General features: G+C 48.4%; 1 protein-coding gene across 1 annotated transcript; it reads right to left on the reverse strand.

The window, feature by feature from the left end:
* Positions 1-26812: 26812 nt before the first annotated feature.
* Positions 26813-29420, reverse strand: LOC146809164 (uncharacterized). The gene is made up of 2 exons (XM_085615957.1): positions 28893-29420; positions 26813-27793 (listed from the first exon to the last, which is right to left on the reverse strand). The coding sequence occupies exons 1-2, from the start codon at positions 29272-29274 to the stop codon at positions 26919-26921; spliced, it is 1257 nt and encodes a 418-aa protein (XP_085472083.1). The 5' UTR covers positions 29275-29420; the 3' UTR covers positions 26813-26918.
* Positions 29421-72089: the final 42669 nt, after the last annotated feature.

The raw sequence follows: 72089 nt of genomic DNA on the forward strand, positions 1-72089 counted from the left end.
TTATTGCATTTTTTTAATGTAAGTTCTTAATTTTGCGGGACTTGGTTAGCGCCCCGAGGAGGATGGCTGCTGGCTCCTGACTCTCCCGAGGTGACAGAGGGGTTTGCGACTTTAGAGGACGAGGAATTTCCTGAGCGGTTCTGTAGGTCCTCGTGGTTGTTGTCAGAAAAGAGTCAGAATCGCTGGAGATGCCCAGAAGTCCTTAGGCTGCAATGTAAGCTGAGATATTTACTTTAAACGTTGGCAGAGCGCTCCTCACGCGAGAGCGACCGCCATTTTGTTGATTCCGCTGTGAGACGCCCTCAATGCGCATTTGATTGTGGCTGCAGTGCGAACATCGCAGATATTGCCGGAGCACCTCATTTGCATGGGAGGCGCTGCGGAGGAAACAAGGCAATGCTGCGAAGCCATTATTGTTTTGGATATGCCTCCCTCATGAAATTGGCCACAATTTTACACCCTGGTATCTGTAAAGCTTTCAGTACAAATGCCTCAATCAAACTGGTTCATAATGCTGACTGTTTGGAAGCCTCTTACTCGTTGAAGGATTAATATTGACCCTGGGCGTAGTTCGCGTAGTAGCGCTACACGTAGCTATGCGAAGTGCGCTTCGCACTACGCGAGATACGCGAACTGCGTAGTACGCTGTTCGTGATGATTGCACAGTGCTGGATGCTTGTCCGCACTGTGCAATCATTGTAAACGGCATCTTGCACAGTGCAAGCAGTCATTTTCTGCCGCTCGAGTAGATTTTTACTCGAGCGGCAGCTTTCTCAACGCAGACTGGTAGTTTTTCATCGCGAGCGGTCGTGACTCGTGAGCATACGCGACCACTCGCAATAAGAAACCTGACCTCCCCGCGTTGAGAATCTCGCCGGGAGGTTTATTTTCCACGCTCGCGATTGGCAACTTGATGTTGCTGATCGCGAACGAGGAAAAAGTCTCGCCGGGATGTAATTTTGCTTGCTTGCGGTCGTCAACTTGACGTTGTGGACCGCGAGCAAGCAAAAAATGCCAACTACACTACGCTACGCGATTTTGCACTGTGCTACGTGCAATTCCCGTAGCGTGAAGTAGCACAGACTACGCAAACTTCATGAGCGTAGCGTAGTTGTCCGCCCAGGGTTAATTAATATTCTTTTTTTTTTCCTTTTACTTTTTTTTTAATATACCAGCATCCTCAAGGCTCTTCCTCATGTTCCCTCATGAAGTGAATTGTTGATGGATCTGTCATGAATAACAACCTCGCATACACATCATGCTCTGGTATGCTTGGTGCAAGCAATTGTTTTAAGAACAAGCATTTACAATGCAACAGGTCTCGCATTTGTAAATTTTAGAGCTATCGTACACTAAAACTACGGACCCAAATCACTCCATTCCAATGCTCGCAAGACTCCAAGATTACATCAGGTGTGATAATGTAATGTTAGCACGTATTTGTTATCTTAGCTCATCCTGCTATCCTTACACACTTGGAATATATTATGACATTTATTCAGAATTAATAAGGGCAGAAGTTACAACTAAAAAAACTGCCTGCAGCACTGAGCCCATATACACTATAAGACGAGCATATTTTCAAATACAAATGCTGAGTTTTAAGCACGACGGCGTGCTTGTCTACAAAATCAGGAATTTTCACGCTCGCTGCTAACATTAGCTGCAATAGTAATTACGACCCAAATCACTCCATTCCAATGCTCGCAAAACTCGCAGATTACATCAGGTGTGATAGTATAATGTCAGCACGTAATTGTTATCTCAGCTCATCCTGCTATCCTTACACACTTGGAATATAATGTGACATTTATTGAGAATTAATAAGGGCACAAGTTACAACTAAAAAAACTGCCTGCAGCACTGAGCCCATATACACTATAAGACAAACATATTTTCAAATACAAATGCTGAGTTTTAAGCACGACGGCGTGCTTGTCTACAAAATCAGAAATTTTCACGCTCGCTGCTAACATCAGCTGCGATAGTAATTACGAGCCAAATCACTCCATTCCAATGCCGCAAAATAAAGACAGCTAAACCCTTCTAGTAAAATAAATACAACGACCTAAATAGCAGTACAACTCTTCCCGAAAAATAAATTAAAACAAAATAAATAGCAGAAATGGACCATCGTACACTAAAACTACGGACCCAAATAACTATATTCCAATGCTCGCAAAACTCGCAGATTACATCAGGTGTGATAGTATAATGTCAGCACGTAATTGTTATCTCAGCTCATCCTGCTATCCATACACACTTGGAATATAATGTGACATTTATTGAGAATTAATAAGGGCAGAAGTTACAACTAAAAAAACTGCCTGCAGCACTGAGCCCATATACACTATAAGACGAGCATATTTTCAAATACAAATGCTGAGTTTTAAGCACGACGGCGTGCTTGCCTACAAAATCATGAATTTTCACGCTCGCTGCTAACATCAGCTGCGATAGTAATTACGACCCAAATCACTCCATTCCAATGCTCGCAAAACTCGCAGATTACATCAGGTGTGATAGTATAATGTCAGCACGTAATTGTTATCTCAGCTCATCCTGCTATCCTTACACACTTGGAATATAATGTGACATTTATTGAGAATTAATAAGGGCAGAAGTTACAACTAAAAAAAATGCCTGCAGCACTGAGCCCATATACACTATAAGACAAGCATAGTTTCAAATACAAATGTTTAGTTTTATGCACGACGGCGTGCTTGTCTACAAAATGATGAATTTTCACGCTCACTGCTAACATCAGCTGCGATAGTATAGTTACAGCACGAAATTGTAACATGAAATCATCCTGCCGTCTTTACATACTTAGAACATGGGATGAGATTCGAGAGGGATTAATAAAGTTAGAGCTTGCAAGTATAAAACACCCGAAAACAGTGAGCCCATGTGGTTACAACAACAAAACAGCACCAAAGGCTAAAGTGATGTTCCTTATAACACAAGCACAGTTGTAAATAAGAAACGTTTGTTTTGGGCAAATGTATACCATTTTACACATCAACACGCTTCACGCTCGCTGCTGATATCAAGTATGATCGTATATTTACGGGACTTCATTCACACATCAAATCATCCTGCTATCCTTACGAAGTCAGTACATGGTGTGCCATTTGTTATATATTCATAAAGGCACAAGGGACAATTATAAAAGAGCCTGAAGCATTGCGCCCATGTACACTATTATTCAAGGGTTTCCTACCCGCATCCACGCTACGCGCACACAGCCACTTCGCAGTGCCCTTCAATTGGGAATAATGTGTGAAAAGGGTAAAAAAATCGGAAGACAGAAAGTCTGGTATGGTGTGAAGTGTCAGCTTGTTTGTGGCAGCTAAAAAACGAAAGAAACCAGGCCAAGATAATTAAGTACATTGAGATGGGCAGTATAGATTGTAATCTCTTCGTTCCCAGCTTCAAAGACATGCAAATGAAGACACAGAGTGATGTGAAAGGTCTTTTCCATTCCAATGCCGCAAAGTGAAGACAGCCAAACTCCCGGGAAAATAAATAAAAATAAGCCCAAAAGCAGAAACGGACCATCGTACACTAAAATTACGACCCAAATCACTCCATTCCAATGCCGCAAAATAAAGACAGCTAAACCCTTCCAGTAAAATAAATACAACGACCTGAATAGCAGTACAACTCTTCCGGAAAAATAAATTAAAACAAAATAAATAGCAGAAACGGACCATCGCACACTAAAACTACGGACCCAAATCACTCCATTCCAATGCTCGCAAGACTCGCAGATTACAGCAGGTGTGATAGTGTAATGTCAGCACGTAATTGTGATCTCAGCTCATCCTGCTATCCTTACACACTTGGAATATAATGTGACATTTATTTCAAATTAATAAGAGCACAAGTTACAACTAAAAAAACTGCCTGCAGCACTGAGCCCATATACACTATAAGACGAGCATATTTTCAAATACAAATGCTGAGTTTTAAGCACGACGGCGTGCTTGCTTACAAAATCAGGAATTTTCACGCTCGCTGCTAACATCAGCTGCGATAGTAATTACGACCCAAATCACTCCATTCCAATGCTCGCAAAACTCCCAGATTACATCAGGTGTGATAGTATAATGTCAGCACGTAATTGTTATCTCAGCTCATCCTGCTATCCTTACACACTTGGAATATAATGTGACATTTATTGAGAATTAATAAGGGCAGAAGTTACAACTAAAAAAACTGCCTGCAGCACTGAGCACATATACACTATAAGACGAGCATATTTTCAAATACAAATGCTGAGTTTTAAGCACGACGGCGTGCTTGTCTACAAAATCACGAATTTTCACGCTCGCTGCTAACATCAGCTGCGATGGTAATTACGACCCAAATCACTCCATTCCAATGCTCGCAAAACTCGCAGATTACATCAGGTGTGATAGTATAATGTCAGCACGTAATTGTTATCTCAGCTCATCCTGCTATCCTTACACACTTGGAATATAATGTGAAATTTATTGAGAATTAATAAGGGCAGAAGTTACAACTAAAAAAAAATGCCTGCAGCACTGAGCCCATATACACTATAAGACAAGCATAGTTTCAAATACAAATGTTTAGTTTTATGCACGACGGCGTGCTTGTCTACAAAATGATGAATTTTCACGCTCACTGCTAACATCAGCTGCGATAGTATAGTTACAGCACGAAATTGTAACATGAAATCATCCTGCCGTCTTTACATACTTAGAACATGGGATGAGATTCGAGAGGGATTGATAAAGTTAGAGCTTGCAAGTATAAAACACCCGAAAACAGTGAGCCCATGTGGTTACAACAACAAAACAGCACCAAAGGCTAAAGTGATGTTCCTTATAACACAAGCACAGTTGTAAATAAGAAACGTTTGTTTTGGGCAAATGTATACCATTTTACACATCAACACGCTTCACGCTCGCTGCTGATATCAAGTATGATCGTATATTTACGGGACTTCATTCACACATCAAATCATCCTGCTATCCTTACGAAGTCAGTACATGGTGTGCCATTTGCTATATATTCATAAAGGCACAAGGGACAACTATAAAAGAGCCTGAAGCAGTGCGCCCATGTACACTATTATTCAAGGGTTTCCTACCCGCATCCACGCTACGCGCACACAGCCACTTCGCAGTCCCCTTCAATTGGGAATAATGTGTGAAAAGGGTAAAAAAATCGGAAGACAGAAAGTCTGGTATGGTGTGAAGTGTCAGCTTGTTTGTGACAGCTGAGAACCGAAACCAGGCCAAGATAATTAAGTACATTGAGATGGGCAGTATAGATTATAATCTCTTCGTTCCCAGCTTCAAAGACATGCAAATGAAGACACAGAGTGATGCGAAAGGTCTTTTCCATTCTAATGCCGCAAAGTAAAAACAGCCAAACTCCCGGGAAAATAAATAAAAATAAGCCCAAAAGCAGAAACGGACCATCGTACACTAAAATTACGACCCAAATCACTCCATTCCAATGCCGCAAAATAAAGACAGCTAAACCCTTCCAGTAAAATAAATACAACGACCTGAATAGCAGTACAACTCTTCCGGAAAAATAAATTAAAACAAAATAAATAGCAGAAACGGACCATCGCACACTAAAACTACGGACCCAAATGACTCCATTCCAATGCTCGCAAGACTCGCAGATTACAGCAGGTGTGATAGTGTAATGTCAGCACGTAATTGTGATCTCAGCTCATCCTGCTATCCTTACACGCTTGGAATATAATGTGTCATTTATTTCAAATTAATAAGAGCACAAGTTACAACTAAAGAAACTGCCTGCAGCATTGAGCCCATATACACTATAAGACGAGCATATTTTCAAATACAAATGCTGAGTTTTAAGCACGACGGCGTGCTTGTCTACAAAATCAGGAATTTTCACGCTCGCTGCTAACATCAGCTGCGATAGTAATTACTACCCAAATCACTCCATTCCAATGCTCGCAAAACTCGCAGATTACATCAGATGTGATAGTATAATGTCAGCACGTAATTGTTATCTCAGCTCATCCTGCTATCCTTACACACTTGGAATATAATGTGTCATTTATTTCAAATTAATAAGGGCAGAAGTTACAACTAAAAAAACTGCCTGCAGCACTGAGCCCATATACACTATAAGACGAGCATATTTTCAAATACAAATGCTGAGTTTTAAGTACGACGGCGTGCTTGTCTACAAAATCAGGAATTTTCACGCTCGCTGCTAACATCAGCTGCGATAGTAATTACGAGCCAAATCACTCCAATCCAATGCCGCAAAATAAAGACAGCTAAACCCTTCTAGTAAAATAAATACAACGACCTAAATAGCAGTACAACTCTTCCGGAAAAATAAATTAAAACAAAATAAATAGCAGAAATGGACCATCGTACACTAAAACTACGGACCCAAATCACTCCATTCCAATGCTCGCAAGACTCCAAGATTACATCAGGTGTGATAATGTAATGTCAGCACGTATTTGTTATCTTAGCTCATCCTGCTATCCTTACACACTTGGAATATAATGTGACATTTAATAAGGGCAGAAGTTACAACTAAAAACACTGCCTGCAGCACTGAGCACATATACACTATAAGATGAGCATATTTTCAAATACAAATGCTGAGTTTTAAGCATGACGGCGTGCTTGTCTACAAAATCAGGAAATTTCACGCTCGCTGCTAACATCAGCTGCAATAGTAATTACGACCCAAATCACTCCATTCCAATGCTCGCAAAACTCCCAGATTACATCAGGTGTGATAGTATAATGTCAGCACGTAATTGTTATCTCAGCTCATCCTGCTATCCTTACACACTTGGAATATAATGTGACATTTATTGAGAATTAATAAGGGCACAAGTTACAACTAAAAAAGCTGCCTGCAGCAGTGAGCCCATATACACTATAAGACGAGCATATTTTCAAATACAAATGCTGAGTTTTAAGCACGACGGCGTGCTTCTCTACAAAATCAGGAATTTTCACGCTCGCTGCTAACATCAGCTGCGATAGTAATTACGAGCCAAATCACTCCATTCCAATGCCGCAAAATGAAGACAGCTAAACCCTTCTAGTAAAATAAATACAACGACCTAAATAGCAGTACAACTCTTCCGAAAAAATAAATTAAAACAAAATAAATAGCAGAAATGGACCATCGTACACTAAAACTACGGACCCAAATCACTCCATTCCAATGCTCGCAAAACTCCAAGATTACATCAGGTGTGATAATGTAATGTCAGCACGTATTTGTTATCTTAGCTCATCCTGCTATGCTTACACACTTGGAGTATAATGTGACATTTATTCAGAATTAATACGGGCAGAAGTTAGAACTAAAAAAACTGCCTGCAGCACTGAGCCCATATACACTATAAGACGAGCATATTCCCAAATACAAATGCTGAGTTTTAAGCACGACGCCGTGCTTGTCTACAAAATCAGGAATTTTCACGCTCGCCGCTAACATCAGCTGCGATAGTAATTCTGACCCAAATCACTCCATCCCAATGCTCGCAAAACTCGCAGATTACATCAGGTGTGATAGTATAATGTCAGCACGTAATTGTTATCTCAGCTCATCCTGCCATCCTTACACACTTGGAATATAATGTGACATTTATTGATAATTAATAAGGGCAGAAGTTACAACTAAAAAAAACTGCCTGCAGCACTGAGCCCATATACACTATAAGACAAGCATATTTTCAAATACAAATGCTGAGTTTTAAGCACGACGGCGTGCTTGTCTACAAAATCAGGAAATTTCACGCTCGCTGCTAACATCAGCTGCAATAGTAAATACGACCCAAATCACTCCATTCCAATGCTCGCAAAACTCCCAGATTACATCAGGTGTGATAGTATAATGTCAGCACGTAATTGTTATCTCAGCTCATCCTGCTATCCTTACACACTTGGAATATAATGTGACATTTATTGAGAATTAATAAGGGCACAAGTTACAACTAAAAAAACTGCCTGCAGCAGTGAGCCCATATACACTATAAGACGAGCATATTTTCAAATACAAATGCTGAGTTTTAAGCACGACGGCGTGCTTCTCTACAAAATCAGGAATTTTCACGCTCGCTGCTAACATCAGCTGCGATAGTAATTACGAGCCAAATCACTCCATTCCAATGCCGCAAAATGAAGACAGCTAAACCCTTCTAGTAAAATAAATACAACGACCTAAATAGCAGTACAACTCTTCCGGAAAAATAAATTAAAACAAAATAAATAGCAGAAATGGACCATCGTACACTAAAACTACGGACCCAAATCACTCCATTCCAATGCTCTCAAAACTCCAAGATTACATCAGGTGTGATAGTGTAATGTCAGCACGTACTTGTTATCTTAGCTCATCCTGCTATACTTACACACTTGGAATATAATGTGACATTTATTCAGAATTAATACGGGCAGAAGTTACAACTAAAAAAACTGCCTGCAGCACTGAGCCCATATACACTATAAGACGAGCATATTCCCAAATACAAATGCTGAGTTTTAAGCACGACGCCGTGCTTGTCTACAAAATCAGGAATTTTCACGCTCGCTGCTAACATCAGCTGCAATAGTAATTACGACCCAAATCACTCCATTCCAATGCTCGCAAAACTCCCAGATTACATCAGGTGTGATAGTATAATGTCAGCACGTAATTGTTATCTCAGCTCATCCTGCTATCCTTACACACTTGGAATATAATGTGACATTTATTGAGAATTAATAAGGGCACAAGTTACAACTAAAAAAACTGCCTGCAGCAGTGAGCCCATATACACTATAAGACGAGCATATTTTCAAATACAAATGCTGAGTTTTAAGCACGACGGCGTGCTTCTCTACAAAATCAGGAATTTTCACGCTCGCTGCTAACATCAGCTGCGATAGTAATTACGAGCCAAATCACTCCATTCCAATGCCGCAAAATGAAGACAGCTAAACCCTTCTAGTAAAATAAATACAACGACCTAAATAGCAGTACAACTCTTCCGGAAAAATAAATTAAAACAAAATAAATAGCAGAAATGGACCATCGTACACTAAAACTACGGACCCAAATCACTCCATTCCAATGCTCGCAAAACTCCAAGATTACATCAGGTGTGATAGTGTAATGTCAGCACGTACTTGTTATCTTAGCTCATCCTGCTATACTTACACACTTGGAATATAATGTGACATTTATTCAGAATTAATACGGGCAGAAGTTACAACTAAAAAAACTGCCTGCAGCACTGAGCCCATATACACTATAAGACGAGCATATTCCCAAATACAAATGCTGAGTTTTAAGCACGACGCCGTGCTTGTCTACAAAATCAGGAATTTTCACGCTCGCTGCTAACATCAGCTGCGATAGTAATTCTGACCCAAATCACTCCATTCCAATGCACGCAAAACTCGCAGATTACATCAGGTGTGATAGTATAATGTCAGCACGTAATTGTTATCTCAGCTCATCCTGCTATCCTTACACACTTGGAATATAATGTGACATTTATTGAGAATTAATAAGGGCAGAAGTTACAACTAAAAAAACTGCCTGCAGCACTGAGCCCATATACACTATAAGACGAGCATATTTGCAAATACAAATGCTGAGTTTTAAGCACGACGCCGTGCTTGTCTACAAAATCAGGAATTTTCACGCTCGCTGCTAACATCAGCTGCGATAGTAATTACGACCCAAATCACTCCATTCCAATGCTCGCAAAACTCGCAGATTACATCAGGTGTGATAGTATAATGTCAGCACGTAATTGTTATCTCAGCTCATCCTGCTATCCTTACACACTTGGAATATAATGTGACATTTATTGAGAATTAATAAGGGCACAAGTTACAACTAAAAAAACTGCCAGCAGCAGTGAGCACATATACACAATAAGACGAGCATATTTTCAAATACAAATGCTGAGTTTTAAGCACAACGGCGTGCTTGTCTACAAAATCAGGAATTTTCACGCTCGCTGCTAACATCAGCTGCGATAGTAATTACGAGCCAAATCACTCCATTCCAATGCTCGCAAAACTGGCAGATTACAGCAGGTGTGATAGTATAATGTCAGCACGTAATTGTTATCTCAGCTCATCCTGCTATCCTTACACACTCGGAATATAATGTGACATTTATTGTGAATTAATAAGGGCAGAAGTTACAACTAAAAAAAATGCCTGCAGCACTGAGCCCATATACACTATAAAACAAGCATAGTTTCAAATACAAATGTTTAGTTTTATGCACGACGGCGTGCTTGTCTACAAAATGATGAATTTTCACGCTCACTGCTAACATCAGCTGCGATAGTATAGTTACAGCACGAAATTGTAACATGAAATCATCCTGCCGTCTTTACACACTTAGAACATGGGATGAGATTCGAGAGGGATTAATAAAGTTAGAGCTTGCAAGTATAAAACACCCGAAAACAGTGAGCCCATGTGGTTACAACAACAAAATAGCACCAAAGGCTAAACTGATGTTCCTTATAACACGAGCACAGTTGTAAATAAGAAACGTTTGTTTTGGGCAAATGTATACCATTTTACACATCAACACGCTTCACGCTCGCTGCTGATATCAAGTATGATCGTATATTTACGGGACTTCATTCACACATCAAATCATCCTGCTATCCTTACGAAGTCAGTACATGGTGTGCCATTTGCTATATATTCATAAAGGCACAAGGGACAATTATAAAAGAGCCTGAAGCATTGCGCCCATGTACACTATTATTCAAGGGTTTCCTACCCGCATCCACGCTACGCGCACACAGCCACTTCGCAGTGCCCTTCAATTGGGAATAATGTGTGAAAAGGGTAAAAAAATCGGAAGACAGAAAGTCTGGTATGGTGTGAAGCGTCAACTTGTTTGTGACAGCTGAGAACCGAAACCAGGCCAAGATAATGAAGTACATTAAAATGGGCAGTATAGATTGTAATCTCTTCGTTCCCAGCCTCAAAGAGATGCAAATGAAGACACAGAGTGATGCGAAAGGTCTTTTCCATTCAAATGCCACAAAGTAAAGACAGCCAAACTCCCGGGAAAATAAATCAAAACGCGCTAAATAGCAATGCAACTCTCCCGGGAAAATAAATAAACATAAGCAAAAAAGCAGAAAAAGGAACATCGTACACTAAAATTACGAGCCAAATCACTCCATTCCAATGCAGCAAAATAACACAGCTAAACCCTTCTAGTTACATAAGTAAAACGCGCTAAATAACAGTGTAATTGTTCTGAAAAAAAAAATGAAAACAAAATAAATAGCAGAAACGGACCATCGTACACTAAAAGTACGGAACCAATTCACTCCATTCCAATGCCTCAAAGAAAACACAGCTAATAAAACACGCTATGGACCCAATTCAAAGTAAACACAGCTATAATAATAAAACACGCTACTGACCCAATTCACTTCATTCCAATGCCTCAAACTAAACACAGCTAAACTCTTTCAGCAATAGCCACGAAAAGAAACAAAAGAGTTCCAACTGGAACACTTCATGCCACATAAAGCATGTTTACTGTAGTTAGGCGGTGCTGCGTGGGCGTTCTTAAAAAAGTAAAGGCTGATCGACAAAGGGCATTAGCCTGTCAGAAACCAACACACTAAAACAGACAAGCTCAGGAACCAATTACTGACAAAGAGCTGCAGTAGGCGGAGATTCAACACATTTACAAATTACTTAATGCCTCGGAGAGGCAGCGCATGCGCTGCCCTATGCGAGACCTAAAAACCCACCCCTTTCCCGTGCACCAGCACTCCATGTATAAATGTATGGTTTACTTTATATTTGGTGACTTGTGTTACTTAGCATAATTGTACTATGTATAAAAACTCTCTTAGGTATTGTACAAGCGCTGTATTGTGTTCTAAACAGCAGCGTTCAAAGTGATACGAACATTTAACATTCACGGAGAATCATGGAGAATTCTACCGCTACCGATCTCAGCGGTAATTTGCTTTGACCGAGGAAGTGACTCTTCACGTACCGTCACGCTGGAACATGACAGTACGTGATAGGCGTTCAGATTATGCCAAACTAAAGGTGTGGCAGGCCTATAAAAGCCACACCCAACCTTCCAGAAGGCGCTTTGACTTCCGCTCGCTTTCCAGACAGGAACCACCACGTGAAGCTCTTCAACTTACCTGATTTGCCGCGCATCATGATTCTGGAATCCTGGCTTTGGGTTTCTTCTTTCTTCACAGCAACAGCAGGATCTGCAAGGAAAGGAAAGGAAGAAGATAAGTAATTTAGAATCTTTGGCGCCCTACGCAAGAAAGGCTAATTTTTGGAACTTCTTCTTTTGGGGGGTAAAGAAAAAGAAACTCAGACTAATTTGTTGTTGAAAGACCTACTGAGAATTTCTCATTCTGCTAAAAGAAATGAAAGACAATATTGTTACAAGGAAACAATTTGAATTAGAACGTGTAATGTTTAGTTCAGGACTCATAACCAAAAAAGAACATGTTTAGGATGTTATCTTTTGTTTAATTATTTCCCTCATATAATAGGAACAGCACTCAAGAATTTCTCGGTGCCTTTTTTAAGTAAGTTAAGTATTTGGTATTTTTAGGAAAAAAGAAGTGCTCAAGATAAGGAAAGGGGTTGTGGTATTTACATTGTTGTTTTCTTTCCAGCCGAAAAATACTACTTAACTCAAGACTGCCTGTTCCTCAAGTCTCAATCATCAAAACCACAAAACAAGAAATACTGAGACGTAGGCCAGATAATCACTGCACTCAGGTAGGCTTATTTCTTACGGAGACATTCTCTAAAAGAAATCAAAGAACAGATGTAACAAGTTCTAAAGCACTACCTTAAAATTGTAGGTTAATCATCCACTTGTTGCTTCGCAGGTCGACAACAAGAACTCCACCACGCCCAGTATCCGGCCCTCCTCCCGATATTTCTAATTAAAAACTTGGTTGTGAGTTAAATCACAAGTTAGTACTAGTAATTTGGGAAGTTAGGGGCCTATGCATCAACAATGCCATTTGCGATTCCTTATTAGCGAAAAATAAGGAATCGCTAATAAGGAATAGCAAAAGGCTATGCATGTAGGAATCGCTATTCAAATAGCGATTCCTTAATATTCCTTATTACCGAATCGGTAATACCGAATCGGTAATAAGGAATACCTACCCATTCATTCCTATGGGCTTGGAGGCCCATAGGAATGAATGTAAAGCCAGTCTGTATTAGCGATTCGGTATTACCGAATCGCTAATAGCGGGAGCACTTTCAAGGGTGCCAGGGTGTCAAAAGGACACCCTGTTGCACCCCTGAAAATGATATGTGCACATATGTTGCACACACACATGCTCTAAGGGCATGTGTGTGCGCAACATGAAACTTTGAAAAATGCACAAAAGTGCATTTTTCAAAGTTTTTGCAAATTACCATGCAGTTCATCTTCATGGTAATTTGCTCCCCCTATTAGCGAAATCGCTAATTTTTTTACTTTGATGCATTGCATTTAAGGAATCTCACTTTGGGATTCCTTAAATGCAATCGCTATTTAAGGAATCGGTATTTAAGGAATCCCTATTTAAAGAATCGCTATTTAAGGATTCCTTAAATAGCGATTTCTGCTTTTGGGTTGATGCATTGGGATTGGGTATTTTTTACTTAATACCAGGAGCTATTACCGAATCGGTATTTTACCGACTGGATTTTGGGTTGATGCATGAGGCTGATAGTCCCTTGCATCTCTGCGAAACCTTATTACGCCAGCACATGCAAGATAAGGTAGTAGACTGCGTAGTAGTCTGACAGAAGGCAAAGCCCACGGATATTGTTTTGCCCGGACGCAATGGAAGCAACTACGCGAATATCCCTACAAGATATAGCCCAAATGCTAAATGACATTAAAACAGAAAATGTTGCTTTACATAGGGATATATCCGCTTTACAGGGAGCTATACAAAAACCAGTACTCAAACCAGCAAGTTTTCAAAATACTTTTCCAGGTTCGTCTTCTTCTTCCACAACGGATAATCCAACTCAAATTCAAGTGATCACCCCAGTCCCTGTCCCTCTTGCTCAACCAGAACGGTTCTATGGTGACAGTAATAAGTTTACCATTTTTATGAATCAGTGGCACTTACATTTTTTAGCAAAACCTACAGCCTTCCCAGATGACTCATCTAAGGTAGCACTTATTTTATCGTATTTAGGAGGGGATGCAGCACTGTGGTCAGTCCCCTGAGTGGAAAAAGACGACCCAATATTATATAATTTCAGGCAGTTTGAATAGTCAATGAAAAAATTATTTGCTAAACACGTTTTTGTACAATCAGCAGACAACAAATTACTTAATCTAAAACAAGGGCCCTCAGACTTACTTCATTATATTTCAGTCTTTAACCGTTTAGTTTTAGAAGCCAACTGGCCGTACGAAAAAAGAGTCTCACTCTTCCACAGAGGTTTGTGAGATGATCTAAAGGACATGGTAATGCAAATATTAGAACCCCCCGAGGATATTAGAGAGTTTATAGACTTAGTGGTAAAGTTAAATCACAGGTTGTCGGACTAAAAGGGAGAACGAGGTAAATCAGATCACAAACTTTTATTCTTTAAAGATACATAATTCAAACCACAAAGAAGTAACAACAAAATTAGATCCTGTAAAACCAATGCAAATTGGTACCATTCGCGGGCCTCTTTCTAAAGAGGAAAGAGAAAAGACGAAAGCTTAACCAATGTCTTTATTGTGGCAAGACGGAACACTTTGTTAAAGAATGAAATGAAATGAAATGAAATGAAAGAAACATTTATAAAGCGCATGGCTACCCATAGGCCTCCCAGCGCTAAGAACCAATCAGACAGAAGAGCACTGATGAAACAGTTGGGAATAGATACGTCTTCAAGAGTCTCCGAAAGGGAAGATGTTCCTCCTCCAGACGGATGGATTCTGGGAGGTTGTTCCAACCTCTGGAGGCCACATAGGAGAAACAACAGCCTCCACTTCTGGACTTGAAAATTCTAGGAACCTTGGCCAGGCGTTTATTTTCAGAGCTAAGGAACCTTCTGGGACAGTATGGAGAAACTATCCTCCGAAGGATTAGTGGGCCCTTAGCGGCCATGATCTTGTGAGTAACACAAAGGGCCTTGAATTTGATCCTTTCTGCAATAGGAAGCCAATGCAGCTGTCTAATTGCTCCTCTCGCTGATTCTCTCCGCGGAATTTGCAGGAGAATTCTTGCCGCACAATTCTGGACCTTCTGAAGTATGCTTATTGTTGATTGAGGGAATCCCAAATATAGGGCATTAGCATAATCTAGACGTGACAGAATTAATGCTTGGAGAAGCAATTTTTTTGCCTTAAACGGAAGAAGAGGCAGAATTTTCCGCGCTGTTTTCAGTATCCCGAAACAGCACCCAGCTACCTTTTTAGCCTGTATCTTCATGTCAAGTTTCGCATCCAGCCAAACTCCTAGGCTCTTGATGTGATTTTTTGGAGTAGGCGTGTTTCCCATACAGCTAGGCCACACGAGAGGCAGGCTTGGAGGCAGAGGCTACCCAACAGCACAACAGCATTTAACTGAAGACAAGACTGTTTCATCCAAACTGATATTTCCTCCAGACATCTGGAGAGATTACTTCCAGGCTGTCCTGGGTCTTTGAGGGAGACTATCAACTGGATGTCGTCGGCATATGTGACAATTTGTATGCCAAACACCTCCACTATTTTGGCTAATGGGCTCATATAAATGTTAAAAAGTGTCGGGCTTAGTGAAGAGCCCTGAGGCACTCCACTCTTCAAAGGCACATTCTTGGAAGTCTCGTTATCCTCAAAGACCTGGAATGTACGGTCTTCCAAAAAGGAGACTGTCCATCTCAGTGCGGTTCCAGTCACCCCCATCTCATGACATCTGGAGGTAAGGATTCGATGGTTGACCGTATCGAAAGCCGCACTGAGATCAAGGAGGATTATTGCAGCTGATCCTCCTGAGTCCATGATTTTTCTTGCCTCCTCCACTACCGCGATCAGGGCCGTTTCAGTGCCCTGAAGAGATCTAAAGCCGGTCTGTGTCAGGTGCAAGCAATCATGCTCCTCCAAATAGGAGGAGAGAATAGTGTTGGCATATTTCTCTGCTATTTTGGCTATTCCCGGGAGCAGGGAAATTGGCCGATAATTGGCCATTACTTCCGGGTCTGATCCTGGCTTTTTCAGCAGGGCTTTAACCATCCCTTGCTTCCATAATGAGGGGACCCTACCGGCTACCAGTGAGGAATTAATAAGTGTTGCGATGACGGGTGCTACTTCTAGGGCGACCTTACACAACACCGTGGGGGGTGCCTGATCTTTAGGGGAGCCCGATTTGAGTTTGTTGAGTAAAGAGACAACTTTGTCAGAGTCCAGGGGTGGAAAAGATTCCAAACTCCGATCTAAAGGGTCTCTTTTTTCTTCCATCTGAGGATCATAGGAGGAGTTGTCCGCTGATGGAAAGGCTGAGTAGATAGCCTGTACTTTATCATGAAAGAACTCTGCTATATCATTACAGCGTCCTTATAAATCAGTGGGACTGGCTGTAGTGCATGGAGGGGTGATCAAGGATTTAAAAATTTGAAAGATTTCTCGTGGGATATTAGGTGCTGATAAAATTTTTGCTTCATAGTACTTGGATTGTGCTTTGATAATCTCTGCTTTGTACAGTTTAAGCGCATCGCGATAGACTTGCTTTTTCCCGTGTGAAAAATCTTTCCTCCACTGTCTCTCAAGTTGCATGCAGTTCCGTTTTTGCTCTCTGAGCTCCGTAGTATACCATGCCACTTTTTTGGGACCCTTTTAGATGTCCCTAAGTTTTATAGGGGCTAGCAAGTCCAATGTATTTTAATCCAACGATTAAATTGCAAGTTTGCCGATTCAGGGTCGGCGTCTAGTCGGGGGCAGGTTTCTTTAAGAATAGCAGCCCATTCCTCCATAGAAATATTTGACCAGTTCCGGCTCAAAATTTTAGTATGGTTTTCTACCGTCCTGCTTGTGGAGGAGGACCAGGAGAATGAAATTAGGTGGTGGTCAGTCCAAGGGAGCGGGTGGGAATCCTCCACCCGGATGTGAGTATTGGTAAAAATAGGGTCCAGCAGATGTCCCTTGACATGAGTCGGACCCATCACCTTCTGGGTGAGAAGTAACGCCCCTAAGGTGTCAGACAATTCCTCCACATTAGTGGAGGAGCGTATTTCAAAGTGCAGGTTAAGATCTCCCAGGACAGTAAAGTTCGGCAAGGAGCTGACCAATATGGATATATTATCCACCAAGTCACCAATAAAAGATCCTATCGCTCCTGGGGGCCGATAGATTAACATGCCTGAAAATGTGCATGTAGGCGTAAACTTGATGGAGAAGGAGCAACTTTCACAGTCACGGATCAGCCCATCCAAAATTCGACAACTGAAAGAGTCCCTATGAATAATGGCGAGCCCTCCACCTCTAATCAGGCCTCGGTCTTGCCTCTGGATGGTGTAACCTTGGGGGAGTGCCTGAACCACTGCTGGGTTTGACCAGTCCGTAAGCCAAGTTTCGGTAAGAAACAGTACATCCGGACTGGTGTCTTCCAGAAGCAACCGTATTTCTAATGAGTGTTTGGGCAATGAACGGCAGTTAAGCAGCTCCATTGTAAAATCCAAAATAGGGGGACATATCTTACCCGCCTGACCCTCTATCTTCAGGACAAAAGGGCATTGAGAACAGTGGATCCGGTCGAAGGGGGGGCCCAAACAATAGTGACACCTGTGCAAACCGCGAAACTTTCTTAGCTGAGCTGCCGTATAAGGGCATGGTGCCAATGCTGCAAGAGCGGGGGTCCTGGCCTCTGGTCTCGTTCGGGCGCGGACGGGCGCAGACGGGCTTGCCTTTGGCGCGCCTTAGGCGCACCAGCGGCGTGCCCACTGCGCGCGCCTGCTGCGCGGTCGCCACCTCCGCCCCTTTTGAGCCAGGACGCGCGAATTCCCCGTGGCAGCTGCACCGCTAACCCCCTCCTCCCAAGATGTCAGCCGCCCCCGTAGTATTGAACACAAATCCGTCCCCACAGGTAGTTACAGGAGCCAATTTCCCCCACAGATTTTAAAGCGCAGGTAAGATGTGCAAATAGCAAACTTTAAAATAGATTTGTTTTTTTTAAAAAGAAAATGACGACGCACTGGTCGCTGAACACACAGCTTACTCCTCTGCCGATTAGGTTCTAGCGCGCGGTTGCCACATCCGCCCCTTTTGAGCCAGGACACGCGAATTCCCCGTGTCAGCTGCACCGCTAACCCCCTCCTCCCAAGAATGCCCAACACGGCCTAATACTAACAAAACCAAAACTTCTGAAGTAGCCATGTTACAGGTAAAATCGGAAAACTAGAACACTCGATAAACGATGAGGTCAGTTTGTCGAGTGCCAATTTTAGTTTGGCCTCTACAGTCCCAACCTTAGTGTGTCGACACCTGTGTATTCAAGTAAAACTCACAGCAGTATCTAGCCCCATGCGTTCTTGGATTGTTGACACATTAAAAGATTCGGGAGCCACTGGCAATTTTATTGACACCCAATTCCTAAGTAAATTAGGTTTAACAACGGAGACCAAAAGTCATTCAGAAATTGTGCGCACAGTTGATGGGAAAGAACTTGCATCTGGACCCATACAAAAGCAAACCGAACTATTAGACAATGAGGGCCCGATTCACAGAACAAACTTAAGACTAAATCCTAAACTTAGTACCATTCTGGTATTCACAGAATGCACCTAGTACTTCTGGTATTCACAGAATGAACTTACTACTTTTGCGATTCACAAAATGAACTTAGGACTTTTGCTATTCACAGAATCCATTTACGACCACTAAACTTACGTCCGCACCCGGGCCGGATTTTCCGCACCCGGAGCGGAGTTTCCGGGCCCGGAGCGGGAAGCCCGCATGCGGGCCGGAAACTCCGCTTTAAGGGCGGAAATTCCGTTCTCGGGCCGGGAATTCCGCTCTCGGGCCGGAAATTCCGCTCTCGGGCCGGAACATCAGAATTGGGACCAGACTACATCACTGTTGCCATTGATCATTTGAGCCAAGGGGAAACACCTGTTCAAGTCCCTACCATCCCCCACCATGCATCAGCTGACGCACTCCAGCCAATCCCAGCCAACAGCTCCAGTTAGCCATCATGTTGCTAGTGCCTACCATCCCCCACCATGATCCAGCTGAAGCCAATTAACACAGATTGACCAGCAGCAAAAAACATTTAAAAGCAGCACACAGTGAAGGCACCGGTTTGGTCACACGCAGTTTGGATTTCCAAGCAGAGACCGGCCAAGAAAATGGAGTTCATGAAGAGAAAGCGGAACTTCACAGCAGAGGAGACCACCATGCTTGTGGAGTTCATTGTGAGGCACCATAAACGCCTCTATGGACTCCCACCCTACTGCACCAGTGGGAGCCAGAAGGCAGCCCTGTGGCAGCAATTAGCCACTGCTGTCACAGCATTGGGGGAGGACAGGCGCACTGTGCAGGACGTCAAAAAGAAATGGCAGGATGAGCGGCTGAGGGTAAAGGATAAATACGCCAGGATGGAATTACAACAGATCCTCCCAGCCGCACAATCTGGACCACGCATCCGCCTCACCACACAGGAGGAGGACATCCTGACGACCATACACCCCCACTTGGTCCATGGGCTGCCTGTCAGTGACGTCCGCTACGTGGTACCAGGTAAGTGGGATGAAAAGTGAAAGTGCATGAATAGAAGGTCTGTGTTGCACTGTCAGTGTGAATAAGGAAGTAGTCCAAAGTGTATTAATTAATCCGTAAGTCACAGACTCCTGTGTCACCCTCTGTATGTAGCACTACAAGTCCCACAATCCTTAGGGATGGAAATGGCAAATCCCTCCTCCACTCCTGAAAACATGGCCACTGTCCAGTTGCATTAATACACCAGCATGCTAAGTAGCAATTGACAAATTACAGCAGAGATGCCCCAGTAACAATGCCACACCCAATCCAACTCTTGTGCAACCGCGGATGCGTCACATTGACAATGCGGTGCACTGTGGCGCTGGGATAGTCAGATGGGTGTCGCAACTGATGGCATCAGGGGGATGCTCTGCTGGAGTAGTGTCGCAAGTGTGACGCAACTCCAACTATGTCCATGGACCGCCTACACCTAACGCTCAGGGCAACTCATTACAGGTGCGTCAAGCTGGTTTAAGTTTGCATGGCAACACCCTATGAAAAGTGACTACGTGAAATGCCGTCAATTACAATGCATCACTTGTACGAGGCATCACCAAATAAACACACACCCTGCAAAATCACAGCTGATGCATGTTTAATGTTGCGCAGGCCCGCACACCGTGAGGCATCAACATAGATGCATAACATTGGGAATAAGTCTGAAGCCCTAATTTTCATCTCAACTGCTGTACTCAGAACCTTAATCTCAGCAGCTTGGAAAGATACACAGGCCCCAACATTTCAAATGTGGTTATCCAGATTTCTAGGTATACATAATGTGGAGGCGGCTCTGTATCAACTTAAGGGGAAAAAATCAAGAGAATTGGGGTTGAAGATTTGGGCACCAGTGGCTGCCTGGCGCACTAGTAGATTGTCATAATCTTACTGATTTTCAGAATATAGCTACGTCTGGCTTCTAATATTTATATCTTCATTAGCTATACGTTCCTTCTCGCTCTCTTTCTTCCTCTGATTGTGGCAGATGGCTCTTTGTTTTACTATATGTATCTTAACTTCTAGATCAACATCGACGCCACATCATTCTATGATTTACAACCTCCAATCTCAATTAGACACTAGAAATGTAATTCGTCAACCGACTTCTACATGCCTTGTTCTTGCTTCATCCATATTTGTTTTTTTATTTATTTTGTTTTGGCTATTTTTGTAATTTGCTTATACCTCATTCAGCTTTCTTATTTAGTCAAAATGTATTCATATTGTATTGCTATAGTGTAACATGAATCCTCAATAAAAATTTTAAAAAAATAAATAAATAAAAAATAAATAAAAAAAATTGGGAATACGTCCAAATGTGTCACCTGTATTACCCCACCGCTGTGACACAGAAGTGACGCAACTGCGGTGTTAATGTATTACAAGGGGCGTGGAAACATGCCACTAAATCTCTATGAAGTAAATCACCCCGTGCAAGCTGAAAGCACAAAGCAGAAGGTGAGAGAACCATCTGGTCCAAAAGTCAGACACCTATTCTGTTGTAAATTTCCCACCCTGCCACGCCACTACGACCCCAATGCACCACTGCTCCTACCTGCCCAGTCAGCAGCAGTACTGCAAAACACTGTTAGCATGCAGAAGAAATGGGGAAATCACAGAAATGTTCCACCAGCACATATTCCAGATGTTTAGTTTTCTCTCTTCTCACCCATTGACACATTCAGCCAGAGCACAGACAACTGCCGTAGCGGAGGTCCCTGCATCTACTGGGAGGCATCGCCACCGTACACCCTCACCGACTGGTAAGTCAAAGTGGCCAGGAGATGGTCAAAATGCATGCATTGCCAGGAGTGACAGAGGGACATGTAGTGCCCACATATGAAAGTCAACCAGAGATGTACAAATCGCTGCATTACTATTGGAGTAGTCAATGGACATCCACCTTTAGATAATTATAATTGTGAACAGCTGAAGACAATATATTACATGTCTTGGCTCATCAAACCTTCGTAATTGCTGAACATGACATGTTTTACAGCAACAGGACCAGACCTGGGAATCCAATCCTGTCATCGAGTGCCACAACTACTCAAAAGGGTGTCCCCACTATGTTGTAATGGTGTCTGTAGACGTAAGCAATCAAAGTAATTGACTGAAATATGGCAATGTTGAACAAGTGAGATCCCAGGGTCATCAGTATTGACAATGCATACACTGTCCAACTTTGAATGTTTCCAATATAGATCAAATGCCCAGTCCACACAGCTGGTCATGTACCACTTACATTGTCTGGCTTCTGGGTTGGCCATCAACAAAACACGATAGTGGACCTCACATCATGATCCGTAGACATGTCATTGTGATATTGGTTGCATCCAGGTAGTGGGCCCATTCGAAGTAATGTGGGAGCAATCATGATATTACGTATAACACACTAATGCTACGCTGGTGCCCACAACTGCTTGTGCTCATCCTTTGTGCCAGAAATCTAGTGCATCACATGTGGCTGCCGGAATGTTAAGTAGCAAAACACACTTATCATTGTAGGTACAACGAGGTCCTCCCAGAATCAAAGACACACACTGACTTCTGCTACAAGGTTGGCTGTGACATCTGTTCAGGGCCCACACACTGTTCCGGTGCTGGGCCAAGGGAGGGGAACCCAAGAATATATCAGGCTGACTGCTCAAGAAATGTGCCTTTCACGTCCGCCGTATGTTGCATGTGTATTACAACACTGTTGTCCTGCATCACAATATGCTCACATATGGCATTTGAACCCATGCAAGATCAGACCCTGGTGGCTAATGAAAGGATGACACAAAATGTATGCCAAGTGAGTGCAGAATGGACATTCAATAGTACCATGAGTCATATGAAGTGACCAAAACACAACCGGCTTGCAATTCAATGATAGGAAACACCATGATGAAAATAGCATGGCTGAGGCCAACACTGATGCCAGTAGTGTACCTTTGAGATGAATGTAGGGGCTGCTAAGGTGAATCTTCATGTAGTTACACCTGCTAAATGACTAGGCTGAAGAGCAACACGCTAATCCAGTGCAGGCAGAAGGCATCAAAGCCTCTCAGCCTATCCGCAATGTTGCATTCTGCTTGCCTCCTCTCCTACTGTATTCACATGTATAGGTTAGTGTTTGACAAAAGAGGTTTGGATGTCTGCTGTACAAGACACCAATCGTCGTCAGCTAAGTAGTACCATGATCTGGGAAATAGAGTACGCAAAGAGAGGACACTCAAAGGATGGACATAAGACATCTGTGTTCTCTCATACAAATATGTGTGACTTCATGCGTGGGGAAGCACAAATGAGCAACATCATGTCCCTGACAATTGTAAATCTCACACATGAAACCCTTTCTGACTTGACAACAAACAACATGAGACTCTGGAAATATGTAAGTCTGAATGGCAAAGGTGATAGCAGTGTAATGGGGAGGAATCCGGGTCATTTATCCCTTCCTATCAGTCATCTTCTCATACATGTGTGTCTGTTGATGTGTCATCTGATTGATGTCACTGCTGTGTGGAGGGAACGGCTGGCAACTGCTGCATGTGAGCAGGTGCCTAAATGTAAAGTTCAGGAGCTAAACATGCTGCACATAGTTCTGGATTACCCACAAATGGTCATTGAGAATGACATGTTGGCTCAGAGCTACCATCTCTTGTTGCAAAATATAGACCTGTATGTCTTATCACAGATGCTGACCGGATTACACCCCAGCAGCATGCACCATCCCGGGGACTGTATGACATCCAACCCTCGCGCAGCCGTCCTCCAGGTAATTCTAGCATGAGGTGTCTGTTGATGTGTCATCTGATTGATGTCACTGCTGTGTGGAGGGAACGGCTGGCAACTGCTGCATGTGAGCAGGTGCCTAAATGTAAAGTTCAGGAGCTAAACATGCTGCACATAGTTCTGGAGTACCCACAAATGGTCATTGAGAATGACATGTTGGCTCAGAGCTACCATCTCTTGTTGCAAAATATAGACCTGTATGTCTTATCACAGATGCTGACCGGATTACACCCCAGCAGCATGCACCATCCCGGGGACTGTATGACATCCAACCCTCGCGCAGCCGTCCTTCAGGTAATTCTAGCATGAGGTGTCTGTTGATGTGTCATCTTATTGATGTCACTGCTGTGTGGAGGGAACGGCTGGCACCTGCTGGATGTGAGCAGGTGCCCAAATGTAAAGTTCAGGAGCTAAACATGCTGCACATCGTTCTGGATTACCCACAAATGGTCATTGAGAATGACATGTTGGCTCAGAGCTACCATCTCTTCTTGCAAAATATAGACCTGTATGTCTTATCACAGATGCTGACCGGATTACACCCCAGCAGCGTGCACCATCCCGGGCACTCAATGACATCCTGGCTGCAGCTGTTCACCCCTCGCGCAGCCGTCCCTCAGGTAATTCTAGCATGAGGTGTCTGTTGATGTGTCATCTGATTGATGTCACTGCTGTGTGGAGGGAACGGCTGGCAACTGCTGCATGTGAGCAGGTGCCTAAATGTAAAGTTCAGGAGCTAAACATGCTGCACATCGTTCTGGATTACCCACAAATGGTCATTGAGAATGACATGTTGGCTCAGAGCTACCATCTCTTCTTGCAAAATATAGACCTGTATGTCTTATCACAGATGCTGACCGGATTACACCCCAGCAGCATGCACCATCCCGGGGACTGCATGACATCCATACCTCGCGCAGCCGTCCTCCAGGTAATTCTAGCATGAGGTGTGTCACTGGCTTCGACTCCAAAGCCATGACAGAGATCCTGATTCCCCTCTGCATGTAATCAGCAGTTGTGTACAAAGTGAAATACAAATCAGGAGTGTCATGTGCCTGTCTGACAATTGGTGATGCAGATAATTGAGAATGTTGTCACTTCCCTCTACAGCTGCTGGTTCAGGGACAGCTAGGCCCGTGAGGAGACAGGTCCAGCAGGTGACACTAGGGGGGAACACCAAGGGACAGAGAGTTGTGGCTGGAGCTGGTGAGTTTGCCTGTATCTGTGTAACCCCTCAGTGCTATGGTGTGAGCTGTCATTTGTGGTGGTACCCTACACAGGTCACATGATCCTCATCTGTTGATGCAAAGTACAGTTGATACAAACCCTTGTTTTGCACCACATGTCATACAAGGTCAATCCCTAATACGGTTGCAACCTCTGTTCCAGGGGATGCTGATGACGAGGATGACAGGCCTATGACCAGTGCGGGCCGACGTGGAATCAGAGGGGAGAATCCCCTGATCCTCCAAGCTGTCATGTCGGCTGCAAGCACTGCTCAGGAGGAGGAGGAAGAATATCCTGAGGACCTCTGCTTGGTGGATGATGAGGACTACATGTCTGACGATGAAGATGGCAATGCGCGATATCGTGCCAGACTGGCTAAATCGGTCAGGGCATCAACTCCTCTGCCAAGCAACGTCCCTCCGCCTCCTTCCAGGCATGCCATGGCCTGTCCCCAGACTCGAGCAAACCAGCCACAGCACACACGCATCACAACACAGACATCACTCCCTCACAGTCCTCACGTCCAGGACCAACATGGTGGTTCCCCTACCCACTCTTCCCTAGACAGTGTATCCCTGCCAGCCTCTCCACCATCTGGGGGTAGTACCAGCCCTGTTGTGCTGCTGGAATCCCCTGGGCACCATTCACCTGCCCACAGGCTGACACCTCCCACCCCACCCCCTGCCGTAGGACCTGCACATCCCATCCATGGCAGACAGCTGCAGAGAGGGCCTGCACCTGGCTGTGATGACCAGTGGGAGCAGGACTTCTTCCAACAGCAGAGCGATGTGAGGCAGGACATTAGTGCCATAGGGGCTACCCTGTCCACCATGTCGGACTCCCTGCAGGACATGGTCCACTTCCCTCAGGCGGTGGAGAGGCTGAGCCAAGTGTTGGATAGGATGGATAGGACTTGGCAGGACATGTCCAGAAATATGCAAGACATGCTATCCATCCAGAGGGACGAGAGTGCAAGACACCATGCCTTGGCCATGAAGATGATGGAGGGCATTTTGAGAGTGAGCCAACCTTTCCCTTCACGGTCAACGCAGGGACGGGAGCCATCATATCTGCCCACAGGACAGCACATCCCCACACCTGTACCAACTGCACACCAACACAGCGAAGGGAGACATCCACACCAGCGGGCTGAACTGGCACTCCCAACACCACCCCCTGTACAGTCACTCCCGCCACCTGCACAACCATCCCCACCTGTACAGTCACTCCCGCCACCTGCACAACCACCACCAACACCACCACCTGTACAGTCACACCCGCCACCTGCACAACCACCACCACCACCACCTGTACTGTCACACCCGCCACCTGCACAACCACCACCACCACCCCCTGTACAGTCACACCCGCCACCTGCACAACCACCACCAACACCACCTGTACTGTCACACCCGCCACCTGCACAACCACCACCACCACCACCTGTACAGTCACACCCGCCACCTGCACAACCACCACCACCACCACCTGTACTGTCACACCCGCCACCTGCACAACCACCACCACCACCTGTACAGCCATCAAGTGTGCAAACACCATCTGCCACAGCACATGTGGATGACCCTGGACAGTCCCTTGGACAGTACCCACCTCCACGTAGGCGGCGAGCCAGACCTGAGCACTCGGAGCGGTCATCCCCCCCCAAATTGCGGCGTCGCACTCACCAGTGACAGGAACCCGGGACAATGTGATCACGTGTTTGTGTGTGCACCAAATAAACACCTACCAAAACTAATCATCTGTTGTGTATCATGTCCTGTGTAACGTTGCAGGTGGCCTGGAGATGTGAGAAGGTATGTGTGTGTGTGACACAGTTACAAGTGTGACCCATCGTTGCAACCAGCCATTATGTGCATAGCAGATGACCCATCAAATATGTGTCCATATTCAGAACCAGACATTCAGAATGAAGTTAAACAAGTGGAAGTTATGAGTATTCCAAATTGTATTTTGAGAAGGTACATAAGAACAACCGTCCGTTTGGAAGGGAGAAAGGAAAACAAATGAAGATCTTAATGCAGAGGGAGATGTGAACCTGGATTGGGGTGGGGCAAAAAAAATATGACACGTCAGGGAGCGTCAGGGAAAACAGTCTATTTACAAGGGGAAAATGAAATAGTTGTTCACGTCTAAAGTCAAGTGTCCTTCTGGTCATCCTCTAGGACCACAATGTCCAGATCCTCAGAGTCCGATGCAGGCACACGTCTGGCGGGTGCAGGAACAGGCACCACTTGGGTTCGTGCCACACGAGGAGTACGGGGGGAAACAGTGTGGGGCAATGGACAGGGGGAGACATTGACAGTGGTATGGGAAGGGATTGGGGAGACAACAGACGACATGGCTGCGGGCAGTGAATTGATGGCGGTGGTGAGGGTGGCCATACATCGGAGCATGTCCTCTCGCATCATGCGTACCTCCATACACACTTGTAGCGCGATGCGAGCGGACATGTCTGGCTGACCCTCACACATCCACATCAGGTCCACTGGCACAGCCACAGGAGGAACAACACCGGGAGGGGCCTGGGGGGAAGAGGAGGGATGTGGTGCCTGAGGTCCGGAGCCAATGATGTTGGGGAGCTGGCGGCTACGATGAGGGGGACTGGTTGCAGGGGATGCAGCTGGGTCCCCCGATGGAATGGGGAACTCTAGAGGTAGGGAGGGGCTGATGGCAGGCCCAGATTGTTTGTTGGCCTGCCCCGAGGACACCTTTTCAGGGACCACAGGTGAAGAATCCTGAGGAGAGTTGCTCTCCAACACCTCATGGTCCGAGGTGTCGTGTTCACCCCCCCCCCAATCAATGTCTGCAGCCTCCACCTGGGATGTGGCACCAGCATCAGGGTGTCCCTTGTCAGTCTGGGTGGGCGCAATCCCCTTGCCTCTTGATGTTGAGGGTCCCTCCTCATCCTCCTCTTCCTCGCTGGTGGAAAGTGGGTGTAGCCGCCGCCGAACTGGTGGCCTCTTGCTCCGGACCAGGTCCTGCTGCCCTTCTGTTCCGCCAGCTGTGCCTGCTGAAATGTAAGCAAAATCCGAATGTTATGTTTGTGTCATGCAGGACGAGACACATTCATAGGATCCAAGGTCAGACTTATTTTCCTCTGATCACACTCAATAGTTGTCAGTGTCTATGAGCTGACATTACGTGTATGTTCACCGTCAGGTCCTGGATTGAGTCTGACATGGCCATCTCACGTGGATGTGTGTGGCTTACACGACTGTATTGGCCAACCCTCAACCTGGCATTCTAGGGATCTGTGTGTCCTGCCACAGCTACATGTGTAGGTTCCAAAAGCAGTCCACCAATGGAGAACATGAAGTCCAGAATCTCAGATTATGGCCATTCATAGGGAGTCGCAGCTATTTAAGGTCTGGACAAGTGTCATCTGCTTTGTAGCATTGTATGGGACACAACAAGTGGCGAATGTGGGTCACACATGCACTGAGGCTCTGGCCTATTTCTGTAGCCAAATTGTGAGTCTAGCCTTTGGCTGTCCCCACACATGTACTGACAATCCAGTGGCACATATTGGCTTTGGTGACTGATATGGTAATGCTGTACACCGCTGAACACTGGGGGAATTTAGTGATAGCTACCTGTACATGTGAAACAGGCCACTGAGGCTGAGACGTCTGTCAGTGAACACCCCTTGTAAATTTAGAAGCGCTTAAGAGTGATGAAAGGATGTCAAAGTCTGTCTTGACTCCATGCCACATGATGTTTTGTCACAATTGGAACCCACACTCTAAAAATGCTATGCAAGTCATAGCATCCAATACCCTTTGGCCTGCCATGCGCACACAGGACAGTGTCTGTACCATTGCTCATCCAATGCACACATGATTTCCTAGTGCCAATTGTAGTGGTGCGGGAAGAGCTGATTTCAGTCCAAATGCACAAATATGGCTCATTTAGCCAGTTGTCATGGCGAGACTCCAACTCCCAAAATGCACTCTGCCCTGTACAGTCCATATGCCACAGTGTGCCTTTTTAAGCTTGGTTACTGCTGCATGGACACGGAATCTGTGAATGGAGGCATCGGACACACAATGGTACAGCACTGTTTCACTCACATCATACTCCCAGACACATTTAGCATATGATGCACTTACCATGTCCCTGCTGCTCCTGCTCCTCCAGCTGAGCATGGAGGGTCGGCCAAGCTGATCGCAGGACCCTCCTGTACAGTGGGGATAGGCGAGGACGATGCACATGGTGCTGGGAAGACTGGCCCACCAGCTCCTCAGCCTTGTGCCGGGCCCACCGTTTTAGGTCCTCCCAGCGCTTGCGGCATGCCCTCGCACGCCTGGTGTGGACTCCCACTGCACTGCAGCGTTCGGCGATGTTGGCCCACAGCCTGGCCCGGGCTGCATTGCTCAGCTGGTGTTCAGGGTCCCCATATAGCTGAGAAAATTTGGCCAGCACCCCCTCAGCCAAGATGTCCAACTCACTTTCAGTGAAAGGGGGTGCCTTCTCTTCGTAACCCTCAGCCATTATGGGGATAATAAGAAGGATGAGAGCAGCAGGATGTCAGAGGATCTGTCTGTGATAGAGGATGACTCAGAATGAACACAAAATGGCAGCAAACTATTTCCTGTGATGTATTTCCTGCCTCCCACTTCCTGTAAAACATTTCCTGAATGAAATTATGTGTTCCGGGTCATTTTCGGAGTTTACGGCCCGTAAACGCAGTTTCCGGTTCCGGAGCGGGAGGTCCGCACACGGGCCGTACGCCGCGTGATCGGCGTTTCCGCACACGGGCCGTACGCTCCGTAATCGGAGCTTCCGCTTTTTGGCCGCAAATTCCGAAAATGACCCGGAACATATTTTTCCATACAGGAAATGTTTTACAGGGAGTGGGAGGCAGCAAATACATCACAGGAAGTAGTTGCCTGCCATTTTGTAGTCATCCAGATCCATCCACAATCTGGGATCACATCTACTGCCATCCTGCTGTTCTGTTCTGGATAAAAAAGTAAAGACAGTGCATGTGAGAATTAATTAAATGTGACAAGAGGGTGAAGTGACCATTTCAAGACATGTCTGCAGTTTCTGTTTCAGTTTCTCATGCTTTGCATTATGGTACATGTAGTCCATATTAGGTGCTCATTTGCAGAGTTGTGTGATGTGTTCCAGAACATTGTGTTTGAGAAGTGTGGATATATCACTAACACAGGGGGGCAGAGTTACGGCTACGGACGCATCTCTGCTAATCAGCAGAGATGCGTCAGAAGAGTTGCGATGCATCTGCCCACCCGTGCGCCAACACAGATGCGCGGCATTGAAATTTCGGTGCACCGTGCAGCTCGGATGTGCAGATGCGTACGCATCCCCCGTTGGAAAGGCGGCGCATTGCTGGAGTTGCGTCGCATGCACAACGCAGCTCCAGCAAGGCTCGGGGGTGCCCTATCCCTATGATGCTGCGTCAATCCTTACGCCTGCTTCAAGCAGGCGCAGGGTTTTGACGCAGCATGGCCTTAAAAGTGACTGAGTGAAATATTCTAGATTTTTAGGAGGCGTTTCTGCGCACGGAAGGCCCCCCCCCCTGCACCAGAACACCTACATGTGGCGCAGGCCTTTACAACGTGACGCATCTCCCAGATGCTTCATATAGTACATTCCCCGCAGCATGGGGCTGGCTTTGCACCACCGCAGCGTCACAAAAGTGACGCAACGGCAGCGTGAAAGGGCCGCAAAGCCCACATTAATCTGCCCCATGGCGTCTGATTGACCCATTGCATCACTCACGTCGTGGGCGCATCATTTGTGGGGGAGTAACATCTGTTGATGGCACAGGGCCGACAATGCTATGGTTATGGCCTTTTCTGATTAAGAGACCCATCCTCATGAGGTCCGGCTGTGTCATGCATCTGTGGCTATAGATTCTTTCGGGACATCCACTACACTGATCGCTGACATGGGCACATGTGCTGATGCAGGCTCAACGTTTTGACTACTGTCAAGAGCTGTGATTAACATGCAGTTAGTGTGGCTTGCAAAGTAGCCTCAGGAAGGAATTTATTGACACAGTCGTGTATATCCAAGTTTCATCATTGGCAACAGACAGCAATCCACATTTGGTCCATTCCACTACAGGTTGCTCATGTGAAGAACGTGGCAACAAGCTGCTCACGGACTTGCATGCCCTGACCTCGGTTATGTGCCATGGCCCGGTTTCCCAGATTCATAGGTAGCCGAGGTTCCAGCGGTATCTGTAAGCCATGCGTTAAGGCAATGTTGTGCAAGACACAACAGGCTAGTATGATCTTGCACACTACTTCTGGGGAGTACTGCAGCACCCCCCCTGTACGGTCGAGACATCTGAATCGCGACTTCAACAGACCAAAAGTGCGCTCTATGATGGCTCGAGTCCGTATGTGTGCCCTATTGTACCTACGCTGTGGTACAGTGTCTGCACGCCTGTAAGGGGTGAGGAGATGTGGGGTAAGTGCATACCCAGCGTCACCTAAGTAGAGGGGAAAGGGCAGTTGGTTAGATTTCCCTCTTTGACTTGCACAGGACATGATCTATACTGTATTACATGCATTGTCAGGTGGGCCCTGTATCTAGCTTTATGAATCTTAAAGTACTATGGTTAATTGTGGGGGGCATTCAGACATTTCAAAAACACATAAACCTCCTTTCTAACGCTTGGTACTTACCCAGTAGCCACATGTTGCCAAATTCTCCCGCAGCTATCCGCCGGGCAAGAGGTGACATGCGGAATATGAAGCTGTCATGGGTACTGCCGGGGAACACCGCATGCACATCAATGAACCTCCCTCTGGAATCACAGACAGCTTGCACGTTGATGGAATGCCATCTGTGTCTATTGCAGAAGATGTGTGCAATGTGGCGGGGTGGCTGCAGGGCCACATGGGTACAGTCAATTGCACCCAGCACACGTGGAAATTGTGCAATGCGAAAGAAATCTCGTACTGCCCTTTGTCTCAGGGCCAGTGTCGGTGGCATATGTATGTGGAGGTGGGATCTTGCAGTGATGCATCGCAGTACCTGATGCAGGCACCGCGACTGGCTTGCCTGGGATATGCCCACATGGTCACTGGAGACCCTTTGGAATGAGCCAGTGGCGAAGAAATGGAGCGCTGATAGGATCTTGAGGTATGCTGGTATTGCATGTGAGCAGCAGGTCACGGAGTCAAGTTCCTGCTCCCACTCACATACCATTTCCAAGATGATTTCTGGAGGGAAACGGTACCTGGCCCTTATATCTTGACTGGACATTCCAAATAAGTTGATCCTCTGTCTGAAGATCCTCTCTGCTCTGGCTCTCATCCTCCTCCTCCTCCTCAAGTGGTTTTGGTGCATGGCAAGGGGCAGTGCAACAAACACATTCAGTGACATGTTGAAAGGGTTTGTGTGTGTCTGCTCTGCAGTTATACGTGGTGCCGAGCTAGGATTGGCTGGAGTGCGTCAGCTGATGCATGGTGGGGGATGGTAGGGACTTGAACAGGTGTTTCCCCTTGGCTCAAATGATCAATGGCAACAGTGATGTAGTGTGGTCCCAATTCTGATGTTCCGGCCCGAGAGCGGAATTTCCGGCCCGAGAGCGGAAATTCCGGCCCGAGAGCGGAGTTTCCGGCCCGAGAGCGGCTAATCCGCCCTTAAAGCGGAGTTTCCGGCCCGCATGCGGGCTTCCCGCTCCGGGACCGGAAACTCCGCTCCGGGTGCGGAAAATCCGGCCCGGGTGCGGACGTAAGTTTAGTGGTCGTAAATGGATTCTGTGAATAGCAAAAGTCCTAAGTTCATTTTGTGAATCGCAAAAGTAGTAAGTTCATTCTGTGAATACCAGAAGTACTAGGTGCATTCTGTGAATACCAGAATGGTACTAAGTTTAGGATTTAGTCTTAAGTTTGTTCTGTGAATCGGGCCCTGAATGTTCTACCATTCATAAGGAATGTTAGAAGGGGACCTCAGAGGGGCCCGGAGGGGGCCCTGACTTTCCTGAGACCCACCCTCAAAGTATCGTAGCCAGGCACTGGCGGGAGACTCCGCAGGGGAGGAATCTCGTATCTAGGATCGTACACTCGGCACCACACGACAAAGAGACACCACACCGAGGGTTCTTAGGATTCAAGCTTTATCAACTCGAAGTAGTAGGATCTTTATGATCAGCAAGGCAGATATTTACAAGCAGAGCGTGGGCTCACAGAGTCTTGGTGGGGGTAGGAGGTAGCGGGACAGTCTTTGGGGGGATATGGATCAAATGCAGGAGCTTACCCGGCGCACAGCTCACAATCCTCAAGCCGGGGGGTACGCTTGTCGACGTGGGGTCCGGCGGGACCAACGAGAGTCTGGGGGAGCCGCGAGTCACTCAGCAGGCTCAAGCACGAGTTCGGAGGTCTTACGATCTTCAGGGAGCCGCGAGTCACTCAGCAGGGCTCAAGCACAAGTTCGGAGGTTTTACGATCTTCAGGGAGCCGCGAGTCACTCAGCAGGCTCAGGCACAAGTTCGGAGGTCTTACGATCTTCAGGGAGCCGCGAGTCACTCAGCAGGGCTCAAGCACAAGTTCGGAGGTCTTACGATCTTCAGGGAGCCGCGAGTCACTCAGCAGGGCTCAAGCACAAGTTCGGAGGTTTTACGATCTTCAGGGAGCCGCGAGTCACTCAGCAGGGCTCAGATGTTCCAAGGTGAATCTGCCGGACAGTCCCCGAGCACCCCTTGTTATAGGTCGACCCCTCTTTGATGTCCGGAGTCTGTGCAGGCAGGGGTCTTGTCACCTGGGGGTCGCTTGTCGAGGTTTCCTGCCATTGTCTTTTGATCCTTTCAGGGCCGGGTCGGTAGGAGTCCCAGACACCCAGCAGGCGTGGAGCCAGCCCTCAGGGAGGCCGGAGGGCCGATCGAAACCCATCGTCCCAGGGGAGTTCAGAGGTGCGATAGAAACTGCTCCTCCCTCTCTCATCCCCTGGAAGCGTGATGTCCTCCAGCCGGAGTGGCGCCTCTAGGCCCGGGTTGTGCTGGGGCCGGGCGGCCATCTTGGTGCATGAAGTGGGCACGCGTGCCCGGGGTGGCCGAAAGGAGAGAGGCCATGGACGGGGATGCCAGGGTCGCGTGTGTGTGTTCTGGTGGGAAGGATCGGCTGGGCCGTGTGCTTGGGGTCCCAGGTACCAGGTTAGGTAGGGCGAGGACAGGAAGGCCCATGCTACGAGGCCGGGTCTAACACGCGTCCCCCCCAGCTGAAAGCCGGAGAGAACTACCCATCATCTTGGGGGGTTCTCTTCGCTGAGGCGGAAGAACCGGGAGAGGCCGTCAGCGTTGGCGTGGTCCGTACCAGGGCGATGTTCTACGGTGAAATCCATCCCCTGGAGGGAGATTGACCACCGCAGTAGCTTGGGGTTTTCTCCTCGCATCTGCATGAGCCATCGCAAGGGCCGATGGTCGGTTTGGACTTTGAAATGGGTGCCAAACAGGTAAGGGCGCAGCTTCTTGAGGGCCCAGACTACGGCAAATGCTTCGCGCTCAATGGTGCTCCACCTCTGTTCTCTGGGCAACAGCCGCCGGCTGAGGAAGGCGATGGGCTGGTCTAGGCCTTGGTCATTCACCTGGGACAGGACGGCTCCAATGCCATGCTCGGAGGCATCGGTCTGGACTACAAACTCTTTGGAGTAGTCGGGAGCCTGGAGGACGGGGGCCGTGCACATGGCCTTCTTTAGGGCATCGAACGCTTCCTGGCAGGCAGTCGTCCACTGCACCCTCTTGGGCTGTTTTTTGGATGTGAGTTCGGTGAGGGGGCCAACCAGGCTGCCATACCCCCGGATGAATCTTCGGTAGTAGCCAGTGAGGCCCAGGAAGGCTCGGACCTCCGTTTGGGTGGTGGGTGGTTCCCAGGCTAGGATGGCGTCGATCTTTGGCTGTAGAGGGGCGACCTGACCGCTCCCGACCTGGTGCCCCAGGTAGACTACTGATCCTTGCCCAATCTGGCACTTGCTGGCTTTTACTGTGAGGCCTGCCTGGCGCAGGGCGGTTAGCACTCTCCGGAGGTGCTGGAGGTGCTCACCCCATCCGGAACTGAAAACGGCGATGTCGTCTAGATAGGCCGCACTGAACTGTTCCATCCCGGCCAGGACCCTATTCACCAGTCGCTGGAAGGTGGCTGGGGCATTTTTCATTCCGAAGGGCATTACGCGGAAGCGATAATGCCCATCTGAGGTAGAGAAGGCGGACCGCTCCTTGGCTTCCTCTGTGAGCGCAATCTGCCAGTATCCGCAGGTGAGGTCGAATGTGCTGAGGAACCGGGCCGCCCCGAGTCGGTCAATGAGCTCGTCGGCTCGGGGGATGGGGTGGGCATCGGCCCAGGTGACGTCATTGAGCCCCCGGTAGTCAACGCAGAATCGGAGCTCGGGGGCGACACCAGGGGCCGCTGCCTTCGGAACTAGGACCACGGGGCTGGCCCAGGGGCTATCGGATGGCTCGATCACCCCCAGGGTCAACATCTTCGAGACTTCAGCTTGAATGCAGGACCGGACCTGGTCAGGGACTCAGTAGGCTCGGTGTCTCACTGGCGGGCTGTCCCCGGTGTCCACGTCATGGACACACCAGTCGGTGACTCGGGGGATCAGGGAGAAGAGGCCGGAGAATTGTCCTAGGAGCTGGCGACAGTCCGCTTGTTGCTGGTCAGTGAGGGATGGGGAGAGGTTCACTCCTTCCACGGAGCCATCCTTCTCCTTGACACACAGGAGGTCCGGGAGGGGATCGAACTCATCTTCGGCCCCGTCATCGGTGGCCAGCAGGAGGCTCAGTTCTGTCCGCACGAAGTGAGGCTTGAGGCGGTTCACGTGTAGGACCCGCAGGGGATCCCGGGGCGACTGGACGTCCACCAAGTACGTGACTGGACTCTTCCGCTCAATCACTTTGAAGGGCTCGGTCCACTTGTCCTGGAGGGCGCCAGGCTTCACGGGGGCCATGACCCATACCTGCTGGCCCGGCTGGAACTCGACCAGAGTGGCATTCTGGTCGTACCAGCGCTTCATCTCTTCTTGGCTTGCCTCCAGGTTGGCCTCGGCCAGCTCTCGGAACTTCCTGGTCTGGTTCCGGAGGGCCAGAACGTATTGGAACACATCTCGTGGGGTGGTCTGGGGTGCTGCCTCCCACCCTTCCTTAACCAAGCTGAGGGGACCTCGGACGGGGTGTCCATATAGTAATTCAAACGGGATGAACCCCAAGGACTTCTGTGGGACTTCCCGGTAAGCGAACAGGAGGCAGGGGAGCAGGACGTCCCACTTACGCCGGAGGGGTTCTTCTAGGCCGTTGATCATCCCTTTCAGAGTCCGGTTAAACCTTTCTACTAGGCCGTTCCCTTGGGGATGGTACGGGGTGGTGAACTTATAGGACACTCCACATTGTTGCCACAGGGACGTCATGTATTTTGAGATAAAATTAGTGCCGCGATCGCTCACGACCTCGCGGGGAAAACCCACCCGGGAAAAGATCCCCATCAGGGCTCGGCCCACCACGGGAGCCGTGACGGTGCGTAGGGGGATCGCCTCAAGGTATCGGGTGGCGTGATCCACTAGGACCAGGATGAAACGGTGACCTTGGGAGGTGGGGGGATCCAGGGGCCCCACGATGTCAATTCCGACTCGTTCGAATGGGGTACTGACGACGGGGAAGGGTTGGAGGGGAGCCTTGCGCTTCCCCCCACTCTTCCCACTAGCCTGGCGCGTGGGACAGGACTTGCAGTGGGCTTCTACAGCTGCTTTCATCCTAGGCCAGTAAAAGTGAGTCACGAGACGGCTGTAGGTTTTGTCTTGACCCAGGTGGCCGGCGAGGGGGACGTCGTGGGCCAAGCCCAGGAGGAAGTCTCGGAAGCGTAGGGGTACCACCAGCACCCGGCCGGATCCTAGCTCCACCGACTTCTGCTCACTGTACAAGAGGTTATTCTCCCAATAAACTCGGTGCGTTCCGGTTTGGTCGCCTGCGGCTTGGCCCTCGGCCTGGTGCCGCAGTCCGACCAGGGAAGGACAGGTGGCTTGCTCCCGGCAGAACTCCTCCCGGGTGGGCCCGCCCTCGTGGTGCCACGGGGCCAATTCGGCCAGATCGCCTAACTCGGGGACCGGGGTGGTGTCGGATGGTGAGGGTTCGTCGCTGGCGACTGACCCTCCCGATGGGGGGACGGGAGGACCCTCGGCGGGGACTGCTCTGACTCCCTCGGTCGGGGTGTCCTCGACTTCCCCCAGGGGGGTGAGTCGGGCGGACATAGATCGGGTGGTGGCGCACACCCACTCGGGGAGTCCCATCATTCCTAGGTGGGCCTTGCGCTCGACGTACTTCCAGGGAGAACTCTCCAGGTCGTTCCCTAAGAGGCAGTCGACCGGCTGGGAGGTTCTTACGGCAACCCTCAGTTTACCTATCACCCCTCCCCACTCAAACGGCACCAGGGCTACCTGACACATACTCTCTCTATTATCTGCGGAAATTACGGGGCAAAAGACGTTGGGTAGGATCTGCTCCTCGGGGACTAAGTGCCTGAGGACACCGGTGATGCTGGCCCCGGTGTCTCGCAGGGCTTCTATTTGGTGGCCATTGATCTTGACGAGCTGCCCGTACTTCTTCCTGTTGGAGGGCAGGAGGCTACCAGGGACCATCTCTCTATCTCCCAGGGATACTAGGGCCATAGCTGCGGGTTCCCACTCCCCGGTGTCCTCAACCTCCTCCCCCAGGGCTACGTTGGCTATCTGTCTAGCAGGGTTTGCAGCAGGGGGAACCTGGGGGGCCATGGGGCACTCCGGGTCATTGGCGTAGTGCCCGGGCCTCTGACAACGGAAACAAGTGATGGTTACCCGGTGCCCCCGTCTCCCGGGGGGTCCGGAGACTGGTGGGGGGGGCGCCGGGAAAGGTGGAGGTTGGGCCTTCGGGGGACTCGACTGGGACTCTCTCTGCCCTCCCTGGTTCCCTCCCCCTCTCTGGCGGGGTGGTCCCTGACTGGCTCGGGGGTATTCTCCTACAATGCTCCGGGGGACCCGGGTGTTGGTCCAGCGGTCTGCTTCCACAGCCAGCTTCCGGGGATCGGTGAGTTTGCTGTCGAGCAGATGCTGGCGTAGTTCCACAAAGCAGTTCGCAGCCAGGTGTTCCCACAACATGAGGTCGGTGAGTTCCTCGAGGGTGGTGACCTTGCTGCCCTTGATCCACCCATCGAAGGCCCGACTGAAAAAGTTTACATACTCCACCCAGGTGGTGCCCGGGATCTTCCTGCAGTCCCGGAATCGCTGACGGTACATCTCTGGGGTGAGGCCGTACCTAGTGAGGAGAGCCTCTTTCATGTGGCTGTAGGAGGTCTGCAGGGAGAGGGGTAGGTCGAGCAGGGTGTCCCTTCCTTCGCTCAGAAACCGTCCCCACAGCCCTGCCCCCCAGTCCTTCTGCGGGACCCGATGAGAGGTCATGGCGACCTCGTAGGCCCTGAACCATTGTTGAATGTCATCATTTTTATAATATTCTTTGACCACGTCCTTGGGGATGTGGATCTTCTGTTCCGCCGGGGAGGCCGCCTCTCGGTTCCCCGGGGGCCTCCCTTCCTCGTTTCTGGCTTTGAGCTCGATCTCCTTCAAGCTGCGTTTGTGTTCTAGTTGGAGCTTCCTTCCTTCGTGCTCCCGTTGGAGCTTCTTCTCTTCCAATTCGCCTTGTACGCGCATTTGTTCTACTGCTAGCTTTTTTTCCGCTAATTTCAATTCGCCATCGATTTTGAGTTTGGCTAACTCGAGTTCGTGATTGCGACTTCTCTCTCTGTCTGCGAGTTCTTCCGGGGAAAGGCCCCCGTCTGGCACGAAGCCTCGCACCTGATTGCTGCTGCTTTCGCCTTGGGGGGGTTCTGCTTCGTCGTGTCGCTCCCCCATGCCTTCTGGGCGGGAGGCCCCGGCATCCACCCAAGCTTTCAGTGCTTTCTGCAAATCTTCTTTGGTGTTGAGACCGGTGGTAGCGATTTTAAGTTCTTTGCAGAATTGCTTCAGTTCTTTGTGCGTGTATTCTTCTAGTTGTTCCACCTGGAACACCCTGTTGGTGTTGGTTTCTGCGGGGCTCATGGCGCTTCCTTCTGCCATCTTTGTCGGTAGTGCGTCAGTCGTTCACGGTACGATCTCTAGGTTATGGGCCCGAATCCCGTCGCTTGCCACCAATGTTAGAAGGGGACCTCAGAGGGGCCCGGAGGGGGCCCTGACTGTCCTGAGACCCACCCTCAAAGTATCGTAGCACTGGCGGGAGACTCCGCAGGGGAGGAATCTCGTATCTAGGATCGTACACTCGGCACCACACGACAAAGAGACACCACACCGAGGGTTCTTAGGATTCAAGCTTTATCAACTCGAAGTAGTAGGATCTTTATGATCAGCAAGGCAGATATTTACAAGCAGAGCGTGGGCTCACAGAGTCTTGGCGGGGGTAGGAGGTAGCGGGACAGTCTTTGGGGGGATATGGATCAAATGCAGGAGCGTACCCGGCGCACAGCTCACAATCCTCGAGCCGGGGGGTACGCTTGTCGACGTGGGGTCCGGCGGGACCAACGAGAGTCTGGGGGAGCCGCGAGTCACTCAGCAGGCTCAAGCACGAGTTCGGAGGTCTTACGATCTTCAGGGAGCCGCGAGTCACTCAGCAGGGCTCAAGCACAAGTTCGGAGGTTTTACGATCTTCAGGGAGCCGCGAGTCACTCAGCAGGCTCAGGCACAAGTTCGGAGGTCTTACGATCTTCAGGGAGCCGCGAGTCACTCAGCAGGGCTCAAGCACAAGTTCGGAGGTCTTACGATCTTCAGGGAGCCGCGAGTCACTCAGCAGGGCTCAAGCACAAGTTCGGAGGTCTTACGATCTTCAGGGAGCCGCGAGTCACTCAGCAGGGCTCAGATGTTCCAAGGCGAATCTGCCGGACAGTCCCCGAGCACCCCTTGTTATAGGTCGACCCCTCTTTGATGTCCGGAGTCTGTGCAGGCAGGGGTCTTGTCACCTGGGGGTCGCTTGTCGAGGTTTCCTGCCATTGTCTTTTGATCCTTTCAGGGCCGGGTCGGGAGGAGTCCCAGACACCCAGCAAGTGTGGAGCCAGCCCTCAGGGAGGCCGGAGGGCCGATCGAAACCCATCGTCCCAGGGGAGTTCAGAGGTGCGATAGAAACTGCTCCTCCCTCTCTCATCCCCTGGAAGCGTGATGTCCTCCAGCCGGAGTGGCGCCTCTAGGCCCGGGTTGTGCTGGGGCCGGGCGGCCATCTTGGTGCATGAAGTGGGCACGCGTGCCCGGGGTGGCCGAAAGGAGAGAGGCCATGGACGGGGATGCCCGGGTCGCGCGTGTGTGTTCTGGTGGGAAGGATCGGCTGGGCCGTGTGCTTGGGGTCCCAGGTACCAGGTTAGGTAGGGCGAGGACTGGAAGGCCCATGCTACGAGGCCGGGTCTAACAAGGAACGTATTACATTTGACATCATTGATGCACCTCAATTTAGACTTATTTTAGGAATTCCATGGTTACAACATCACAATCCTAGTATTGATTGGCAAACTAAAACTATAACATTTAATTCTTCCCAATGTCATACCCAATGTTTTCAGGAACAAATCGATGAAAACATATTTCAAGGATTTGACTTTCCAAAGGAACTACAGAGTATTTTACTTCTCGAAGGAGTTCCTATTGAATATTCTGACTTAACAGACGTTATTGATAAAAAAAAAGTGCTAATACTCTTCCTCCTCATAGGGAGTTCGATTGCAAGATAGATCTTGTTCCCGGAGCAACTTCACCATGCAGTAGAATGTATGCACTTACAGAACAAGAAACGAACATTTACGAACTTATTTGGATGAATAACTTGCAAATGGGTTTTTTCGACATTCAAAGTCTCCAGTCTCATCTCCTTTATTTTTTATTCTCAAGAAAGGGCGAGAGCTATGCTCATGCATAGACTATAGAGCCTTAAACAACATGACAATAAAGAATAGGTTCCCTTTAATACTCATTCCTACATTATTGGATCAAATTAAATAGGCAACCATTTATACCAAATTAGATTCGCGGGGAGCATACCATCTTGTAAGAGTTTGAGAGGGCGAAGAATGGAAAACAGCTTTTCGCACTAAATTCGGCCTCTTTGAATACCAAGAAATGCACTTCGGACTCTGTAATGCTCCTGCTGCTTTCCAATTTTTTATAAATGAGGTTTTGCATGAGTTCATTGATGTTTGTTGTGTTGTCTATATAGATGATATTCTGATATATTCTTCTTCCGAACAAGAACATGTAAAACAAGTATGTGCCATCCTTCAAAAATTGCTTCAAACTTCTCTTTATGTCAAATTGGAGAAAAGTTTCATGTTTCCAAAGTAGACTTTATAGGATATGTCATTAGCCCATCTGGGATAGAGATGGATCCAAAGAAAATGGAAGCAGTAAGTACATGGCCCAGTCCCACATCAGTAAAACAAGTACAAAGCTTTTTAGGCTTTGCAAACTTTTATCGATGCTTTATTCAGAACTTCTCCCAAACAATAACTCCCATCATTAAAAACCACCACCAATAAAAAAAGGAGTAACATTTGAATGGACAAAAAAAGGCTGAAATAGCTTTCCAGGATTACGTTTTTTTTTTACCTCAGCACCGATTTTGAGTCATCCTGATTCTACACAACCTTTCATTGTTGAAGCTGATGCTTCTCAATTCACTTTGGGGGGAATTTGTCACAGAGAAATAGAGACACAGGACAAATGCATCCCATCGCCTACTATTCAAGGAAATTATCTGCAGCTGAACAAAATTATGCTATAGCAGATATAGAATTGCTAGAAATAAAAGCAGATTTTGAAGAATGGTGCCACTACTTGTTAGGGGCACGTCATCCAATTACCATTTATACTGACCATAGAAATTTACAATCTCTAGGATCAGTCAAAGCATTATCCACCAGACAACTTCGTTAGTCACGGTTTTTTAAAGATTACAATTTCGTGATCACTTTCCGACCTGGAAAAGAGAACCAGAAAGCAGATGCTTTATCACGCATTTGTGAAGAAGAAAATAAAAACAATGCAATAGTACAACCAGTTTTACCAACTACTTGTTTTCAAGCTAGTCTTACGATCTGTGATGTAATAACGGACATTGAAAAATAAATTGAAACAAAAGATATCAGTGAATGGAAAAAGAAATATCCACTGTTACAAGAGAGAGAAAATCTTTTATTTTTAAATGATCAAATTTTTGTACCTTCGCCAGAGATTCAAAAGTCAATTATGCAATTACATCACGATACTCTTTTGTCAGCTCATCCAGGAATTGTAAAAACTTATTAAGTAATTAAGAGAAAATTTTGGTGGCCTTCAATGCTTGATGATATTAAGAATTTTGTCGAGACTTGTAGTATATGTATTCAAAATAAGTCTTCACACCAAGCTCCTAGAGGTCTGTTACAACCTTTGCCCATTTCACCCCAACCATGGCATACGATCTCACTAGACTTCATTGTCGAACTTCCAGCAAAAAAAAAGGTTACACTACTATTTTAACTGTTGTAGATCAGTTCTTACGAATGGCTCATTTTATCCTGTTAAAACAACTGCCAACTCCTATGGAACTAGCACAAATCCTAATGACAAACATTATTTGTTTACATGGAATCCCATCTATTGTCATTTCTGATAGGGGTTCCCAGTTTATTTCACATGTTTGGCAAAATTTAAGTAAATCATTGAAAATGGAAGTGCGATTGTCATCAAGTTACCACCCTCAAACAGATGGTTTAACTGAACGTACCAACCATACCATAGAACAATATTTACGATGTATGTTACAGAACCTTGAAAATGAATGGTCAGATATTTTGTGGGCCTTAGAGTTCGCATATAACAATGTAGAACATTCTTCTACCAAAATGTCCCCGTTCTTTTGTAATTATGGATACGATCCCAAAAATATTCCTGATCACTTGGTTTCAACCAATTTAGTTCCATCTGTACACGATTATGTTTCTAAGTTAACTTCTATTCATCATGATGCTCACTTTAATTTGGCCAAAGCAAAAGAAAGTAAAAAGAAATCATCAGATAAACACCGTTCTATTCAACCCTCTTATGCTATAGGGGACAAGGTTTGGTTAGCTACTAGAAATTTACGACTAAAGGTAAATAAAAAATTCAACCCTCGTTTTATTGGACCATTTTCTGTAAAAAAGGTAATAAATCCTGTCAGCGTACAATTAAAGCACCCCCTCCTATTGAAATTGAAGGAGTTCCTGAATTCGAAGTGAAAACCATTTTAGATGCCAAAAGAATTTGTGGAAAACTTTTTTACTTGGTAGATTGGAAAGGTTATGGCCCTGAAGAACAATCTTGGGAGCCTTTAGCTCATTTAAGGAATGCAACACGATTAGTGAAAGCCTTTCATACCAGATACCCAACAAAGCCTAAACCTATTGCACAAGTTTTAGGGGCGATCTTGAGAGGGGAGTACTGTCATGAATAACAACCTCGCATACACATCATGCTCCGGTATGCTTAGTGCAAGCAATTGTTTTAAGAAAGACCCACCCCTTTCCCGTGCACCAGCACTCCATGTATAAATGTATGGTTTACTTTATATTTGGTGATTTGTGTTACTTAGCATAATTGTACTATGTATAAAAACTCTCTTTTGTATTGCACAAGCACTGTATTGAAATTTCTGATATTCAACTGTATTATGTAATAAGACTCTCTGAGGTATTGTACAAATGCTGTATTGTGTTCTAAACAGCAGCGTCTAAAGTGATACGAACATTTAACATTCACGGAGAATCATGGAGAATTCTACCGCTACCGATCTCAGCGGTAATTTGCTTTGACCGAGGAAGCGCCTCTTCACGTTCCGTCACACTGGAACGTCACGATACGTGATAGGCGTTCAGATTATGCCAAACTAAAAGGGTGGCAGGCCTATAAAAGCCACACCCAACCTTCCAGAAGGCGCTTTGCCTTCCACTCACTTTCCAGACAGGAACCACCTCGTGAAGCTCTTCAACTTACCTGATTTGCCGCGCATCATGATTCTGGAATCCTGGCTTTGGGTTTCTTCTTTCTTCACAGCAACGGCAGTATCTGCAAGGAAAGGAAAGGAAGAAGATAAGTAATTAAGAATCTTTGGCGCCCTACGCAAGTAAGGCTAATTTTTGGAACTTCTTTTTTTTGGGGGTAAAGAAAAAGAAACTCAGACTTGTTTGTTGTTGAAAGACCTACTGAGAATTTCTCATTCTGATAAAAGAAATGAAAGACAATATTGGTACAAGGAAACAAAGACATTAGAACGTGTAATGTTTAGTTCAGGACTCATAACCAAAAAAGAACATGTTTAGGATGTTATCTTTTGTTTAATTATTTCCCTCATATAATAAGAACAGTGGTCAAGAATTTCTCGGTGCCTTTTTTAAGTAAGTTAAGTATTTGGTATTTTTAGGAAAAAAGAAGTGCTCAAGATAAAGAAAGGTCTTGTAGTATTTATATTGTTGTTTTCTTTCCAGCCGAAAAATACTACTTCGCTCAAGACTGCCTGTTCCTCAAGTCCCAATCATCAAAACCACAAAACAAGAAATACTGAGACGTAGGCCAAATAATCACTGCTCGCAGGTAGGCTTATGTCTTTTCTAAAAGAAGTCAAAGAACAGATGTAACAAGTTCTAAAGCACTACCTTAAAATTGTAGGTTATTCATCCACTTGTTGCTTCGCAGGTCGACAACAAGAACTCCACTACGCCCAGTATCCGGCCCTCCTCCTGATATTTCTAATTAATTACTTGGTTGTGACTTAAATCACAAGTTATTACTAGTAATTTGGGAAGTTGGTCCCTTGCGTCTCTGCGAGACCTTACTACGCCAGCACATGCAAGATAAGGTAGGAGACTGCGTAGTAGTCTGACAGGATCATTGGCTTCACCCCATTTTTCTCACTCGTAGGGCATGAACAATTGCGTTTAAATATTGCTGATTCCCTTACCACTTTTTCATTTATTCGTTGTTGAGCTTCTTAGATAAAATCGTTTACAGATTGCTGCCTTGATTTTTTTTGCCTCAATACACCTCTTTCCTCAGGGAAGATAGTGATATAATTATTTATGATATATATAAGTCTGAGGAACTATTGATGCCAACTTCTTCTTTGGATATAGCTGCTTAAGCAAATAACTCAAAGTTGTCATTGCCATCTCTAGTACGATCTCCTTCAATTCACTCTAAAACTCGTCTGCATTACACCGCCATGGATAATCCTTCGAATACTTCACCTAAGAGTGCCACAGCTCCCAGTATTGCTGCGTCATCGGGCACGAACAAAACACCAAGTAAGTGACTAAAGAAGGACACTCCTTCCCCTCAAAAACAAACTTATTTGGTTTCTTTGGACTTATTACTCGAAGAAATTAGAGCTCTTCGTCCATTTGTTGAGGAGACTAACTCTCAAATACAGACACTAACCTAAAGATGGTCAAGCTTGGAGTCAATACTGTGGAACAGGGTCTTAAATCTCTGACTTCGGTCACCTGCAAGACTAATATCCTTCACTCCCAGGTGATATCTCTCCAAAAACAAGTTGAAAATTTGGAAAATAGAAACAGACGGAACAACATCCGCATTTATGGATTATCAGAAAGATCGGAAGGCTCTGACCCTATAAACTTTTTCAAGTCTTTTTTACCCAAAGTTCTCAACTAGCCACAAGACACTCAGTTAAATATCCAACAAGCTCATCGTTTAGGTCCTGCTTCAGCATCATCCTCTATCAGTATAAGGAAACCAAGAGGGTTCATCATAAATTTCCTAGAATATACTGATTCACTCAATATCAGCAGTCAGATCAGCAAAATGTATAGATGGGCTGGCAACACTTTATTTTTCTCTCACGATTATTCTAAACCCACCGCTGACAGACGAAGAGACTTTCTAGCAATGAGACCGCAACTCAGATCTATTAGGGCTCGCTATGGCCTTTTTCCCCCATGCCTCTTCAAAGTTACTTTCAATAACAAAACCACTACTTATGAGGATCCTTTAAAATTGAAGAGCTTTCTGAATTGCTGCCATACAGATTCCGTGGATACTTCTGCATCGTCCTCATTGATCAATAAATATTTATCGCAGATATGTTTTAACTCAGTTGCTGTTATTGTTTTTCTCTGTTCCTTTTTGTTTCTGTTTGATGGTAATTGATGTTCCTTCTCTTTGGTTTTTGTTGGTATGTTATCATCTTTCTTTTCTTCTTCTTTGCAGGTTCGGCTCTTATGATGTAGTTCCTCATATGTTGTATCGTCCGCCATCTCCCTCCCCCACCCGCCCCAGCTTGCTGTCTGGAGTCGTCACTCTTCCATGTGGTTCCACCTTCCACCACCTTACATTTGTTTTGGATTTTTTGTAAGTGTATTCATCATATCCTCTTTACTGTATTATGTACTCTTTCTCTCCCTTTATCCTCTTTTCTCTCTTCTTTTCATCCCTCTTTTCCTTCATCACACTCATTATCTTGATTCGCTGCTGTATTTGCTGTTATGTTCACAATTAATTTGTTGGGTGTCTTCACACAGCCTATTTCTGTTGTTCCTTCCCTTTTTCTTCCTCCTTCATCTCTTCTCTCTCCTTTCTTTTCCAATTTTTCAAGTTTCAAATATTACATGCATTCTTACGTTTTTGATATGTCTTTTATTGGCAGTGGTATTATGATGGATTCAATGTATTTTATACAAATTTTTCTTGAGTTATGGATTTAAAGATTTGTAAATGGAATGTTAAAGGTTTAAACTCCCCTATTAAGAGACAAAGGGGCAGATTAACAACAAAGTAACGCAGCACGGTGCAGCAAGTCATTTGGCTGCACCATGCTGCGTTAGTTTGGAAAGCACAGAGATGCGACATATTTACATGAATATGTTGCATCTCTGTCCTTCCCCTGAGCTGGCGCACAAACTGCAGCCATGCGCCGACGCAGGCACCCTTGCACCAGGGTGCAAGGATGCCTGCGTCATGAGGAGATTGTTTTTGTGCAGGAAGGAATACCTTCCTGCACAAAAACAATCACAAGAGGCTTTTTCCCCTTTCAATGCGTGATGTAGAATGCAGCACGAATTGAAAGAGGAAAAAACAAGTAGAAATGAAAACATTTCTCCTCGTTGCACCTCGCTACGCCACCTCTAGGATGGTGTAGCATTCACACGCATCTCCAGATTTACAATTTCCCGTAAATCTGGATATGTGTCTTGTTCCACGGGTGTTGCGTAGGAACACCCACAGCAACACCCATGGAACACCCGTTCAACGCAAAGTGCTGCATGTGAAGGGGCCGTATTTAGGAGGAGAGGAAAAGTCCCGCAGGGTGGCTTTTCCTCTCCTTGTAAATATGGAGGAGCCCCCTGCGCCACCAGTAAGTCACAAAACGTGACGTAGTGCTGGCACAGGGGGCTTGTAAATCTGCCTCAAAGGGTTTTATCGTATCTATCTTAATTAGATGTTAAAATTGCTCTATTGCAGGAAACACATCTTAATGATTCTGAATCTATAAAGCTGAGGAGAAAATGGGTTGGTGAACTTTTTTACTCACCTGGAGATGGTGAACGTGTTGTTTCTCTAATCCATAAATCTCTGAAGGCCTCCCTTGTTTCACATTTGAAAGACGAAGAAGGTAGATAGATATATACCAGGTTAGAAATTGATGGTATCCCTCTCTCTCTTTTCAATGTTTGTGCCCCTACCTCTGGAGATGCTCCTTTTTGGTCTCATATGAAACGATTGATATCTCAGCATTTTGATCCTAATGTGATTTTAGCTGGAGATTGCAACCAGGCTTTTGACCTTTTTTTAGATAGGAAATCCACATCCCCTTTCATTCCTTCAAAGCCACATAAAAATGTTTACGCAAACCATCAAACACTTACACTTATTTGACGCCTGGAAACTTTGTAATCCGACCCTACAAGAATACACTTTTTTTTCTGCACCACATCAGACTCAATCAAGAATAGATTATTTTTTTTACATCACACAATGTCTCCCAATCTCTCATCTCTGCAGATATTAGTCCCGTACTTATTTCTGATCATGCCCCAGTTTCCATTCTGTTGGATCTTTTACCTCATACAGATCATCCTCGTAGATGGCGCTTTAATAACTCTCTGCTTCTTGATTCTACTTTTAACACCTCCTTTACCTCTTCTTTTAATGAACACTTTCTTATAAATAACGGAAACAACATGCCCTTCCATATAATATGGGACACCTTTAAAGCTTCTACCAGAGACTTTATTATTAGATATACCTCTGATAAACGCAAATCATTTCGGATTATAAATAAATAACTACTTTCAAAAATAAAATCTTTAGAACATACCTACCACACCTCCAACTCTAAAGAATGTTTAACTGATATTATCAATGCTGAGGTTCAATATAACAAGGATACAACAGATGCGGCTTCCTTGTTCCTCTTAAAGACTAGCGCTAAATTCTACGATGGCCAGAAAAAATCTGGTAAATTGTTAGCCAATTATTTGAAAACCAAACAAAATAAACTTCATAGTGATTCTATTTGATCAGACACCAAGGTGCCGATTCCGATCCTGTAAAACCCGGGTACGAACCGTAATACGGAGCGTTTTCACCGTCCGACTCGTACCCGGGAAAACCACCTTACAAACCCACAAGTACGATTCGTACAGAAATACCATTTCCGTACGAATCGTAAAAAACACCGACCGGCTAAAATATACCCACAATTCCGAGCCGGGACACCGCGTACGTGACGTCCGGACGGAGTCAGGCAGCGTTTTACAAACAAGCAAGTACGATTCGTGCCTACGTCACTCCGCACGGATAATATTTTACGGCAGCCAAAAACTGCCAGGAAATTGAGGAGGACGCGAGGAAGGAGCACCTGTACGCGACGGACAGCCATGGACCCCATCCTATGTGTCATCCCGGCCCTCATAGCCTACGACCTGGTGCACAGGAACCGGCGCAGGCGCCGCAGAAGGTCAGAACAGCACACAGGGGCAAAAGTGAGGGGCAGGGGCAGGAAACATTACCCCCACCCAAGGCAAAATGTATACATGCCCTGTACATACCGTACCTCCAGGGTCTGGTCACTTTGGAGGGGGGGCGTGTCCACCAAGGCCTGCGTCCCGCCACAACGGAAGTGGACGTGGACGCGTCCCGTCACCACAACAATTGTGATACGCACCGTACCCACGCCTTAAGAGCGTGGATACGGGTCGTACCATGCCTACCCCTACGTCACTCCAACAATGGTGGTACGGCCCGTACCCAGGCCTACAGAACGTGGGTACGGGTTGCACCACGCATACCCCTACGTCACCCCAACATTGGGGGTACGGCCCGTAGCCAGGCCGTAAGAGCGTGGGTACGGGTCGTACCACGCCTACCCCTACGTCACCCCAACAATGGTGGTACGGCCCGTACCCACGTTCTGAAGGCCTGGGTATGGGCCGTACCCCCAATGTTGGGGTGCCGTAGGGGTACAGCCCGTACCCAGGCCTCAAGAGCATGGGTACGGGTCGTACCACGCCTACCCCTACGTCACCCCAACAATGGTGGTACGGCCCGTACCCACATTCTGAAGGCCTGGGTATGGGCCATACCACCATTGTTGGGGTGACGTGGGGGTAGGCGTGGTACGAACCGTACCCACGCTCTCAAGGCCTGGGTACGGGCCGTACCCCCAATGTTGGGGTGACGTAGGGGTACGCGTGGTGCGACCCGTACCCACGTTCTGTAGGCCTGGGTACGGGCCGTACCCCTACGGCACCCCAACATTGGGGGTACGGCCCGTACCCAGGCCTTCAGAGCGTGTGGGCAGGTGGGTGGGTGTTGTGCTACGATCCACATCAGTGGACAGAGACATAGGGGTGGGTGCCTATCACTCCCAGCAGTGCCCAGACATATGAGGGGTGGGTGCCTATCACTCCCAGCAGTGCCCAGACATATGAGGGGTGGGTGCAGAGGACCCCCAGCAGTGCCCAAACATATGAGGGGTGGGTGCCTATCACTCCCAGCAGTGCCCAGACATATGAGGGGTGGGTTCAGAGGACGCCCAGCAGTGCCCAGACATATGAGGGGTGGGTGCCTATCACTCCCAGCAGTGCCCAGACATATGAGGGGCAGGTGCAGAGGACTCCCAGCAGTGCCCATACATATGAGGGGTGGGTGCCTATCACTCCCAGCAGTGCCCAGACATATGAGGGGTGGGTGCCTATCACTCCCAGCAGTGCCCAGACACATGAGGGGCGGGTGCAGAGGACTCCCAGCAGTGCCCATACATATGAGGGGTGGGTGCCTATCACTCCCAGCAGTGCCCAGACATATGAGGGGTGGGTGCAGAGGACCCCCAGCAGTGCCCAGACCTATGAGGGGTGGGTACCTATCACTCCCAGCAGTGCCCAGACATATGAGGGGTGGGTGCCTATCACTCCCAGCAGTGCCCAGACATATGAGGGGTGGGTGCCTATCACTCCCAGCAGTGCCCAGACACATGAGTGGCGGGTGCAGAGGACTCCCAGCAGTGCCCAGACATATGAGGGGTGGGTGCCTATCACTCCCAGCAGTGCCCAGACATATGAGGGGTGGGTGCCTATCACTCCCAGCAGTGCCCAGACACATGAGGGGCGGGTGCTGAGGACTCCCAGCAGTGGACAGAGACATGGGGTGTGTACATCATCCTCCGATGAGCAAAACTCCATGGGTGCATGAAGGCATCCACAAAGTGCGACTATGTTGAGAGTGCCATGACAACACATCACTGACAGCAGTGTCCCACTCCCATGAGGATGGATGTCCTTCCCCCACTGCATGACATACCACATGTGGGTGTGATGACAAATTACACATGCATACCCACCCCTGGCGGTGGCAGCACAATACACACACTGAGATCATGCAACAAGACTGTATCCTCATGTTAAACCCCACTAAACTAAGAGAGCCTAAGGGAAGACACACTGCCACCCACATTCCAGGACTGATAGGAATGTACAGGTGCTGGGGCAGCCAACAAGTTGTTGCCTCCCATGGAAGGAAAAGGGTGGAGTACCCACATATACAATGCCCACAATTGTCAGTCAGGTGCCCAAATACTCTGCAGAACAAGTAACACATGTGTGCTAGGCTGGGAGTACACACATGCATAGTGCGGAAAAGGGACCATGTCCACATGAAGCCATGGCAACATACTCCATACACAAGTACAGTGACTACCAAGGATGGCACAGACGATGCAGGCGGAGACATTGCTGAGCAGGCATGGGCAAAGTTGAAGGGATCCCTCACACAGCAAGGAAATGTAGACACAGGTCAGCACAACAATTGGGAAACACTCTGCAGGGAAGAAGTCAGGTGCCACAGAGGAAGGAACACTCCTTGGGACAATGTCACCATACAGTAAGAGCTTACATGACCAAAGATTATTTGCAGAGACCTTGTGATGGCACGCAGATACCAGGGTCCTCCCCATGAGCAGCACACTACAACATTTCCCAGACACCTAACACATTATCACCACCCCAACTCAGGGAGCAGCAGCACCAACAGCAATACCAGAAAAGCATTTGTGTGCAAATGAAAAACAAAATGCTTTATTCAGCATAAAAAATTATTTCATTTGAAATGTACACTATATACAAGGCCCATAGGCCAGTCCATATGCAAATTCCTGGGGGGGGGGGACACATTGGGACGCATCTCCCCTAGCTTGCCTGCACAGTTCAGAGTTCCTTTTCATCCACAGGGGGGGCATCATGTGGGGGGGAAGGACCAGGCACCGCAGGGACAGGAGGGGCAAGGGTAGGTGTTGTGGGTGCAGGGACGGACGACTCCACCACAGGAGGTGGGGCAGCGCCCAAGGTGGTGGTTAGGATGTCACTGCACACGGTTGCAAGGTCTTCCAGTGTCTCCTCTGCACACGAAGAAACCACAGGCCCCAAGGAGGGGGGGTCGGAGGGATGGGTTGAAGCGCTACTGGGGGAGGGTGTGGACAGGGGGGGGACTCAACAACCCTGCCCGGGTACTTCCTCGACCGCTTGCGGGGTGGTGTCACACTGGGGCTGAGGGACAGACTGGCCTTGAAGGACTCTCTGTCCAACTGTTGGGCAGGGGAGCCAAGGGGAGTGGTTTTGGAGGAAGTGGGTCGTGAGGACTGCGGACTCCCACTGTGGCTGCGTGGCTGCCGTTTGTCCCCCGACCCAGTGGGTGTGCCTACTTCCCCCTGTGTGTGCGTGACAGGAGGTGTGCGCTTGGCATTCCCTGTTGGTGTGCTGCCTGTGTCTGGTGGGGTGCGTGCATGGGGATGTCTGGGTGTGCTTGGGACAGGCATGGGAGTGGAAAGTGTGGTTGGTGCAGGGGTAGGGGGGGACGGAGCGCTGCAGGAGACCCACTGCTGCCGTCAGTGACGAGTCCATGGACCTCAGCAACATCCGTTGGTCAAACATCGCTGCTGGCATGCCCTCCATGTACGACACCCTCTGTGTCAGCAGTCTGGTGTGGCCATGGAGGACATTAAGCAGCGATGTCTGACCAACCTGCAACTGCCGCAGGATGTCCACAGACTCGGCATTGATGGCAGCAGGGGAGACAGGGGCAGTGGGTGCGGTGCCTGACACGAAGGAGACATGTTGTCGCCTAGCACGGACAGAAGGGACCCGAGCAAGTGGGAGGGCGGTGATGGGAATGGAGGGGGCGGCGAGAGATGTACTGCTGCTTTCAGCTGTGGGAGCAGCCTCCGCCCCCTCTGGGAGCTCAGCCTCCGACCCGTCAGCGTCATAGTCGGTGTTGGGACTGGACAGGTCCTCCGCCTGACTCCCCTCGCCCTCCGTGCCACTTGCTGCGCCAGACTCCCCAGCACTGGTGGCACCGGTGCTGGATCCCTCCTCCACGTCCGTGCCGGTATCTCCCTCGGTGTCCCCGACGATGCTGTGGGCAAGGTGAAGAGACAGGAAATAATCAGACACCTGTATACATATGACACATGAGTCCAAACTACATAGGTCACAGTGCATAGCATGAAAAGCATCATGAGTAACATCTACAATACTACGCACATATGTAGGCCCTGCACTACACAGTTGGTTGACCCACCATGCCACTTTGAAACAATGGAGAGCATGACACAACAGCAAAGAACTTGATATCAAATTATACAGAGAAGCTAGTGTCTGTGGACAGTCGAGCACAGCATCTGGACCACACACCGTTGCCAAAAATGGATGAGCAGGAACCATGTCTTTTAACTTTTGACACATGCTGCAAAGCACAACCATTAAACCCTGCACAACATGACTGGGTCAATACTTGTTGAGTGTCTGTTCAGACTATCATCACACACAGGCCAGACCTGGCAAGGAGACATAAGGTTTGGACATGTAGGCCTTGCCCGCACAAACCCCCCCCTACCGGAGACAATGTGATTGAGACAGAGGAAGGACTTACACCTCTTAATCAGGGATCACAAAAATGGGCTCCATTAAATCCTAATTGCACTCTAACTACCCCTCGTGGGGCTGACCACACATATTATTGACAAACAACCATCATCAGATAGTTGTACACAAACACACAGGCACTGGCCAGTGTGAGGATGCACAAGCCACATTGGGTCACCCTGTACAGTGGACACATGCAGCACACTTTACGTAAATACAAATGAGGTCAGGGTACAATGCGACAGAGGCCAACCTATGCTGAAGACACTGAGAATGTCCACAGTGTTGGATGACACACATGATTCCTAGGAAAAGGTGTCTCAGGGGACTGTAGTGGCCACACTGCTCCATGGTCCTGGACAGATCTGACTGCAACAGGAGCAACCGTCCCCGCACTATGCATATCTCCCCCTCATGCACATCATGTCTGAGGCCACAACATCGGTCATGCATGCTGCAAGGCAGTTCATTTTAAGCCTCACACTCCTATGTTGAGACTCTGCATCAGTGCCAACAATCATGGACCCCCAAATGACTGAACAGGACAGGGCACAGGCAAGGTCCCAACACATGTCACAGACCACCCCCACACATGATGCTGCAAACATTGGGCTCTTGGATTAACTCCCAACCTAGATTACCTTGTGCAAGAGTGACTACACACAGACCAGGGAACACATGTCAAGGAGGGGAAGGGAGGAAGAACAGGACCGGTTGACTTTGGGGAACAGGATATGCACTGCACATATAAACCCTGGCAGTGTACCCAGCGACTGAGCACTTCCAAAAGGTGGTGATACACAACAAACACACATGTACCTACCCCCTTCCTGCTGCTGCTTCTCCTGTAACCGCCTATCCATGTCAGGGAAGACCACCGCCAGGACCCGCTTCATTTGGTGGGTCAGGCGCCGGCGCCCGCCGTGTTTGCGTGGAGGTGAGTCCCCCAGCAGGACCCGGGCGATCCTCCTGGTCCAGCAGAGGTTGTCCTGCCAGCGTCTCCTCACCTGGGCCAGGCGCCGACTGCGACCCTCCACCGACCTCACGGCCCTGACGGCCTGCTTCCATATCTCCCCCTTGGCATAGGCAGCTACCTGTGAGGATGACAAAGTGAGACAACATCAATACACCTGCTCCATGTCACAGAGACACACATTAGAACAATTAGGCTTGTTTGAACAGGGCATAGTATGCAGCCAACTCATTGCACCTTTGTCATAGGGACATTATCCTCTGGGGAAGGCCAAATGCACTACGTGGCATTTAAAGTACACAGGTGGCATGAGGGGTGCGACAGAATCAATGATCATGGCTCACATTGTGCATCACAAGCAACACCAGGATTATGGACAGCACCTCAAAGCAGTCACATGCCCCAGGCCACTGACGCAACCTCAGCGGAGAACACAGACACACACAGGCACAGGACAATCACCTGGCATTGGCAACTGCGGGTACAAACATCACTCTGCACATGTGCCACTTGACTGGGGGGAGTCACAGGTGTGGGGCTAGCTCAGCACGTCAGGCACACAGCACAGCTCCCTGCTCACATCAGATGGGTAGGGCATATGCATCCTCCATGCAGCTGAGGTGCAACACTCCACATACACACTCACCCACATGACAGGGGACTTACACACACACCAATGTCCAGGGGCCGTACACATCATTTGGACACTATCACCACAGGTACACTCAACTCACACACATCTGTGGGTACAGTCACCTGTCACACTGGGGGGACCACAGAATCACATCAGGACTATAGAAACAACATTCCCAAGAGGATTAGCCAGGCTGAATGTGGCATGCACCATGCACTGATTGTCACAGTAAGCACAATGCAAGTGAGGAGTGCAGATATGAACCACATCATGCTCTGCATGGGAGACATAAGGCATTCCGCCCCCTGGGACCCACCATGAACAACATTGCATGTCTGTCACACCTGGACACAATGCCAGAAGTGACAGACACAACAAAGGGGCACAGTCAAAGCTAGTGGAGTCAGCACTCACCTGCTCCCCTGGTCTCCCATACAGGCAGGGGTACTGTGGGAGGATGACGTCCAGCAACTCCTCATTCTCCTCTTGGGTGAAAGGCTGGGCCCTCTCCACAGACCTGGACATGGTGCCAGAGGAATCACAAGCAGCAGCAGTGGTGTGGAAGGAAAGGTTGTGCAGGAAAGTGCTCTCTCATGGGTCCTGGCTGCCTTATATCTCCCTTGCTGGGCTGTTTCATTTACAGGAGTACAGAGTGATTGGTCAATCTCATTTGCATCCTACGTTTCCTCCAATCCCTTTAAACCTACCCCAGTGAGGGCACTTTGCATGGTTCAAAAGTTGATCATGATGTCAAGTCAACAACCACTTTGCAACATAGTATATTGTCTCCAACCGACTTTTGTTGGCCACCTGATGAAAATTTTTTAACTGGAAACTCGGTCTCCATGACAACCAGCATGCATTTAGGCCCTGATACTTGTCCCTCATGTGTCCCCTATGTAATTTCACTATCCACACACAGGTTCAGTGCGTTCCACACGTACCCCTAGGGCACCACTACTCCAGTGATACGGTCCGTACACGCATGTGTAGGGTCCGCATCACTATGGTAGTGTTGCCGTAGGCGTACGCCATAGTGATACGGTCCGTACACGCGTGTGTAGGGCCCGTAGCACTATGGCGTACGCCTACGGCAACACTACCATAGTGCTGCGGGCCCTACATACACGGGTACGAGCCGTAGCACTATGGTAGTGTTGTCGTACGCCATAGTGCTCCTGGCCGTACATACGCGGGTACGGCCCGTATCTCTATGGCGTACGCCTACGCCAACACTACCATAGTGCTATGGGCCGTACACACACGGGTAAGGCCCGTAGCACTATGGTAGTGTTGCCGTAGGCGTACGCCATAGTGATACGGGCCGTACGTACGCAGGTACGGCCCATATCTCTATGGCGTACGCCTACGCCAACACTACCATAGGGATAGGACCAGTGTGTACACGTACGTGTGTATGGTCCGTACACACACACGTACTCCTACCCAAAGCCCATATAGTGAGACGACCGTACACACGCCCTCAGAGCATGTGTACGGTGCGTTTCACAGCTTACACTGGTGATAGGAGGCACACAGGAAAGTAATGGAGGTGTCTGACTCGCCCAAGGATGGACATCAAGTCATTGTCAGTGCAGTGCATCATGTGTAGGGCCTAGGTGTGTCAGGCAGTGAGCTGGCACATGTCTCCTCATGTTTTAACCCAATAGTTGTGTGATGACCTGTGTACACATGTCATGTGTGATGGGGCACCATGTGGCGCACTTCCCCTTCACACCTTTTACATGTGTGCATGTAGTTCAAACTTGTCAAGCACTGCATCACTGGCATGGCACAGTCCCCAACACCCGCAACTGTCCCCTGATGCCAGGTACACGGATGATGACACCTGACCTCTCACTACCAGCGTGCCACGATGTGACTATGTCATGTGTGTGTCATGTGTTCCCATGATCTTGCTGTTGGTGTTCCGTCAACGGCATCTGCTGTAGCTGCATCCAACATGTGTCTGTGTGTAGATGCCCATGTCACACTATTACACACACCAGGACACATGTAGAATAACACGTAACGTGTGTCTGTATGCATCTAACAGGGACTTGCGAGCTTAGGACATATCTGCGTAGTCTCAATGTCTGTGTGATCATTTTTGACATGTACCCCTTCATGGCAAGGTGTGTGGTCTGTCCATTTTCCATGACATGTGACCTGTGCGTCTAGCTTGCCGGCAGCTGTCTGTATGAGCTGACATCCTTCAAATGCACATATGTGGATGTATGTCACTCCTGTAATGTGTCTGGCTGTTCACTCACACTGGCCCACAGCTACTTTCATGGCATGGCATGTAGAACTTGTCAATCCATGTTTGTAGGTGGCTCTTGGTAGGAGTATCACCTGGCTGGCGTACGTGTGCAGGATGTATTGCACAGACCAGACTCTGTATGTGGCATATGTGTATTAGCTGTTGAACATGTGCTCAGTTCATTGATATTGGTGTAGTAATGTACTCAATCTTCGTTATTCCTTCCAATTTTCTGCAGGGCACCGCCTCTCCCCCGACCAATGCCAGACTTGGCTGCCATGAGGGAACGTGACTGCATACACCGCTACAGATTCCCCCAACGGTTAATTGTGGACCTGACAAACAGGCTGGCACCACACCTTCAACCGCGACACAGTTATCCGACTGCGCTGACCCCCAAGATGAAGGTGATGTCAGCCCTACATTTCTTTGCCACCGGTACGTTTCAATTGACCATAGCTGATGTGGGTGGCATGTCTCAGACCATGTTCAGCCGTGTCCTGCATGATGTTTTAGAAGCCATGTTGGAGCACCTGGATGAATTCATCCATTTTCCAACTCGTGAGCAGTTGACAGGTATCAAGGGTGAGTTCTATGCCCTGGGAGGGATGCCCCATGTAATTGGGTCCATTGATGGGACACATGTGGCTTTAGTACCACCACAGGCACAGGAGGTAGCCTTCCATAACCGTAAACATTACCACTCCATTAATGCCCATGTGGTGTGTCTTGCTAACATGGTGATTTCCCATGTCTGTGCACGTTTTTCAGGGTCAGCACACGATGCCTACATCATGAGGCGTAGTAGGGTACCAGAAATGATGCTGCAGCTGTACAACGAACGAGCATGTCTTGTTGGTAAGTAGCCTCTGTTTGTCCAGTATTCAGCGGTATCTTAGTATGCGACGGCATCTCCTGACCCACTTCTTTACATGATGTTTCCATGTAGGGGACTCTGGCTATCCCAACATGCCATGGCTGGTGACGCCTCTCCGCAACCCGAGAACAGCTGCAGATCACCGTTACAACAACGCCCATGGGCAGACCAGGCGAGTGATTGAGAGGACGTTTGGCCTCCTGAAGAGCCGATTCCGGTGCCTCCACAAGACCGGCGGGTCCCTCCCATATGCACCGGTGAAGGTTTGCAAAATCTTCCTCGTGTGCTGCATGCTGCACAACATGGCAGTGGAGAAAGCTGTGCCACTCATCCTGGATGCCGATGAGCAGGAACATACACCCGTGGAGGATGACGGCCTTGGTCACGAGGCAAGTGAGGAGGAGGAGGAGGAGGAGGAGGAGGAGGACATCCGGAGTCAGCTCATACGCAACTTCTTCTCATAATGATGAGTCCCTGGGTCTGAGTGTGCACGCTTGGAGCCTTGTGTGCATGTGTTGCAATGTGTGTGTCCAGCTGACTGTATGCTAAGTGACTTTGAGGTGTGTGCTGATGTGTCACTCGAGTGCTGATGTCATTCCACACATTTTAGCTGACACACTCAATTGACAACTAGCATGGTGTCAACCTTATTCATGTAGAGTACATGACCATGCATGCGGATGACTATGTTTTTCCTGACTTCTTGTGTGTCTCTCATCCCCAGGTAGTTGCACATGCTGTCTGCTCATGGCATCGATGTGCTCCTGCTATTCCTCATGAGTAATGCAACATGTGCTGAATCAGCGTTACATGCACGGACATGGTGAAAATTCTCCTTTGGGTAAGGATTTCAGCAAGGCTTTTTGGGTGTGGTAGTTGTTTGTAATGTGTGGGCACTGCTCCTGTGCAGGTTTTGTTACTATGCATACATGTCGACTCACCATGGGGCACATGACATGTAGCATGAATCACATGAATTGATAGTCACACTTCGTGACAGTCATCTGTTATGGGATTGTGGTTTGTGATGAAGGCATCAATGTGTGTACAACTTCCCTCGGAAACATACGGGAGGCTACGGGTGGACATATTGCGGGACATCCCCATATGATGCTCAATGGGGAATTGCAGCCTCTCCGTGTGCAGCAGGGGATGTTTGGCTCAACCCCTTCACTTTTGTGCCAGTACAATGGATTTACAGCATCTGTGGTGCAAAGAGGGTGTCCGGTGTAGGTCCCACATGTTAATCCGATAGACCTGTGAGTCTGTTAATGTTGATGCTTTTGCATAGGTGTGAGCCTGAGTAATAAAGGTGTTCCTCAGCCTCCAAGGTGCCTCATCTCTGTCAATGCAGATCTCTTGCCACTGTGCATGCGGCATCTCTGGCATGGTTATCAAGGATTGTGCATATGAGTCTATGTGTAGATTAGCAACCTGCATGCTGTTCTTCATGTATTTGATTCTCTATTGTGTATGATGTCCATGGCTGTGTATGTGTTTTGCCATGTTAGCCCCGCCCTCGCTCCGTCAACACCTTCTGGGGTGGGTTTCCTGTGCGCAGCTCGGCCTTCAGTTTCATGATCCGGTGTCAGTCATCTTTGGTGATTGTGCATCCTTTGTCTCTGGGTGTGCCATTGCAAACCGGTAACTCCTTCCTTGACATACACCTGTTGCAGTAGTCCTTTCTGACATCCTAGTCTTTGTGTGGATATTGTGGCATAATTCCCAGGACATGTCGCCTGCTGTTGCAGCCACTGCAGCAAGGGCACACTTAGTTTCCAGATTTGGCAACACACACACACTTCAAAGGTGCTCCTCCCTTCCTCCCTCAACACATTCATTTGGCTGTCTTCAGCTTGTCTGTTCCACAGTTGCGGCCACGCGGTACCAAAGGCTGGTCCATCTGCACATGTAACGTGCACATTGCACGACCCTCAGGTCCTTGCATGACCCACATCACACTACAGTCTGATGTTGCAGCCACCCTCCAAGCAAGGTCCATCCACACATCTCCCGCCTGCTCTCAGGCATGCACTGAGCGCACACACAACACCTTTGCATGATGAGTGTGCAAGTCCGACTGCCTACACAGTGCTGCCACACCTTCCAGGACCTGTCACACCCACCAGGTCATGTCCCTCCTACTCCCCACTGGCTCTATACCCCTGCCATGGGAGTGGGACTCAAGGCTTCTGCATGTAGTATGCTTTCGTCGTGAGGCACATGGCACAGGTATCAACTCTCAGCGTGTCAATCTACAATGTGTCCAGGACCCCCCTATCCACCATCACATGCGCACACGACCTCATCATCAACTCGTATGCAATTGACAGCCAGGCGCTCCTCACCCTCACCAAGGACGCAGACATTTCCAGTTCCAATATTCAAGATGAATGGCAGGACAGCAGCCACCTGAGGCTGGACTTGTACAGGACTGAGGTCAACATCTGAGGAATGTCCCCTTACAGCTGGGTCAACTGCTTGTGTCCCACCCACAGAAGCCCCGCACAGGCACCCAGTGTCCATGCACACAAGATGTTGTGCATCATGGATTGCTTGCTCACATTTGCCATGGTAATCACCAGCATCTGTACCTCACACTGCAACACCCTCAGCATTATGCACATGATCCCCAGATAGATCCACTCCAAGGTAAGATGGACCATCCCCCAGGTCCATGACAACATCCGTGTCAAATACTGCCCTGCCCTCTACGGAGCAGCCACATCCAAAATCCAGGGACACTTGTCCACATCCAGGCTGCATCTGCACACCTCAGCGTCAACATCCCACGCCCCAGCCACATCACCGTCCAGCAGAGATAGCTGCAATGGATCACTGTGTGCTGCAGGATGACCTTCAGACTCCTCACCCATACTCAGGAGGCAGGCCACAACCCTGACCCAAAACCAACCTTGTACCACTGTCATCCGAGACCCCATTGTGCCATCTCCGTGCATCCAACCTTGACCTGGCAACCATTCTTCAGATCCACCGTACCCCTGCATGCAGGACATAGTTCTCCCACCTGGGAACACATACCTGGGACTCCCTCCCCGGGAACCTCCAAATGAGGCATGACCTCTACGCCTTAATGTTACTCTTCCAAATAGGTGTGTCCTCACAGTTACGCGAAAAATACTCATACAGAACCAGGACACTGTAAAACAGCACAAAGAGGGTCCATTCGACTCGCACAACACCACAGAACACGTCTACATGACAAAATACATCTCTATGACTGACCTGGCACATCCAAACAGGCAAACAGAGGCCCTAAACGACAACCACCTCTTATAACACACCCACCACAAATTCAAACCCAGTCACACCCACAAAAGGACCAATAAAAAGGGCCTTTGCAACAGACCCACTGGTGACAGACCCCACAGACAAACAACTGCACCTTACTTACACCTCAACTAAACCTTAACTCACACACCTTCACACAACCTCCTTCACAAACACCCCCTCTTCACATTCACACACACACCGTCACATTCACACCCACACACCCACAACCATCCACACCCACACCCCACACCATGCCCACAGACAAGAATCCAAAGTTCACAAGGGCGGAGCTGGACCTCCTTGTCAACGAAGTCATCAGAGTCGAGCCACAGCTGTTTGGAACATTGGTCAGACAGACCAGCATAGCCCAAAAAACAAGCCTGTGGCAGAGGATCGTCGATAAGGTGAATGCAGTTGCGCCCATCCGAAGGACCAGGCATGAATGCCAAGCCAGGTGGTACGATCTGCGCAGGGCAGTCAAGAGGAAAATGAACGAGGAATACGCCCAGAGTAACATCACTGGAGGTGGGCTGCCCCGCAGACCCGTACATTACCATCCCTGGGAGGAGAAAGTGATGGCCACGCTTCCGCCGGTGGGAGTACACTGAGTCAAAGGAATCGCAGAGCCTGGTGAGTACACAAACAACTCACGTAACATGGGGGGAATGGCATCCACACCAAAAATACACCAAATGCACGCAACTTACCCCAAGCCCCCACCGCACACAACCACACTCAAAAACCACGCACATGCCACTAACGTCTCCATGCCCCATTCACAAATAAAGGCAATGCCATGTCCCAGGCCACACCAACCACAAACCCAAGACTGGATGTCCGGGATGCTGGGAGGGTGGGGCTCACACAACACATTGTGTAGCTCAGAAGCAGACACCAATGCCCACAGCCCATATGGCCTAGGTACATACCCATGCACCATGTCCAATGCACAGGGACTGGCAAATAGGCCTGGGCGGTAAAATCCGTTCCGCTCGCGGAATTTGCGGAATTTGCGTAATTTCGCGTTCCGCGGAGAACGCGAAATTGCTCAAAAGTCTGCTTTCCGCGATTTCGCGAACTTTTTTGCTTGTTCGCGTTCTCAAAATGCGTGTTCGCAAGATATTTCTCCCCGAGCACGCAAACAGCAATTGTGAACAGGAAAAAACCATTGCGAACAAGCAATTCCGCGTGTTCGCGGAATTTCTGCGCGTTCGCGGAGATTTTTTACCGTTTCGCGGAGATTTGCGTAACGCAATTACGCAAATTCCGCCCACCCCTACTGGCAAAGTACTGACAAGGTAGCTGACACTTGGCCCTGCTGTAGGCAGCACAAGGCCCTCCTGTGACCACTGTACACTCAAACAACAACTCTACAAGCTCACATACCTAACACAGGAACTCACACACACTGTCATGCCAGCATGCACCATGAGGGGACAGACACATCACCTGGGAGACCCAATGCCAAAGCACACTACACCCAACAGCAGGCCCGGTCACACCCCCCCCTCACACAAGCACACACCCCCGGGGCAGGCAACGGATTTACCCACTCTCACAATGGACATGTGACACAACAAGACCAATCCATAGCCAAATAAGCACCGAGCCAAAAATCTACTGGTCAAACACTCAGGAGCGCATACCAATCTGTCCCCAGCAACATACCCATCCCCAAGTGTACATTGAGAGGAATGCAAGGCACATCCAACCACCTGGAGGAACTGTGACTACTTGAATATGTATGAAACATGGATGTGGCATGAAACAGCATTAACATTGTCCCTCTCTCACACACAGGGCAACGTCATCGCCCTCCCCCCAACAATGGGGGGGAACAATCACAGTCCCAGGCTCAGCGCGAAGATGATCCCACTGGCAGCGACGACTCCCACCACTCCATGGATGACCCCGATCAACCTGGCCCCTCTGGTGCCCAAGCCCCTGCAGCACCTGCGTCAGGTACATCTGTGCCAACCACCACCCCCATTCCTGCCACATCCCAGGAGACACCCAGGAGCCCTGCTCGCACTGAACAACACAGCCAGTCTGACCAGGAGGGACAAGGTTCTCCGGGCACCCAGGAGGAGGCAGACGACCCCGCTAATGCCATCCCTCAGGGGTCCCGTAGACCTGATGTGCCCACAACGGCAGGCCAGGCTCGTGTGGGCAGGGGTGGTGGGAGTGGAGGCAGGCGGAGGAGAGAACCTGACCAGCCAGCTGAGGGAACCGGTATGTCACACATACGCCACATCCTGGACACATACCGGCGTGACACCAGGGGCATCAGCCAGGTAGTGTTGAGCCTCACAGACATCAAGGGGACCCTCGATGAGATGAAGAACCTACAGGGCGAGCAACATGCCAGTCAACAACAACACCAAGGATGGATGGAGGCAATACTGGCTGAGCTCCTGGCGGTGCAAACGGACATGAGCCGTTCACTCCGTCGGATCGCCGACAACATGGGAAACCCTCCCTGTGCCACCAGGCGAAGACCACCACCAGCCACAGGGAGGGAGGAGGAGGAGGATTCTTCCGACGGAGCATCACAGACATCGTCAAGGCCTGCATCTAAGGGTCCCCCCAGGAAGGTGGGTCATCCACGGAAAAGACCGTGAGAGGCAGCGGACCATCCACATCTCCCAGGTCACCTGGCCTGGCACCTGGCCCTCTGGCGCAACAGCAGCACCTCACTCAATGACATTCTCTGCCACATGGACTTGCTGGTCACAGTCTGACCAATGATGACCAACACTGTGGTCTGGACTCTGATGACTCCAACTGACAAGGATGCCATCTCCCCCTGTGAACTTTGGATTCTATGCACCCGGTAGAGCACCTTAGTACATCTACCAAAAGACTTACCCCACCAAAAATAAATTATTTTTCTTGTCATGAGATATTGCTGCCATTTGGCATTAGTCCACAACATATGTATGTGTAAATGTCTAACTATGCCTGAGTGTTGAACTAACTCCACGCATCCATACCCTGGGATCTGAGTCTGGAAAACACATGGGTCACAAGTTATCATTCAATGCAGACATGGAGCACAATACTCACCTGTGATGGCCTCAAGCTGCTGAGGGGGTGCTTTCTAAACTGTGCGGACACACCTATTTGGAAGAGTAACATTAAGGTGTAGAGGTCATGCCTCATTTGGAGGTTCCCGGGGAGGGAGTCCCAGGTATGTGTTCCTAGGTGGGAGAACTATGTCCTGCATGCTGGAGTACGGTGGATCTGAAGAATGGTGGCCAGGTCAAGGTTGGATGCACGGAGATGGCACTACGGGGTCTCGGATGACAGTGGTACAAGGTTGGTTTTGGGTCAGGGTTGTGGCCTGCCTCCTGAGTGTGGGTGGGGAGTCTGAAGGTCATCCTGCAGCACACAGTGATCCATTGCAGCCATCTCTGCTGGACTGTGATGTGGCTGGGGCGCGGGATGTAGCAGCTGAGGTGTGCAGATGCAGCCTGGATGTGGACAAGTGTCCCTGGAGTTTAGATGTGGCTGCTCCGTAGAGGGCAGGGCAGTATTTGACACGGATGTTGTCGTGGACCTGGGGAATGGTCCGTCTTTCCTTGGAGTGGATCTATCTGGGGATCATGTGCATAATGCAGAGGGTGTTGCAGTGTGATGTACAGATGCTGGTGATTACCATGGCAAATGTGAGCAAGCAATCCATGATGCACAACATCTTGTGTGCGTGGACACTGGGTGCTAGTGCGGGGCTTCTGCGGGTGGGACACAAGCAGTTGACCCAGCTGTAAGGGGACAATCCTCAGATGTTGACCTCAGTCCTGTACAAGTCCAGCCTCAGGTGGCTGCTGTTCTGTCATTCATCTATGGATCCCATGCAATCTTGAATATTGGAACTGGAAATGTCTGCGTCCTTGGTGAGGGTGAGGAGCGCCTGGCTGTCAATGGCATACGAGTTGATGATGAGGTTGTGTGCGCATGTGATGGTGGAGAGGGGGGTCCTGGACACATTGTAGATTGACACGCTGAGAGATGATACCTATGCCATGTGCCTCACGACGATAGCATACTACATGCAGAAGCCTCCCATGGCCTTGCAGGGGTACAGAGCCGCTGGGGAGTAGGAGGGACATGACCTGGTGGGTGTGACAGGGCCTGGAAGGCGTGGCAGCTCTGTGTAGGCAGTCGGAGTTGCACACTCATCATGCAAAGGTGTTGTGTGTGCGCTTAGTGTATGCCTGAGAGCAGGAGGGAGATGTGTGGATGGACCTTGCTTGGAGGGTGACTGCAACATCAGACTGTAGTGTGATGTGGGTCATGCAATGTGCACGTTGCATGTGCAGACGGTCCAGCCTTTGGCACCGCGTGGCCGTAACTGTGGCACAGACAAGCTGATGACAGCCAAATGAATGGGTTGAGGGAGGAGCATCTTTGATGTGTGTGTGTTGCCAAATCTGGAAACTACGTGTGCCCTTGCTGCAGTGGCTGCAACAGCAGGCGGCATGTCCTGGGCACTATGCCACAATATCCACACAAAGACTAGGATGTCAGAAAGGACTACTGCAACAGGTGTATGTCAAGGAAGGAGTTACCGGTTTTCAATGGCACACCCAGAGACAAAGGATGCACAATCACCAAAGATGACTGACACCGGATCATGAAACTGAAGGCCGAGCTGCGCACAGGAAACACACCCCAGAAGGTGTTTACAGCCCGTTGTGGGGACCAACATGCCAAAACACATACACAGCCATGGACATCATGCACAATAGAGAATCAAATACATGAAGAACAGCATGCAGGTTGCTAATCTACACATAGACTCATATGCACAATCCTTGACAACCATGCCAGAGATGCCGCATGCACAGTGGCAAGAGACCTGCATTGACAGAGATGAGGCACCTTGGAGGCTGAGGAACACCTTTATTACTCAGGCTCACACCTATGCAAATGCATCAATATTAACAGACTCACAGGTCTATTGGATTAACATGTGGGACCTACACTGGACACCCCCTTTGCACCACAGATGCTGTAAATCCATTGTACTGGCACACAAGTGAAGGGGGTGAGCCAAACATCCCCTGATACACACGGAGAGGCTGCAATTCCCCATTGAGCCTCTTATGGGGATGTCCCGCAATATGTCCACCCGCAGCCTCCCGTATGTTTTCGAGGGAAGTTGTACACACATTGATGCCTTCATCAAAATCCACAATCCCATTACAGATGACTGTCACGAAGTGTGACTATCAATTCATGTGAGTCATGCTACATGTCATGTGCTCCATGTTGAGTCCACATGTATGTATAGTAACAAAACCTGCACAGGAGCAGTGCCCACACATTCCAAATAACTACCACACCCAAAATGCCTTGCTGCATTCCTTACCCAAAGGAGACTTTTCACCATGTCCGTGCATGTAACGCTGATTCAGCACACGTTGCAATACTCATGAGGAATAGCAGGAGCACAACGATGCCACGAGCAGACAGCATGCGCAACTACCTGGGGATGAGAGACACACAAGAAGTCAGGAAAAACATAGTCATCCGCATGCATGGTTATGTACTCAACATGAATAAGGTTGACACCATGCTAGTTGTCAATTGAGTGTGTCAGCTGAAATGTGTGGAATGACATCAGCACTCGAGTGACACATCAGAACACACCTCAAAGTCACTTAGCTGGACACACACATTTCAACACATGCCACACAAGGCTCCAAGCATGCACACTCAGACACAGGGACTCACCATTATGAGAAGAAGTTGCGTATGAGCTGACTCCGGATGTCCTCCTCCTCCTCCTCCTCCTCACTTGCCTCATGACCAAGGCCATCATCCTCCACGGGTGGATGTTCCTGCTCATCGGGATCCAGGATGAGTGGCACAGCTTTCTCCACTGCCATGTTGTGCAGCATGCAGCACACAAGGAAGATTTTGCAGACCTTTACCGGTGCATATGGGAGGGACCCGCCTATCTTGTGGAGGCAACGGAATCAGCTCTTCAGGAGGCCAAACGTCCTCTCAATCACTCGCCTGGTCTGCCCATGGGCGTTGTTGTTACGGTGATCTGCAGCTGTTCTGGGGTTGCGGAGAGGCGTCACCAGCCATGGCATGTTGGGATAGCCAGAGTCCCCTACATGTAAACATCATGTAAAGAAGTGGGTCAGGAGATGCCGTCACATACAAAGACACCGCTAAATACTGGACAAACACAGTCCACCAACCAACAAGACATGCTCGTTCGTTGTGCAGCTGCAGCATCATTTCTGGCACCCTGCTACACCTCATGATGTAGGCATCGTGAGCTGACCCTGGAAAACGTGCACAGACATGGGAAATCAGCATGTTAGCAAGACACACCACAAGGGCATTAATGGAGTGATAATGTTTACGGTTTCGATAGGCTACCTCCTGTGCCTGTAGTGCTACCAAAGCCACATGTGTCCCATCAATGGACCCAATTACGTGGGGCATCCCTCCCAGGGCATAGAACTCACCCTTGATACCTGTCAACTGCTCACGAGTTGGAAAATGGATGAATTCCTCCAGGTGCTCCAACATGGCTTCTAAAACATCATGCAGGACACGGCTGAACATGGTCTGGGACATGCCACCCACATCAGCTATGGTGAGTTGAAACGTACCGGTGGCAAAGAAATGTAGGGCTGCCATCACCTTCATCATGGGGGTCAGCACAGTCGGATAACTGTGTCGCGGTTGGAGGTGTGGTGCCAGCCTGTTTTTCAGGTCCTCAATTAACTGTTGGGGGAATCTGTAGCGGCGTATGCAGTCACGTTCCATCATGGTACCCAAGTCTGGCATTGGTCGGGGGAGAGGTGGTGCCCTGCGGAAATTTGGAAGGAATAACGAAGATTGAGTACATTACTACACCAATGTCAATGCACTGAGCACATGTTCAACAGCTAATACACATATGTTACATACAGAGTCTGTACTGTGCAATACAACCTGCACACATATGCCAGCAAGGTGGTACTCCTACCAAGAGCCAGCTACAAACATGGATTGTCAAGGTCTACATGACATGCCATGAAAGTAGCTGTGGGCCAGTGTGAGTGAACAGCCAGACAAATTACAGGAGTGACATACATCCACATATGTGCATTTGAAGGATGTCATCTCATACAGACAGTTGCCGGCAAGCTAGACGCATAGGTCACATGTCATGGAAAAAGGACAGACCACACACCTTGCCATGAAGGGGTACATGTCAAAAATTATCACACAGACATTGAGACTACGCAGATATGTCCTAAGCTTGCAAGTCCCTGTTCGATGCATACAGACACATGTTACGTGTTATTCCACATGTGTCCTGGTATGCGTAATAGTGTGACATGGGCATCTACACACAGACACATGTTGGATGCAGCTACAGCAGATGCCGTTGACGGAACACCAACAGCAAGATCATGGGAACACATGACACACACATGACATAGTCACATCGTGGCACGCTGGTAGTGAGATGTCAGGTGTCATCATCCGTAAACCTGGCATCAGGGGACAGTTGCGGGTGTTGGTGACTGTGCCATGCCAGTGATGCAGTGCTTGACAAGTTTGAACTACATGCACACATGTAAAAGGTGTGAAGGGGAAGTGCGCCACATAGTGCCCCATCACACATGACATGTGTACACAGGTCATCACACAACTATTGGATTAAAACATGAGGAGACATGTTCCACATCACTGCCTGACACACTATGCCCTACACATGAAGGACTGCACTGACAATGACTTGATGTCCATCCTTGTGCGAGTCAGACACCTCCATTCCTTTCCTGTGAGCCTCCTATCACCAGTGTAAGCTGTGAAACGCACCGTACACACGCTCTGAGGGCGTGTGAACTGTCGTATCACTATATGGGGTTTGGGTAGGAGTACGCGTGTGTGTACGGACCGTACACACGTACGTGTACACACTGGTCCTATCCCTATGGGAGTGTTGCCGTAGGCGTACGCCATAGAGATACGGCCCGTACAAGCGTGTGTAGGGCCCGTAGCACTATGGTAGTGTTGGCATAGGCATACGCCATAGTGCTACCGGCCGTACGCACGCGGGTACGGCCCGTAGCACTATGGCGTACGCCTACGGCAACACTACCATAGTGCTACGGGCCGTACCCACGTGGGTACGGCCCGTAGCACTATGGTAGTGTTGCCGTAGGCATACGCCATAGTGCTACGGGCCATACACATGCTGGTATGGCCCGTAGCACTATGGCGTACGCCTACGGCAACACTACCATAGTGCTGCGGGCCGTACCCGCCTGAGTACGGCCCGTAGCACTATGGTAGTCTTGGCGTAGGCGTACGCCATAGTGCTACGGCCCCTACACACGCGGGTACGGCACGTAGCACTATGGTAGTGTTGCCTTAGGCGTACGCCATAGTGCTACGGGCCGTACCCGCGTGAGTACGGCCTGTAGCACTATGGTAGTGTTGCCGTAGGCGTACGCCATAGTGCTACGGGCCGTACACACGCGGGTACGGGCCTTATCACTAGAGTAGTGGTACCCTAGGGGTACGTGTGAAACGCACTGTACCTGTGTGGGGATTTGAAAATTACAATGGGGACACATAAGGGACAAGTATTAGGGCCTACATGCATGCTGGTTGTCATGGATACCCAGTTTAAAGATCACATTTTTCCATCATGTGGCCTGGAAAAAGCAGTTGGCCACATTATACATTGCTGCAAAGTGGTTGTTGACTTGACATGATGCTGCAAAATTGAAAAAATACTAATGCTGTCACTGGTGTATGTTTAAAGGGATTTGAGGAAACGTAGGATGCAATTGAGTCTGACCAATCACTCTGTACTCCTGTTAATGAAATAGCCCAGCAAGGCAGATATAAGTCAGCCAGGACCCATGAGAGGGCACTTGCCTGCACAACCTTTGATTCGACACCACTGCTGCTGCTTGTGATTCCTCTGGCACCATGTCGTGGACTGTGGAGAGGGCCCAGCCATTCACACAGGAAGAGAATGAGGCGTTGCTGGACGTCATCCTCCCACAGTTCCCCAGCCTGTATGGTAGACCAGGGGTGCAGGTGAGTGCTGACTCCGCTACCTTTGACTGTGCCCCTTCTTTTTGTGACTGGCACTTCTGGCATTGTGTCCAGGTGTGACAGACATGAAATGTTGTTTAGAGTGGGTCCCGGGGGGGGGGGAATGGCTCATGTCTGTCATGCAGATGTGGTTCATGTGTGCACTCCTCACTTGTATTGTGCTTACTGTGACATTCACTGCATGCTGCATGGCACATTCAGCATAGCTAATCCTCTTGGCCCTTCTTGTTCTATAGTCCTGAGGTGATTCAGTGTTCCCCCCGTGTGACAGGTGACTGTACCCACAGATGTGTGTGAGTTGAGTGGAGCTGTGGTGAGAGTGTCCAAATGATCTGGACATTGATGTGTGTGAATGTTCCTTGTCATGTGGGTGAGTGTCTATGTGGAGTGTTGCACCACAGCTGCATGGAGGAGGCAACAGCTCTACCCATCTGATGTGAGAAGTGATCCGTGCTGTGTGTCTGACTTGCTGGGCTAGCCCCACGCCTGTGACACCCTCCAGGCAAGTGGCACACATGCAGAGTGAGGTTTGTATCGGCTGTTGCCACCGGCAGGTGAATGATCTGTGCCTGTGTGCGTCTGTGTAGTCTGCTGATGTTGAGTCAGTGGCCTGGGGCATGTGACTGCTTGGAGGTGCTGGCCATCAGCTTTGTGTTGCTTGTGATGTACAGTGTGTGCCATGATCAGGGAGTGTGTCGCACCCCTCATGCCACCTGTGTACTTCCAATGCCATGTAGTGCATTGGGCCTTACACAGAGGCCAATGTCCCTATGACAAAGGTGCTATTATTTTGCAGCATACTATGCCCTGTTCAACAAATCAAATATGTTCTAATGTGTGTCTCTGTGACATGGAGCAGGTGTAGTGATCTATTCTCACTTTGGCATCCTCACAGGTAACCGCCTACGAGAAGGGGAAGATATGGAAGCGGGCCGTCAGGGCCGTGATCTCCGTGGAGGGTCGCAGTCGGCGCATGGCACAGATGAGGAAACGCTGGCAGGACATCCGGTGCTGGACCAGGAGGATCGCCCGGGTCCTGCTGTGGGACTCACCAGAAGGCAAGAACCGCGGGCTCCTGACCCACCAAATGAAGCGTGTCCTGGCGGTGGTCTTCCCTGACATGGATAGGCGGTTACAGGCGAAGCAGCAGCAGCAGCAGCAAGGGGGTAGGTACATGTGTGTTTGTTGTGTGTCACCAGCTTTGGGAAGTGCTCAGTCGCATGGATACACTGCCAGGGTTAATATGTGCATTGCATTTTCTGTTCTCCAAAGTCATCCGCTGCTGTTCTTCCTCCTTTCCCCTCCTTGACATGTGTTCCCTGGTCTGTGTGTAATCACTATTGCACATGGTCATCTAGGCTGGCAGTTAATCCAAGTGCACATTGCTGTCTGCATCATGTGGGGGTGGGGTCGGAGACATGTGTTGTTACCTTGCCTGTGCCCTGTCCTGTTCAGTCATTTGGGGTCCATATCAGTTGGCACTGATGCTGAGTCTCAACATAGGAGTGTGAGTTTTCAAATGAACAGACTTGCAGCATGCATGACCGATGTTGTGGCCTCAGACATGATGTGCATGAGTGGGAGATATGCATAGTGCCGGGACGGTAGCTCATGTTACAGTCAGATAATTCCAGGACCATGGAGCAGTGTGCCCACTACGGTACCCTAAGACACCCTTTCCTCGGTATCATGTGTGTCATCCAACACTGTGCCAATCCTCAATGTGTTCAGCATAGTTTTGCCTCTGTGGCATTGTTCCC

The sequence above is a fragment of the Triturus cristatus genome, chromosome 7 (genome assembly GCF_964204655.1).
Source record: "Triturus cristatus chromosome 7, aTriCri1.1, whole genome shotgun sequence".
Taxonomy (NCBI): Eukaryota; Metazoa; Chordata; class Amphibia; order Caudata; family Salamandridae; genus Triturus; species Triturus cristatus.

Coding starts and splice junctions, on each gene's coding strand:
- LOC146809164 (XM_085615957.1), bottom strand. CDS start 29,274: ATGGCTGAGGGTTACGAAGAGAAGGCACCCCCTTTCACTGAAAGTGAG. Junction 27,794..28,892: donor GCAGGAGCAGCAGGGACATG/GTAAGTGCATCA, acceptor CTTACATTTCAG/CAGGCACAGCTGGCGGAACA.